At 37.8% G+C, this 72,089-nt stretch overlaps 4 protein-coding genes across 5 annotated transcripts; 2 read left to right on the forward strand and 2 right to left on the reverse strand.

Moving 5' to 3' along the window:
- Nucleotides 1–266: 266 nt before the first annotated feature.
- Nucleotides 267–35,409, reverse strand: LOC114535007 (laminin subunit alpha-like; the record flags this gene model as incomplete). Its single annotated transcript, XM_028556385.1, has 45 exons — nt 34,975–35,409; nt 32,032–32,334; nt 31,536–31,640; nt 31,123–31,327; nt 30,381–30,590; nt 30,170–30,304; nt 29,776–29,913; nt 29,003–29,140; nt 28,536–28,673; nt 28,046–28,392; nt 26,968–27,226; nt 26,276–26,375; nt 25,890–26,046; nt 24,905–25,195; nt 23,640–23,957; nt 22,655–22,930; nt 21,973–22,182; nt 21,377–21,643; nt 20,627–20,951; nt 19,361–19,692; nt 18,720–18,862; nt 17,644–17,728; nt 17,078–17,155; nt 16,547–16,624; nt 16,022–16,219; nt 15,714–15,834; nt 14,892–15,195; nt 14,433–14,622; nt 13,821–14,001; nt 13,256–13,511; nt 12,661–12,734; nt 12,106–12,133; nt 11,004–11,206; nt 10,654–10,779; nt 9,516–9,868; nt 8,577–8,687; nt 8,114–8,410; nt 7,647–7,857; nt 6,776–6,861; nt 5,588–6,144; nt 4,392–4,608; nt 3,214–3,476; nt 2,301–2,522; nt 1,364–1,598; nt 267–516 (listed from the first exon to the last, which is right to left on the reverse strand). Coding segments are annotated over exons 1-45 (9,526 nt in total), but the record flags the coding sequence as incomplete, so codon positions are not given.
- A 1,589-nt stretch (nt 35,410–36,998) lies between these two features.
- Nucleotides 36,999–50,482, reverse strand: LOC114535008 (33 kDa inner dynein arm light chain, axonemal-like). Of its 2 annotated transcripts, XM_028556388.1 has the most exons (10): nt 50,301–50,482; nt 49,015–49,163; nt 48,681–48,762; nt 47,936–48,023; nt 46,505–46,562; nt 45,439–45,495; nt 40,500–40,563; nt 37,586–37,750; nt 37,130–37,200; nt 36,999–37,016 (listed from the first exon to the last, which is right to left on the reverse strand). In XM_028556388.1, the coding sequence occupies exons 1-9, from the start codon at nt 50,379–50,381 to the stop codon at nt 37,162–37,164; spliced, it is 783 nt and encodes a 260-aa protein (XP_028412189.1). In that variant the 5' UTR covers nt 50,382–50,482; the 3' UTR covers nt 36,999–37,016; nt 37,130–37,161. The 2 variants fall into 2 exon arrangements, with proteins under 2 accessions (XP_028412189.1, XP_028412188.1); XM_028556387.1 differs by lacking the exon at nt 36,999–37,016 and having other exon boundaries at nt 37,040–37,200.
- Nucleotides 50,483–54,393: 3,911 nt separating this feature from the next.
- LOC114535014 lies at nt 54,394–67,372 on the forward strand. The gene is made up of 4 exons (XM_028556390.1): nt 54,394–54,948; nt 59,618–60,319; nt 60,969–61,745; nt 64,162–67,372. Exon 4 carries the CDS (start codon nt 64,511–64,513, stop codon nt 67,370–67,372), a length of 2,862 nt encoding a protein of 953 aa, XP_028412191.1. The 5' UTR covers nt 54,394–54,948; nt 59,618–60,319; nt 60,969–61,745; nt 64,162–64,510.
- Nucleotides 67,373–70,231: 2,859 nt separating this feature from the next.
- Nucleotides 70,232–71,101, forward strand: LOC114535015. Its single transcript, XM_028556392.1, has one exon. The coding sequence runs from the start codon at nt 70,232–70,234 to the stop codon at nt 71,099–71,101; it is 870 nt and encodes a 289-aa protein (XP_028412193.1).
- The last annotated feature ends 988 nt before the right edge of the window (nt 71,102–72,089 follow it).

Genomic DNA, 72,089 nt, shown 5'->3' on the forward strand with positions numbered 1-72,089 from the left:
CAACTTACGCTCTACAAAAAGTTGTTACTGTGTAAATAGCACGTGTAAGTGGGTACACGTAGGAACCAAAAAGGGCACCTTCGATTTTAAAATAGTATTTACAGCTACATCAGCTTCTCCAAAAAAGATTTTTCATCACGAAAAGGGCACTTTTTCCCCACGCCCTGGGTAGTGTGCGTCATTCAAAATGGCTCAAATTCTTATGTTGCTGAATTATGAACATAAACTCCATTAAGTGTTGTGAAACATATTTTTTTAAAAAATACCTTTACTCAACGAAGCTAGTGCTTTGGCGGTCAGATTTTTCGAGAATACAACTTTGTTGTCGACCAAAACGTCAAGACGTCTTTCTTTTATTCTCAGCGAAACTGTATGCCATTTGTTATCGTTCAGTTTGCTGCCATCCACGCTGCGACGTCGTCGTGTTTCGTCCAAGTTACCAAACAACAGACCACCAAGATTACCATCGATCTTGATATTGCCATTCTCGGTAGTGATAGAAACGAAGTCCCCGTCCTATTTAGGTAATGAAAGTAAAATATTACAATTTTCCCCAATTATTTGCAAGAGACATAAGCGAGGTTCGGATTTAAATTCCACTACCAAAACAAAAACAACAACAACAATCACTACCACAACCATTACTACAACCACAGCCACCAACGTTACAACTACCACAAACACTAAATCTACCACTAACTCTACAACTCCCACAATCTCTGCCACCACCACTGTCAATACCTCCACCACTAACACGTCACTACTACCACCTCTCCCACTACCTCTGCGAATACCACACCACTACCACTACCCCCATCACTAACACTACCACCACCTCTCCCACTACCTCTACCACTATACCACTACCACTACAACTAAAACTACCACTTCTCCCACTAACTCTACAAATACCACACCACTACCACTACTTCTACCACTACAACTACCTCCATCGCTAACACTACCACCACCTCTCCGACTACCTCTACCTCTATCACTACCACTATACCAGTACAACTACAACTACCACCACTCCCACTACCCCTACAAATACCACGCCACTACCACTACCTCTACCTCTACCACCACCACTACCACTATCTCAATCACTAACACTACCACCACCTATCCTACAACCTCTACCTCTATCACTACAACTACCACCACCTCTCATACTACCTCTACCTCTACCTGCACCACTATCACTACCACCACCCCTCCCACTATCACTACCACCACCACCAGTACAACCACAATCACTACCACAACCTTTACAAGTACCAGTACCTTTGCCATCACCACAAACAGCCTCTTCAAAGAGATAATTGTAAGAAAAAGTGGGATAGAAAAGACGTTACGCTACCTTGCCTTCCATGTTCATAATAACACCATCTTCGGCTGTCTTAATCATTGAACTGATTTGGGAATCAGGGCTCAGCTCCACAGACTGCGCTAGTTCAAGTGACGAATCACCACCTGAGAATTCGGCAGTTGATACCAATTTTCCACGACAACCACGCTCCACAACCAACGAGTCAAGCGCTTCGCGGAATCCGTTTGGTTCCATTATACACCCGATGAAGAATGGCGTTTTTATTCTATACATGAAATATAGTTGAGTTAATTTGGACACGTTGAAGACCTGACTCAATCGACTAACGGTGCTCAACAAATGTTTACTGTTTAAACCGAAGATGATACGGAAGAGAGACTAATCGAAAATGGACAGAACCACCACGAATTCTTGCGATCAACTATTCTTCCGTACTAAACCGTGCAAGACTCCAGTAACCAATTACGCACGTCAGGGGCGTAAAAAGATGTTAAGGATTGGGGGTCGTAGGAAATGTTTTAAAATTTGATTTCTCCAAATCTACTGAAATGGTCGTTTCTGAGCATAAGCGCGTGTGCTCCTGCAACCTATATATACCGATTTCTTTAAATATCATCACCCAAGCCTCCATATTCCGAGGAGAAAGGCTCACCCAACCCATTTCTCCCGGTTCCAACCCCTGGTGTAAAAAATGAGCAGTCCCTGGCATGAGAAAAGCCTCAATTGAAATATGATAAAAAGTAGGTAAAAATGTTTACTGGCGTTTGTGTTGTTATAAACACTCTTTTCCGACTTTGTGTTCAATTATGCTTATGAAATATACTAGTTCGTCGAAAGGCACCATGTAAAGCGATAGAATTTCAATTTTTTTTACAACGAACAATATAATTTGCAAATTCCATTGCAAGCTATCGTTTCAGTTCACACAGAGTTCAATGGGTAAAATATAAGACATTGAAAGACTTACATATTGTAATAGCGAGCTTCTCGACTAATGCCACCAAGGAATGCTGTATAGAAGCGGGCATAACCTTCGTAACTAATACCATCGGCGCTAAGTTCATTTCCCTCATCAACTTTAAGTGTAATCGTCCCTGTCTCGATTTTAAGGGTGACTTTATGTTTTGCGTTGTCGTCAAATCGTCCAGATGTGTACCTTGATACGACGTCATCGTCACGTATTTTGAACCTGCCACGAATATATATAGCATGAGGGTAAATTAACGAATTCATTTTTAATTCATGAAACTAGGATAATTCTAGGAACTCGGGGCGGTTTTCCACTTGGCGAAATTCTCGATGAAATGACATTTTCCCCTTCTCTCCTTTTTCTTCTCATTCATTCCAGTGAATCTACTATGATTGATTTCTCCGTTTGAAAAGGAAACTAACCAAAATAAATTTTTATTCGTTTGAATCCCCCAAAATTCACACAGGCAATGTCACTCAAGCTTTCGGCAAAAAAATGTTGCATTACATCGAAACCTTTTGTTAAAAAGTTGTGGACCAATAAGAAGGAATCTCGTTTTCAACTAATTTCCGCAAATTTGTTTATGTTTTTCAGGCTAAGCCAATCAGACTGCCTAAATTTTTAATACTTCATGTAAAATAGCAAATAATGCCCTTTTTAATGGAATAGTCATATTTGTACGTTCTGATCGGTTTACTAAAACGTAAACAAACTTGCTGATTGGTTTTGTGGGCCCTAATTAGAAGATTTTGAGTTACAGTTGCAAGTGAGTAATTTGACGTAGCTCCATGTGAGTAATTCGACTTAAAACTCGGCAACCTCCACAAACCAGATTGTATTCGACCCTCCGAGCTTTATTAGAGATTACTGATCACATATTAAACCGTTTACATAGATAACAAGACCTCACCTGAACCCAATTGTACCATTTATCATTTCGAGGATCAGATACGATTTGCGCCGCTCATCGAGAGAGTAAAGCTCATTGAAATATATAACGCCGTCTGTTGCTGCTGTCCGTATATCCAATGTTACATCACTACCACTGATTGCCGGGGATATAGTCCAACCTTGATAATCATTTCCCCTGAATTGGAACCATTTATCGTCATCTGTAACTGCGCTAGGAGGTTTGGGTCGTAATCCCGTGGGAGCAATTGTAGTGTTGTAATTCTACAGGTTTAAATATTAAATAATAAAAAATGTGGAATTATTGCAAAGAAAGATAATGCCTGAGGCGCTCCTCCCTTTGTAGGAGCAATTGTATTGTTATAATTCTAGAGGTTTAAACAAGGAATGATAAATAAGGAATGATTATTCAAACTTAAATCCATATTATCTCCGGGATTTAACAAAGGTTGAGATTCATATTTTTGCAATGTTTTGTTGATCAGCATATGTAATGCAAAGCCAGAAGAAGGACAGTAAAATTGCCCGAAATGTTGCAAACTTTTGTAAAATGGCAGAGATTATATGGATTAAGATTTGAATACAATGAAAAAAGGTGAAAGTTTTGAACTTGGAAAATTCACAAGTACGACCAGGACAGCACAGCTGAAAAGAGCGTCGCCTAGACTTGTAAAACGTGAAACAATAGAAAATTTGCCCTTTAGGCTGTTTTTAATTCGGCGGGAAAATGGTTTTACTGGTAAGAGTCCGCTGGAAATAGTAAATTGCCAAGTTTGGCTGAGGAATGTTGTAGAGTACGGAAAATAAAAGAAAATATGTTAATTTCAGGTACTATGTTATGTTCAAAGGCAGATGAAACAGAGAGAGGAAAAACTATCATTCTAGTAGATGCTTCAATAAAATCATAAACAGTCTTCAAAGTACAACAACTTGTAAACTCAAAATTTGAGCTTTGAAACAAGAAAACAAGTTCGTTGTACTAATTTTAGTCATTCTGAAAGCAGAGTAAACTGTTTCTCTGGCTTGAATGTATATCGTTCATTCTCGTTTCACAATCTCTTTTAAAAAGAACAGGAATATAATTTGTAATTCTTGTTTTGGAATCTAAGTTTTTAAAGAAATTGTTCTTCAGAGTGTGTTTCTTGTTAGCCGCAGAATGCTGTCATACAGAATACTTACTAAGGCGTCGTACAAGCCAACTTGGCGTCCATCAATGAAGAGTTTGTCGAAACCGCCGACTAAGGTCGTGGATTTAAGTTCATCAGGAATTTGAAAACCTTCAGGCGGGGATCCAACGAAAAGATAAGAATCGTCAGCGTCGACGTTGAACTGAGAAGGTAAGCTTCCAGTTTCATTACCCGAGTCTCCCACAGACACCATCACATTAGGACCAGTCCTAGAAGCAAGAAATATTCCGTTAGTTGTGATAGAGTTAACGATGATTGGATGAATAAGGATGGTGAAAGGTTACAGCGGCTTCTGCGCATCAGTTCTGCTCATAACATTGGAGGACTCTGTGAGTTAGAAATTGTTCAAATTTCGTATGTTTTGAATTTCCCATGAACATAAACTCAATCTCTTATTCATTTAGGAATACAGTTAACTGAAATGGTAATAAATATTCCGATAGGACAGGATATTTTACAGCGTAGACAAAGCCTTTGTTTACAATACCGACTGTAACCCATCGCTAAGTGGAGGGTGGGGGGGGGCTAATATTCATATAATCACGTTGAGCATTATTAGCTGAAATAAAATGGGCAAACAAAAAATCGATTAGGCCTTTCCCGATTGTGCCAGTGAATAAATAATAAGTTTAATAGTCAAAATTTTATTTAATAACTAGTGCTCAATTAGCAGTAAGGGTCATGTATAAGCCTAAAAGTTGCTTCCTGTTACCCAAAAAAGCAAAAGTTGCTCCAGGTAGCTGGAAAACAGAACAGTCATTCAAATTTCAAAAAGTTGCTTAAAAGTTGCCAAGCACAATCGGGAAAGGCCTAAAATTGATCGAGAACTTAGACAGCAAGGTTAACCTACAGTCCTACACCGAACGCGATATTTTCGGAATGTTCAAAACCAATATTCCTCTGCGTGTGTCGAGAGGTAGCGAATCCAGTCAAAATTCACTATATATAGTCCAGTCGGCCATCGTTCGTAAGTGAACATGTCAAGGTGGCTGATGTGACTGTATATTTCTATGTGAGTGCAGCCAACAATGACCGACAGCAATGACCGATATTAAATACAGAAATAAAGACAAATTTACAAATGACTTTTTCACGACAATTATAATCTATAATCGATAATCTATTAATCTACAAGTTGATTTCAGGGCCAAAAGAACTGGTGATGAGAAAATTAAGCTTTGTTCTTACCGTTCAAACTGAACAGTTCTCCAGCCAATTGGATCTCTTGATGTATCGCCAGGCGTTACTGCTTCTACGGGTCTTTTCTTGACGTCCAAGTTTGTATCGACGGTTTGAACGCCTTTGGAATTACGGGATACAATCTTCAGATTTCCATCGTCAACTTCGAAAGCTAAGTATTCCTTCGCGTTCCCAAGGAACAACAACAGTGCATTGTCTTGATCCGTAGCGAGATTAAACGAGACGCTAGTCTGGCTGGAAGGACCATATGCTGCCCGGGGTATTCTCAGCTCTACCGAGGTGTTATTACTGTATTCGCCACGAGAACTTGGGTATGTACGAATCCTGTCGCGCCCGCGTTCGATATTGAAGCGGATACGTCTGATACGCTCGACGACTTCGGTCTCAATTTCATCCTCGGTCAGGCTCTGGTTAATTTTCACCCGATTAATTGTCTCGGATAGCTCTTCTATGAAACCGTCGTTTTGTTCTGTTAAATTTCTAATACGATCGATCAACTCCAAAGCGTTCTCGTAACCTTCTTCTAAAGGTTCTATACCTGGGACCTGGAGATGAAAACATATATATTGATATATGTGATAGCGTGGATTGAAGGAGAATTGTGATTAAATTTTTAATCCGAGGCAAGGGGATTAAGTGGTCTTGAATCACTCTAATCACCCTGGTGGAGTCAGGCTATAAGCTTGAAATCTCACAGCTGATAAAGCCGGCCGCACACAAGAGCTATCAGTTGAGCTGACGACCTGTTAGCTCAGCCCGAAAACCATCCGCACACGAGAGAAACTTGCTGAGCTAACAGCCTCGCGAGGCCTTTTCTAGCTCAGCCAATACCAAATTTACGAATTAATTTGTGAAGTGAAAACATCTTGTGAGCATAGTTTCAGTTGTTATTTTGTACAGTAGGGTGACTTTATAGTGGTTACGAATAGCATATATGATCTGCGCCAGTTTGGGCGAACAGGATTCGTTAGAGAATGCTCAGTATTGATTTTTTAGGGTGTGGAATTTCATCCAATTTGAAACAAAGCTTATATATGGCATTCGAAAATGGACATCATTGATTTGAGTAAGGTTCAAGTAGGCAACTGTATAATACTTCGTCAAAAGCTTCACTTTCTTGTGAGCACAAATTCTGCACATATAATTCTTGCAACGACGCTTAAAAATACTTCGTACCGTTATGGAGTCAACGACAGATTTCGCATCGTCAGAATCAGTTTTTGAAGTCTTCGCGTCTGTCTCCACTTTCTTAGTTCTGCCTCCTTGATGAAGAAAAACATAGATCGTCAGAACCTCGGCGCCGCAAGGCGGAGGGAAGGAGAGGGGGGGGCAGCTAACTCCCTGGAGGGAAATGACGGTCAAGGCTGTGTTTAGAGCAACGATGGAATGGGAGGCTTTATATTTGCTACGGCAACTAAATTCGTTTTTATACTCATTTAAATAACAAAATGCAAAAGAAAAATTTTTTATCACTATTTCTTACCATAGAATAAATTTTCCAGTTAAGCTGACTTAATAGCAAAACGCAAAAGAAAGTAATGCAGTTGACACACGATGCTTATGCTTGTTTATAATGTGTCTGGTGTAACAGAAAGAATAAGGATCGACCGTTTGATTATATAAAGTGTTTGGTTTCAAACACATCCCTAACTTATTAACTTAAGTCGTTATATTTAGGGAAAAAAGCTGCTACTTCTTTGAGCGTGTTGTTTGCATTACAAAAACATACCTAACTTTGATGTTAAGTTGTCAAATTCAGGGAAAGGAGCTACTTCTTTGAGCGTGTTTGCATTACAAAAACATACCTAACTTTGATGTTAAGTCGTCGAATTCAGGGAAAGGAGCTACTACTTCTTTAAGCGTGTTGTTTACATTACAAAACATACCTAACTTTGATGTTAAGTCGTCGAATTCAGGGAAAGGAGCTACTTCTTTGAGCGTGTTGTTTGCATTACAAAAACATACCTAACTTTGATGTTAAGTCGTTGAATTCAGGGAAAGGAGCTATTACTTCTTTGAGCGTGTTGTTTGCATTACAAAAACATACCTAACTTTGATGTTAAGTCGTCGAATTCAGGGAAAGGAGCTACTACTTCTTTCAACGTGTTGTTTGCATTCCTGAAGTTATCGCGAATCTTCTTAATAAGATCTTCAAGTCTCTTCAACCAATTAGTCAACCCTGGAATTCTCTTCTTTTGATCCTCTGCGTCACCATCCAATATCACGCTGGTGTTTCTAGACTCTGTGGTGGCCTTGCTCTAAAAGTAAAATAATTCAAAATCATTCAAAATTATGACTAAGAAACTAGGCTGTTAGCATTAATGTATTATCGCTATACAGAGTAACCTAAGAGTCAGAGTCTCTTCACGATTCTTTGCCTGGGGAGGGAGGGGGAGAGGGACTTTTGCTTAAGATATCTCATAAGTGAAAGTGGTCGTTTAATAAGAATCATGGCAAAATTCCTTAAAGGGTTTTGACCAAATGGAATGGTCCTTTTAAGAACAAAAAACTTACCTTTCGCAAAGCATCTTGACTATTCTTGTTCGCTTCTTTTGCTATCTTTAAAATTTCCTCAATAGCCTGGACGATATTATCATAGGCATTACTAGCCTCTAGTGCTTTTTGCGCATACTTATTCGGATCCTTCAAAAGGCTTTGCAAGAAATCTGACGTTTCTTTGAGGTAGTTAGCGTGAGCTGTCGCGTTGTTCACCAAAACCTCCAAAAAGGCATTATCTTTTTTCGTGTCGGAAATGCGTTTGTCGAATTCTTTCAAATACTTAACGAGGCTAGATGTGTTACCGGTGGTATTCTATTAACAAAAAAAGAAAAAAATCGCCTTCAAATTTGTCACGTTTGTGGGAATTGTCTCTACAAGAAAATTTCTAAAAAAATACAACAGATTGGTTCTCCTATACTATAGAAGTATTCATCTTCGTCAATACACTTAAACAATTCTTTAAATTCCATTCACTTACCGGATACTTGATATTTTTCAAAATATCTTTTGCTTCTTCCAAAACATTCAAGGCGTCTTTCAGTTTCAGATCAGCAACTCGCTTCTGCGACTTTGCCTTGAGAATTACCGCCTACAAAAAAGCCAGAGGTTTGAAGAAATGGTATAAATATTGCCATTTAATAGGTGGTAACGTACATTGCCGAAGATGAAGGTTGTTTACATTTTGGGCGAACTGTAAGGATAAGATATGATATATAATGATATACAGTGTGCAGCAAAAAAATTACACTCCTTTCAATCGCACTTCTTTTAGAATTTCAATGCTTTATTACTATGCACGGGTGCATAAAATTTCGGACATTGAATTTCAGGAAAAAGTTTGGTTTCTAAACAAGTACTTTAAGTGACACCCTGAAATTTTGATACAGTGTGTATAAAAAGTTATACGGTTGTAGAATAATAACATCTGCTCTAGCTGGCTTTCCCTATTCTGGTAATTAATAAGTCCCCACGACGAGGAAGCATTTTTACTGCTATTGGGCCGCTTGTAACTGACGTCATAATTCTTAGTCTAGCTTCCGCCATTTTGGGTGGAAATGTAGTTATAACTATTTAAGGAAAACAAACAGATTCACAGAATAGAAGAATCGGTCATGTATTTTTTTCGACATTTACTCGTGTGCCGTGATCAGTGATGGGTAAAATTATTGTCTAATGTTTACAGTTCTTGAATGTAACTAAGATTTTATAATTGTGGCTAAGTTAGATTTTAGCATTGTGACTTGTTAGACTTGGGTCCCTTAACCCGGGTCCCCATCAAGTTCACAAATGAAGGTCCGGGTTAACGGATCGAATGTTCTGCACAAAACATTGTGTGGTATTTCTGCAAACCGTTATTCAACTATCAATTCACCATGCAAAATTTCAAGAATAGTAATAAATGAATATCACTACTTACATCAGGTTGATATTTCAACGCCTTCTTGTTGATTTCCTGAGCTATCCGACTATCAAGGACAGATGCGGCGGCTTTCTTCAGTTGATTTCGGAATATTGGTTCTAAACTGTTAAACTGGCCCTTGTTACTCAATACCTCTCCATGAAGCATCACACTTTCAAGGAGATAGAAATTGGACCGCCTCTGTGCACTGAAGGATTCTCTAAGTTCCTCCTCCACCAACGCTCTCAGCTCGGAATAATTTCGGCCCTCAACAATCAATCTAATTTCATGGATCTTCTTCAAGATATTCACAGAATTTAAATTTCCATTTCGCATTTCTTGTAAGACCCGCTCGGCGTCAATCGTAGGTTCTGCAATGTAACAGCGTTGACAGTTGTTACATTGAAGCCATCAGCACAGCACCCGTACCATTCAATCTTACCCAAGCGCTGCCTTAATGTTCTGTGGCAATAAATTGAGTTTTGAAATAAACTCGTAATGGGCTATTTTCAACAAGTTTTCGTCCGAAACTCCTAATCGCTATTTGCTCACATAGCGCTATTCAGCGAAGAAAAACCTATATTCTACAGGGTGTCCCAAAAATTTGAATGCCGTGTTCACGAATTTCAGCCCGTGGGGATTAAATGCAACTTATAAAATGCTAAATGCTTTGTGTTGCTAGAGAAAGGGGACATGTCGAAGGTCATGATCCTTGAGATGCAGATTTAAATAATGTTATCCATATTGGTAAATTGTAAATATTGTTAATAAATATCATTTTTGCGAACAAGCAAATTTTACTGGATCATATGCATGCATAAAAATGAATGAGTATGGTAAACATTTATACACCTGTGGGTCCCAACAGAGTGCTTAGGCATTCAAACTCTATCAATGGCATTGTTATGGGTGATTTCAATAGTTTTCGTTTTTTTGGGACACCCTGTATAATATAAAAAGTCTTCTGTATTGTTTTTTGAGTGTGATTCGTCACGCAAGGATTGACTTTCGATTGTCATAAGTCAGTCACTTGAGGCGTGACCAATTAATGACGAATCACACTCACGCAGAAAAGAGAAAATAACAGAGTTGACTTTCTGATAGGTTTCTATTTCTATATGATAGGTTTCTAAATTGTTTACTATCATCTACTCACCCATACAAATTTTGGTTGGACGGCATTCAGACAGCTGACAGCAAATTGATCCAATGCTGCATTGTGAATCCTCAGTACAAGATTCTTCTGGTTGGCTTGGACAGAAACTAGTTGCAGCCGGACACCCTGAAATGGAAAGATTTAACTTTACATCTGCCCACCGTCAGCTTAGACCCGATGAGTCAGCTAGCCTTTGCCTTTGCGGCAAAGTTGAACCGTCCTCCCGCGGTTAAAAAGCCGTTTCACGTTTAGTTAATCTCGGCTAAGTGGTATCATGTAAACAGCCTTTATCATGCAAACTTGCAAGGCGCTCAGCCTGTCTAGAAGCTTTACCCAAGTTCGAACCGTACCTTGAATCTCCTTTAGTAACTGCCTAAGCTTTTCTTCAATATCATAGGCATCTTCTTTCGTCTTCGTTGCGTTCTTCTTGACAACATCGCTTAGTTTATTCACATCGTTTGCTTTGTCAACAATATTCATACTCTCGTCAATCACATCTTTGGCATCGTTCTCCAGCGGTTTTCCCGCAGGCTTTGGAGCCGCTGTAGGATCTCTACGGTTATAAAAATATCGCTAAAAAGTTACTAGCAGTTATTTGCCAATGCCGATGGCAGAAACACCGATAAATAGAAATTTATTGTTTTCACAGTCGATGAACAACCAAATATTAGCATAGTGGGACAGTGGGACTAACGCCTATACTCAAAAAACTCACACTCACACTCATTGAATGTGACATCAAAATTTTGTTATTTTTGATCAATGTTAAGGTTCTCTCTTAATATTTAATATCAATTGTAATTAAACCGTCCGAGGATAGCAGTCAAGAGTGCATATTTTTTGGTTTTCCACCACTGAGACATCGACAAATGTCTGACGTTTGCATGTTTTGGGGCAGGACAGTAATGGTTGTGTGTATGTGTTGTTGATTGTGTAATTATAGGCGAAGCTAAATAAATAAATAAATAAATAAACATGGAAAGATTTAACGTAACCAGCTGATCTGGGTATAAAGATCAACCAATCAGAAGCCAGATCTTCGACAAAATGAATTATCATTTCCTTCATTGCATATGACTTCGACTCTCAAAAATATCAAGTAATTTTATTATATTTAAGCGAAAACACGTTTATTTTTTCCCAACTGTAAATTACAATTGAATTTTTCGCCCATTATACTATTAGTTAAAAGAAAATTGACAAATAACACCTGGCGTATGATACGCCTCATGACGTCATGATCTCAGATCAGCTGGAAAGCACTGGAAATCAAGCACTTATTTGACTGAAAATACCTCCACGGAAATGTTATGAGAAAATTAAGATTTCCCAGTCAATGAATTTGGGTGAGTGAGTTTTTGGAATACAAACGTACGTTGTCAGGATGACAACCTCACTGACTTGGAGTCTTTGTTGTATGAACAAATCAGGATAGAAAAGGATAACACTTACCCACTGCCAATTATCACCTCGCCCGAATCTATACAGAAAAACAAAACGAATAAAAATAGCTGGTAAGGTAGGTCGTTTTACTACAGACAATAGCCTATTCTCAAAAAGTGGTAATAGTGTATAATAGTGTATAATATAAAATTAATTCAATGTTTTATCGGAAATAAATAATTATGCAGTATGAGTGTAGCTATTTTAAAAAAGAAAACAAAAAAAATAAAAAAAGTTGGTGACCACCATTCCTGTCGTGTTATAGCGAAAATAATTAAAGAAACAATATGGTAGAAATTTAAGCCAGGATTTTAAGTAATTATCATTGCTTCTGATCTGATGTCAGTTAATAGGAATAGAACACAAGCGTTGGATACTTGTAAAATAAAATATTTAAGGTGGAAAAAAGGCTCAGGAGACGTGAAACCGTAAATGAATTCCAGGTTGCAAACCAGTGAAGGTAAACAATGCAATGCGGGGAAATATTGGATTTTGCAAACATAAAGAACGTTTTCGACTGCGACATAAAGCGCGAATGAAATTTAATGATATCATTTAACAAACCTTTGTCCTTGCCATCAGCCAGGTCAATAAGATTGCTAATACTTTTGTTGTAGTTGTCCACACGAACTGTAAGACTAAAAATGCAATTTCAACTACATTACACGAGATTTAACGAACCTTTTCAAAAGGTAAACTAAAAGACAAGGGAAACCTACGTCTAATAAGAATGCTTTTAGAAACATATAAAATTATATTTGTTTTTGTCTATTACAGGCAGTTTCTACACCACATTTATTTGTAATGATAATAACTTCAACCTTCCAACTGTTTCACGCTAGCCTTTATATTTGTAAACCCTTAAAAATACTCAAGTTTCACTGGCCAAAGGCCTTAAATTGAAACACTGAGATATTTCAGCAAAACTATTTTAGGCAGATGAAGAACCTATTATTAAGACTTCACTAGTCTTCCCTCACAGAAGAACCTAATGACTGTGTTGCAGACACATGTGAAAACTATTTTTATGATAACATGTGTTTTATATGTGATCTCGTGTGAAACGCATGTTAAATCCTGTGAGATTTCGTGTGAAATGCATGTTAAATCCTATGTGATCTCATGTGAAATGCATTTTAAATCCTGTTCCTTAACATACTTTTTGATGTCGATTTCAATTTTGTTCAGCCGCTTCCTCGATTCGTCAGTTGCAACGCCATCTCCGCCGCTTGTCGAGTAATTTCCGAGCATTCTGTCCACCCTTTTGAACAATCTCTCCTCACAAGGGCCGCAATATTCACACCCATCAGCTGTTCGTATATGATAAGGTGGGCAGATTTGACACGTTGGATCGTTGGCTTCGCAACATCTACCATCGTTTATATCACACACTTGGCCTGTGGGGCAGTTACACGCTGTAAGAAAAGAACATTTGTCTTTATTTTATGAATTCCAACAACCGCTGGTGGTTACCAGTGAACTCTTATTATTTATACACCTGGAGAGCGTGGTTTTCGATAAAATACTGCTAAAGGAAAAACAGAAGGGTTTGGAAAGTTTCCCTTGTGTATTTTAAATAGATGTTGAACCACATTTAAAGACAAGTTGCTTTTAGTCGACGAAAATCAGTCGGTGGAAGCATCTGTTCTCATTCTCACTTCTCTTCAGTCGGAAGTTGTTGTCAAACGGTATGGACAAGTTACTTGAATTATATGATGGTTTACCTTTGCATCCTTCCTCAGAATAACCGAAATACCCTTCCTTACATCTGTCACATTTTAATCCAGACACTCCAGGTTTACAGACGCACTGTCCTGTCGTGAGATCACAATCATCGTTCAGGGACGCTGCTGAACATCCACAATCCTGGCAGCCATTACACGAATTAAAGTCCCACTTGGAAGCCTTGAAACGAATAATGTTAAGCAATTATTGGATTGGGTTTTTGGTATACGAAAAATATTTTAAACAAAAACGGTGGCAAGGGAGACTATATAAACAAAGAAAATAAAAGAAAACGTGCACAAATGATGCCTTTACGAAAATTCCCACTCTTGATTCTTTTTTTAAACTCAAGTAAATCATATTTTAATGCAGTTTGCTGTTGCTTTTCCAGTTGATTTTAATCGAAACATTTTATGCAGTTTGAAATGAATTATTCCAATGAATATCAGGAATAGTCAAAATAAATTCCTGCAGCACAATTTCAGATTCAAAGTACAGAAAATATCCTGATTTAAAACAAACTGCAACTAAACAAAGATTTTAAATACATGAAATCTTTAATTTTCAAGGGCTCAAAATGCACGATTGAATCAGACCGTTGAAATACAAACCTGACAAGCGGTACAACGTTGTCCAACTACACCAGTTTTACAAGAACACTCTCCTGTGACGTCATTGCATATACTGCTTGCTGACCCACATTCATCGCAGTCGCATCTCCGGCAGTTGTGTAGAATTCCGTTACCATAGTAACCAGGTTGGCACTTCTCACAACGTTCACCGCCAGTGTTATTGACGCAACTAGAAATGTTGAATTTAATAAGAATTTCATTCGAAAATATTTGCCAACTAGTCGGCGCCTTCACTTGTGTCACAACATTTTCCAAACTGGCACTAGTCGTCCAGTTCGGCTAAAAATTGGCTTCCAAGATAGGGGCAAAAGTTATCGTTTGACTCCACACAGAGTTCGTTGGCATCCATCCAAAAAAATGAAATTAATTAAAATGAATTAAATCCATGGATTAAAATGAATTGATTAATCCATGAATTAATTAGAATTGATTACCTACCGCAAACACTCCCCAGTACGACGATCACAATTCCCAGTTGCGGCCAAGTCAATGTTGTTATTACATTCGCAAGGTTTACAGCCAGTTGTTAATGGATCCCCATAATACCCATCGGCACACTCGTCGCAGAGCTTGCCCGTGTAACCCTCTCGACATGTGCAGTTAAACGAACCATCCAATTCCTGGAAACATGACGTGGCATAATTCTTCGAACTATTTGGACAAGGACATCTTTGGCATGCATCTGCTTCGCCAGTGGTTGGGTCGCCATAGAAACCTTCAACGCATTTATCACACTTGGGGCCTGGAAATAGTGAAACAAATACAGAAAGTTAACCGCAGGGGGGACAACAAATCAAGCACGTGAACACAAAATGGGTATTTTTCCTTACGTCGCTTGTCGCATGCATATGAAACGCTGATTTAAACTTGTGAGTCGTGCCAGTTCATGCAGGCGTTCCCATGTTTTAAATAAAGACTAGTTCATAATTTGGCGAGTGTGTACGATTTTTATTTACGATATCGCAAAACACACTGCTTAGCTAGCGATCCTTTTCAACGAGTAAATTTGTTTATTTTATGTGCTTAGCGTTCAATTTGACAATGCCATCTTTGCGTTTATCTTTAAAACACTTTCGAACTACAAAGCTAGAATATTTTGTAAATTGGTTGATATAATAAGAGACTGGTATAATAAGGGAGTTGATACAATAAGACCAAGGGTCTTTTTATTTACGTTTGTTAAAATGTTTCAAACATAAACATTCCTTCAAGTTAGATGAGAGGAATGGATTTGGTTTCTTCAGATAATTCATTAAATACCTGCTGTGTTATCCTGACATTCGTAACATTCCCCAGTTTTGGGATTGCATTTTGAAGAATGACCATTGCATTCACACGGTACGCAAGCCTCGCCTGATCTGTAGTAACCAGCGTTACAATTCTGTCAATCAATAAAAATTATTGAAATACGAGAGAGAACAAGAGAAATAAATATTCCTAGAGAAAAATACACATGTTCACAACAAAATGCCCATTTGAATATAGGGTATTTCGGGACACTCTTTGCAAATTTCCATTAGAGTATATTCAAGCGAATACCTTCCGTATTTGTGATGAAAATAAAGTACCTGGCAAGATAGTCCGGTGGTATTTTGAGGGCAGACGCATTTTTCCACTTGAGAGACAACTAAGGGTTTCATAACAGGTAACTGAAGGCTAAGAAGTTGATTTTCATCCGCCAAAACATGTAGAAGATCAACTTGAACTAGCATTCTCATGAATTCATCTCGAGATAAAGACGACCCATCGCTCTTTATCCAGTCAGTCTTAAAAAAAAATGCATTATACCCATCAACCCATTTTGTATAGTGAAATGAAATCATTATAAGACGTATATAGTGCAGCCTTTGGCTTTAAATATTTTGGCTTTCTTCAATGACAGTCAGGGCCGTCGCTAGAAGCTTAATTGGGGAGGTGTATATTCATGTATTCATGTGCAAGAAGGCATAAAAACAATGGCGTACAAAAGAAATAAGTCGGAATATGAATACCCCCAATTAAGCTTCTAACGACGACCCTGAACACTGAGAAGCGGATAAATGAGTTCGCGACAAGGATTAAATAGAATCTACATATGAAGTTAATATACGTACTGCAGTCAGGGAAATCTCCGATGGTCGTGAACCAAGTGTAGAAACAGAGTCTTTGTGGAATATACGTTCTCCGTTTGACTATATAGGTACAGCAAAAAAATATTAAGTTATTTCTTTTAAATAAAAACTGCCGAATAGCAAAGTTTTTTTACACTGTAATAAATAAATGTCTCAAAATGGTTTTAGATGAAAATCATGCAATTTTTTGTTCTTTTTATCAAATGCGTGCGATATTAATAGTTGTATCCCACGTTTGACGTCACACCGATGACGAAGACATAAACGTCCCAAAAGAGCGGGAATGTGAAATTGACATGAATTCGAGGGAACAAAGTCGTAATCTTAATTCTTTTAAATAGATAATAAAACAATTATTCAATTCGGTTTTCAAATGATATGAAGAATTATCAAGCCTCGGTTTGTCGTCATGAACCCCAGGGTCCTCAGCTCTCGGCTTCGACAAACTTCGGCTTGATAATTCTTCATATCATGTTCAACCTCTTTCAATAATTGTTAGGTATTACATCCTACCTCGATGATCGCCAAAGGAGCAGTGCGTGAAACATTTTTACCAAGCTGCAAAAGTAGGTTTCTACCGTGGGCGCTCGTCTGCAAATAGAATTATGAAACTAAGAAATCGTATGAAACTCATGCATGCGATCATCACAAACAAAATGATCGATACCATTCGTGGACACAATTTCAAATGAGAAGAAATACTGTTGTTTGCGTCTCTATTTCACTCTACAATTTTCAAAAATGTCCCAATGGGAACAGTGGCGTAACAAGAACGATAATTCACACATTCATTTTTGCCCGACGGATCTCTTTTGTATTTAAATGTAATAGAAATCCGTAGTTACGTCCCTGAATGAGAAAAGCTAACTAGTAAAAATTATCCCATTCTAATACATGACTGACCATGCAAAATTCTACCGTTCGCAATCGCTAAAGCATACAGGCATAGATTCGGTATCTGGATCGGAGACACATTTCACAGTGTCTCAAGCTTGGTCCTTAGAATTCTAAAATCTTTATATCCTTTGTTTTGAATAAAAATTCTACCAACATTTTGCATGTTTATCAGAAAGACTTACCAAATCTCCAAATTCCAAAACCCAGTAGAATGCAGAATCAATACTCTTCTGTAGTACCCAGTCTGCGAGAATTACACCCGTGGAACTAGAACAAAAATAAAATTACTAACAAATGCCGAAAAAGCACATGCTTGCTTAGAAACAGCTAATTAACTTTTAAAAAACAAAGGTAGCAATTCCTTGTTCGTATGAACGTAGAAATTGACTAATGAAATTCTACATCCATTGAAGTTAAGTATTAGAATTATCAACTATCAAGATTGCTGCGTAACGTTTTTATTACTTTCCTGGACAATATAGATCAGTGAGACGATTACAGGGTTTCTATAACTTATTTGCATATGGCTGTCCTCATAGGGGGATGGCAATGACAGAAGAGAAAAACAAATTACTTGTGAAAAGAATGCATAAAATATTCGATTAAACCAGATCCCTCCCTCCCTTGTGGTTGTCAATTGCAGGTCGGCGTTAGATCATATCGAACTAACGTACATGACGTCATAAATTTTGCAATAACGGAAATATAATAAGTTAATAACAGAAGTCTTACATGAAGTCTTGCTAGAGCTGGTTCATAAAAATGATAAAATAAAAATGGCGATGAATGATGATACATTTATACATTTATAAATGTACACGAAAGTGTAAATGTCTGTTACCCTCATACCCAGTATAGGAGTGATCATATACTTATGTAATAGTATCTCTGGCTTTACCTTAATTACGGTTAGGGTTAGGGTTATTGAAAATTTTATGACGTCATGTACGTTAGTTCGATATGATCTAACGCCGACCTCAATTGCAAGGAAATTTCCTTCAATTGTGGATACCCTGGACGTTTAACCAATCAGAGCGCAGAAAATAGAGCACCAAGATGGCTGCGATTGTTATCTTTAAGTTTTGAAAAACTAAAACGTGTCGCAAGCCTGGCACTATGCACAAATTTGCATTACAAAACAAAGTGGTTATTTTTAGAAGTTTTCTTGTGTCATGCAAATTAGTGCACTAGCGCTGGATCCACCCCTGGTACCTGGTATGTTTTACACCCGGTGTATTTCTTATAGAAATTAACTTACTATACTGCATTTGAGGAATCCACAGCATAACACTGGTTAGTTTGACCAGAGCACCAACACTCAAGACAGCCTTTGGGATTGTCGCCACTCAAATAAAAATATCCTAACTTACACAAGTCACATCTCCTTCCTGCAACATGTTCCTTTAAAACAAAATGCAAAATAGTCGATTAGCGATTGAGATAAAAAACTCCCAGAACCCGTTTTCCCATACACCTTTCAAGCACGCAATGCATGATGCTGGATGATTAAGCCTGATTCTTATAGACAGTCGGCGATGGCTATTGCTGGTGATCACTGACGAATAAAATGATTGGCTTTTTTAAGAGATTATCTCCAATCTCACTGGCCACCGATGATCAATTTCCTACCGGCGGAGATTAATGGGAAACAGGGGAAAAACTTGGTCTATCTCTAAGTTGTCGCGACGAACAAGGAGAAATTACAAGAAACTTTCACTGGTATACTCAATTCGGCTTTCGGTTATTGGTTCCAATGTTTATAGAGTTTACTAGTTTCAACCCTTTACACGATAAAAATTTGCTAAAGGCAAGCAATAGCTACCCCTGTGGTTTCAAAGAGTCCCTCTTACCTAACATAGTCGGTGAATGGTAAACACAAGGTTTTGATAAACAACTTACTTTACAAATACATCTTCCAGTTTCTGAATCACAGCCAGTGATACCATCCTCGTGACAATCGCACTTTCTACAGTCCGGATAACCATAGTATCCCGGTTTGCACTGGTCGCATCTTCGACCCGCTCTGTTAGGCTTACATGAACACTGACCTGACGTCATATCGCACGAATCGCCGGCATCAACAACGCCGGTAGCATCGCAGTCGCATTGCAAACAACCTTGAACCGGATCATATCCAAACGTGCCTTTGATACACGTACAATCATCACCTGCTGTGTTTGGAGGACACTCGCAAAGACCAGTTAAATGATCACAATTCTCACAATCACATTCTAAAAAGTTAAAACAAGTTTTGCAACCTTACGCGTGTATTCTAAAGTTCACTCACGCCCAAACTCTCGAGTGGGAGATCTCAATTTTCTCATAACGTTTCCACGGTAGCTATTAATAGGGAGCTTTAGCAGCGACTACGAGTACGACTACGAGTACGAAATTCGTCATTCTCGCGCGTTGTTTGCTTACGCCATCAGCCAAGACTCGTAGTCGCCGAGTTTTTGAGTACGAGTTTTTTGATAAATTTCGTACTCAAAAGCACAACGACTACGAGTTTTGGCTGATGGCGTAAGCAAACAACGCGCGAGAATGACGAATCTCGTACTCGTAGTCGTACTCGTAGTCACTGCTAAAGCTCCCTAATATTTCCACCCGACCAAGGGCTTGGTTTTCAGTGCTTTACCTTAAACCTTTTTTTCAAGGAAGAAAGATTTTTTTCATTGATATGGAGAACCAAAATTTATTTCACACTCATTTAGTGTGAGTTATAGTGATGAAACCGCTTTTCGAATGAAAGCGTTAACCTCTCTTGGCTTGGTTTTAAAACCGTAATCCTGGATTAAGTTTTAACCAAGAAATGGTAGTTTAAGCAGGTTAACATCCTGGATTAATCCAAGCATCCAAGTCAAACTACCCTTAAAATGTTATTCCAGAGCAGAAGTCTTATAAGAAAAAAGTGAAATTTTTAGTGTAAAAAAAAGAAATAGCCGTGCAGGAATATTTTTAGAAATTCTAGTAATTTTAACGTTAGAAAGTAAAGCCTTTTTTAACAGAGAAAATTTCTAAAACATTTGTTCCGGCGTTGTAACAAGCCCTTCGTAATTTGAATTTGTAGATTTGTGGTGGTAACTCTGACTCAAGAATTCATACGCTGTTTGATGGTCGGCCTTGATTTTACAAGACGGAATCGCCAAATACGAGCTGAATACTTACTTCTACAATTTGGAAATCCGTAGTACCCAGTTTTACATCGTGAGCAAGTTCGACCAATGATGTTCTCGAAGCAGGGACATTGTCCACCAAACACGTCACACGTGTCACTTCGCGACCCACGCGTGTCGCACTCGCAGGGAAAGCTGCCGTTGTTGTGGTAAGTTGTGAGCGAGAAAACGGATTGTGTGCAGAAGGATTTCTCATCTTTGGTTACGTGCAAATCGTTTTTAGAGCAGTGTTCAACGAAGTCGTTTGTGCGATCCACAGGCTCACCACTCACCAATACAGGCGAGTACGAATCTTTTGGTACAAACAAGATATAGTCCTACAGGAAAAACAATACAACTTAGTGGGCTCAATACATGTTTGGAGCGAGGATGTACGTACGTACATATAAGGAGTTGACAAAAACTGAAGCAAACAATGTCAACACCCAAGCCTCTTTAGAAATATTCCAAAAGAGGGAAATTAGTATAAGTAACATTATATAAGGAGTGACATGACCCAGTTTGATACCTAAGTTTGAAAAGAAATCACAGCGGATCAAAATAGAAGAATGCATATGTGTTATAACGGGGGAACTTTCCGCGTATTTCGATTAGGTATCATGCTTCTCCAGAAGATGCCTATAGGTGAATCGAAATGCTGAAATTAAATCTTAAAAATGTTCACCTTTTCAAAGTTTCTATTATTTTATATTTTATCAGTTGACCTAGTTCCATTTTTCGCCGTAAGAAATTTAATACTTACAATCCAGAGCTGGTTATCCTTTGGTAACTTAAAGTTTACGGCGACTCTATTTCCAAGCCTAAACGTATCTCCACCATCCAGTCGTTTCACGACAGCCCTACAGCCAGACGTGTTTGGACAATATTTGAAACTCGTTTTGCCGCGTCCAGTCGCCACGCTGCTCACGGTCGTGTCAGATTCGACTGTTGTGTGATAGGGTTGGTAATAATGAACAATTACTGCGTAATCTCCAGTCCTAGGAACAAAACCTTCTTTGTCGAAGGAACCCTAAAAACGTATTTGAGAGAGTTCATAACATTTAAGTTCTACAAAAAAGATAAGACCATCGTTAGATGAAGATTTAAAGGTCAGTTCACACGATCCAAATTTTGTCCGATCCAATTCACTTCTGGTAGATGTTTTTTAGTCTGTCGACTTAAAATGTATATGGGCAGCAAATTAACTAAAGGGAATGCTGTACTGCTTTATCAATAACAAACTATATTCCATACGTCAGGAGTGAATTGGATACGACAAAGATGGACCGTTGTGAACGGGCGAAATTAAAGTTGACGTTGAAGATCTCTAAAAGCTTTTTTGCTATTTAATTAATATACCTTTCCTTCTAAATAAACAAGAGAAGCCGAAGGGTCAAATATGTTGGGTGGTTTAATGGTGCTTTGCTCGTCTCCAGCCTCCACCATCACCGCATCTCCGGGCATGCCGTAACTCGTGCGGGTGCAAACCTTCATGCGGGTCACGCACAGCTTGCTGGGAATAATGTAATCCGTTACCCAATCTTTATACGGAATGAGGATAAATGAATCCTAGACAAGACAGGTAGAGTGATTACAACTAAGACTCAAATGAGTTCAATTGACCATTCCCACGAAAATTCATCATTACAGCTGGAGAGACCATCCAAAAATGGGTAATTTCAATGGTTCGGTTGCCAAACATTGGAAAGTTGGAAAAATATCGTCGTGCAAATTTTGTATAGTAAGGCTCGTGCGGATGTAACCTTTGTGTGGGTAACGCACAGCTTCCTGGGAACAATATAATCGTTCGTATAGTAATAACTTACAAAAAAATCGCAAACTTTGCACAGCTATCTTTCCACATTTTTTAACTTTAACATTGCACAACCAAAGTTGTGCTTTTTTCAATCAAAGAAGTTAATACGGGATGAAACAATCATCGTATGTAGCAACGTTGACAAGTTTGTTTTCATTCGAGAACTTGACGACATTGTTTCAGTGATTTCAAATAACTTGTGACAGAGAAACTTTAAGTACATACCACAGCGACATTCCCGCTAGGGCTGGTCAACGCTGTTAGGACATAATCAACGTTTGCTTTCATATCAATAGGTTGTACAGCGCCATGGACAGTCAGACCGACAGTACGACAGCCAAACGTGTATTTGCATGATGGTAGGCGGAATCTGGCGAACGATTGTTCACGTGCTCTCACGTACAAGTCCAAGAACTGCGTGCGGGGATGAGTCGTAAAATATTGAACCAGCACAACATATTTCCCTGATTCAGGCACTCTCGTCTTAACACTCATGCGACTCTACAAAGAGAATGTATGAACATGTCTTCAACAAATATAATTCACTTAATCAAAGTAAAATATGGTAAAAAGGGCGCTATCCTTTATACGATATATTTTAGAGTGTTTCAAGAACTCTGCATTGCATTCAAGTATATCGTTATTTACATATTATTATAGTATATCGTTATTTACTTCCTAGCACAGGAAATGCAGTTTCAACGCTGTATTCTGTGTCCTGTTGTATTTCGGTACAGACAGATACTGGTATTTTAGAGTGTTTCAAGAACTCTGCATTCAAGTATATCGTTATTTACATATATTATTATAGTATATCGTTTTTTACTAGCACAGGAAATGCAGTTTCAACGCTGTATTTGTAACGAAATACTCTATTTCGATTCAAAATATGACCGTTCTGACCATTTTGGCCGCCTGAAGGAAAGCGCTCTAAGAACGGATGGGGTGGCTAATATTTGGTACTTTGGGGAGCCTGTTTTCTTTGGAATCACGTTTTACTCCTAACATCACGTTTCTTCAGGCTATCTATACTGCATGTTATAGTTGTGATGTTGTTAGGGGATGTTGTTGTTGTTGTCTATTTGATAAATATTTAATAAATAGACTACAACAACGACATCCTCTTTTCACGTTCGACTGTTCGTCGTTGGCTTAGATATTGGAGGCGTGAGACCATGAATAACATGGATATCATTTAAATATACTGAACCTGATTTTTGTCCAACAAGGCTAATGCAGAAAAATCGAGTTCCTTGAGTATCTCTTGATCTGAAAATACTTGTGTTGACTTTTCCTTCATGGCGACTCTGTCGTACGTATAGCCCTCTTCAGCTTGGATCCTAACAAACCCAGGTTTGTTTAGTCCGACAAATGAATACTGGACACAGAGATCATCGAGTTCATTTTCGCCGTTCACTTCACAAGCGCGAGTCACGGGCTCCGCGAGAACTGTCTCGCTACGTTTCTCTGAAACACCTTCAGTCTGATCGGGTCCGGGGTAGAAGACTGGCACTATTGAGACATAATCCTGAACGACAAAGATTTCAATCAATGCATGAATGCTGGGGAGGGACAATTTCAAGCAGATTAGAACCGAAACCAACACATGAAGTATTTTACCATGTGTAATACAAAATTTGCGAGTGTTTGAGTATATGTTCCTTAATTTATATCATCTCCCAGCAATATTTTGATGTTAAAATTCTCTTCATCTCAGGTCGAAACGTCGGGTCCTCAGGTCGAAATGTCGAGAAGTGTTTTGTCTATTTAAGCAGGGGCGTAGGAACCGGGGGGGCCAAGGGGGCCAAGGCCCCCCCAACTTTCAAATATAATAGAAAAAGTGCCCTTTTGCTGAGGTAAAGTGCCCTTTTTCTTTGTGGAAACGTCTATGCCAACGCAACAAATTATAATATAATTCAACTTTTTTCAACAATAATACGTGGCAATGTTAAATGCCCTTTTCATCAGGCAAGTGCCCTAGACGTTAATGGCCCCCCCAACTTAAATATGGTTCCTACGCCCCTGTATTTAAGCAGTTGTTATACCACATTTGATGCTAAGTTGTTTGAAGACGCTGCCACGCTGCTCCCTGGTTATATAAACCAATCAGGTTACAATGTGATATTTCGACAGTTTTGACAGGTTCCGCCCAATTGTCGAAATATTACAGTCTGACCTTATTAGTTTATAGTTTAACATTCAACGTTTCCGGTCAAACCCAAACGTTTGAAATGTACATAAACAAACGTGATAAAAACGTCACGGTTAACGGTGGCTTTCAAAATGAATTTTTAACATATATTTACAAACTTTGCACAACTTGCTGCAGTAATTATACACAATAACGTGTCTCTGTATATAGGCATAGTAACAAGTTGTGCAGTGTTTTTTTCGGTTCTGTCAACAAGATTGAACAATAGACCATAAGAGTCTCACTTCGAATTTCAACCTGTGCATCTTTAATATGATACATACCAGCAACAATTTATGAGAGTCTGTTGTGAATTGGATGTCGTATTTACCATCCAACATGGCGAATTGTGTGGATGATCCGTTTTCGGCGACAACAACGAAGCCGCTGGTGACGTGTGAACCGTTCACAGTTGGTTTAAATGTGACTCGACTTCTTTGTGTGACGCCTTTGTTTCCACTTACATGACGTACAACCACTTCACCCGTTGCGTCTGATGTGTCGTTGAGGACGTAATGAAACACAATGTGATAGTTTTCCGGCCATTTTGCATTCACTTGCGCGATAACCGATCGCTAAAGGGAAGAAATTTGTTAATTACTCAGTAACTTCTTCCCGTTTTGAACATCTGAAAAGAACTGCTTCAAAGTATTAGAATTATCCAGTTTAAGTTTCCTCCTATAGTGAAAGGCATCAAAGAGATTATCTTTACTCTAGGAAGAACGGTTCAGAACTGATAGAGCTATCCAGTATTGTATGTTAGTTAGTATTTATATGTTAGTTTAGTTTAGGTATCCTCCTGTAGTAACACTGGATCAATACGAGATGATCCTTACTGGACTTCTTGGAAGAACAGTATAGAACTGATAGAGCTATCCAGTATAATTAAATAAAGTTAGGTTATACTTTAGGTTTCCTCCTGTAGTAACACTGGATCAATAAAAGATTATCCTCACTGGACCTCCAGAAAGAACAGTTTGGAACTGATAGAGCTATCCGGTATAAATAAATATAGCTTAGTTTAGGTTTCTTCCGATAGTAACACTGGATTAATAAGAGATGATCCTTACTGGACATCGGGAAAGAACTGTCTAGAACAGATAGAGCTATCCAGTATAAATAAAGTTAGCTTACTTTAGCTTTACTGAATTTTTAGGAAGTCCAGTTTACAACTTTGTATGTACCTACTCTATGTACCTAGCATAAATAAGTAGTACCGTAGTAATGATTGATTAACAGAGAGAATCTCCATGCGAAGATGTCCCATACCTGGATTTTTGAAAAAACGCCATACCCTCTCCAAGAATAACCTGGAAACTCTTGCTCGCTGTATCTGAAACGTACTGACGTATTCTCCGGTGTTCGGCCATCTTCAATCTCAGACAGCAGTTGATACAAATTGGGGTGGTAATATTTTGGAAAAGGCCTGTGGAATAATTGAAAAAATAAGTCACTGTTGAAATATTTTCAAATCTAATGTAGTATAATAGAAAATCGATTTTACTTTGAAATGGGGCATGACCAAACTAAATTGATCATTTCAACTTCAACAGAAAATTGGGACGGTCTCGGGCTCGAGATGGGTCTTGCGACACTTGATATGTACATTCAAAATGTTTCTATACGATATCTGATGCACTAACAAGCCATTTTACCTGTCACAGGTTAGTCCTCCAACATTTGGACGGCATTTGCATTGCCCAGTAAACTTGCCACATATCTGACTGTATGATCCACCAACATCACAATTACAACCTACATAAATATTAACAATTATAATAACATGCGCATCTCTTTAAATCCCCCACGCCAGAGACTTGCATTATTCTCTAAAGCTACATATGTGCACACGGTAACATTTCCAAGCGTTGTCGTTTATGTTTTTACACCAAAAAGGTTGTATTTACGCACTTTACCTCTTTTTGGATCATGTAAACTGGGCGTCAAAACGATTAACGAGACAAAAACTATTTCAAAAACGCTCGAAAACGACGCTCGTGTGCACATAGCCTATAGCGACCATTCGGACGTCAAACTTTTCACGTGTCGAATCGAATACAAAAGACTTTAGGTCATTAACATTAGGTTTAATGCACAGAAATTTTAATATCAGAAACGGGCTATCATTAGGTTTAATGCACAGAAATTTTAATATCAGAAACGGGCTATAAAGCCCGTTCTCCACTAGGCAAATTTGTTCGCGAGAACAGATAAAAAGTGAGAAGCGATCATACTTTATCGCGGTAAATTTTATCGCAAGCCAATCACATGACTGGATTTCAAATATTGCTTCGCGCGAATAAATTCGCCTAGTTTTATGTACGTCATTATGGAAAACATTTGTTACCTGAGCAACCAAATGCATTCGACTGTCTGAGTGCATAAAAACCATCTTTACATATTTCACATCTCTTGCTAGCGACACGTTCTTTACATAAACAGCGTCCAGTTTGTTCATCACACACTTCAATACCACCAATCACTCCAGCGACATTGCAGCGACATTCCTCGCAACCGTAAGGGTTGCTGGCTTGAAGGTTGAACGTCTTTGGCCTACATTCACTGCAGTCCTGACCTTGAACAAACCGCTTGCAGTCACATTGGCCCTGTGCACGAGAATTAGCCAACATTATTTTGTGATCAAGTTTACGAAGGCTCCTTCAGTACAACTCTACTTTCCTATCGACAGATAATGCGGTGGTAGGTTAACGATCTATACTCGTACTTACGAAACCCTTTTAGTAACGATGTTGCTGTTAGTGTACTTAATTCTTTATAACAAGAAACATAACATCTTTCTCAGAATGGCAATGCAAAGTCTCCGTCAAGAACAGTCTAACATGGTCACCTCTCTAATATGGTCTTGTCCCTAACTGAATAGCAACCACACTAATATACAGTCTCTTATCTGACTATCTCTTTGATATGGTACATTCACTTATATGGTTGCCTCTCCAATATTGTTATTGCTCTGATATTGTACACTCCCGTAGATTTTTACCTATTTTACCTATTACCTAGATTTTTAACGCCCGCCTCGTTTCCAAGGTATTGTTTTGTGCGCACTTTAGCAAATTCAGGAAGTGCATGTCTATCAGTACGACTACCTCGAAGGTTTCCTTTGCACAGTCTAGTCATGCTTTTTTTTTCTTTTGCACCGCTGTTCTCCACATTCAATCACTCACAATATTAATCGTACCGTGCTCGCAGGCATTGATCACGAATCCGAGCAATATGAACGATGGGATTTTCATGTAAATAAAGAAATCTTTCATTCGTGCAATGGTAGGAATACTTTCATTCGTGAAAGATGGAATGTTTCATTCAACCGTCATAAAAATATTCTTACCATTTCACTCATAAACATAAAACATTTGTTATTGGTATTATAATAAGCTTCAGATAATGTTCATCATAGAACGTACCGTATTTGATGAGCTACAGTCTCCCAGTGGTCGTCCAGGCAATGGTCGCACGCCAGCCGGATCACAGCCGCACTCCTGACAATCAGGGAAACCGTAAAAGCCAGGCTTGCAACGGTTACAAAATGTCCCAGAGAAGTTTTCTCGGCATTGACACTGGCCATCATTCGGATCACAATTATCCCCGAACGAGCCTTGTCTATTGCAAGCACACGGAAGGCATCTTGGGTAATCATAATATCCCACTGCACAACGCTGACATTTGAAACCAGCGTACTGCGGCTTACAACTACAACGACCACTTCCATCACATTCAGGACCCGTTGAACCGGTGCCAAAGCACTGACAAGCTGGAGTGATGAATAAGACAGTGTAGATATTAGGGGCTGTTTACATCAGGGACTGATTGTAGAACGAATGCATGATTTGCTGCATGAAGAACGAGTTTCATTTTATCATTCTACTGTACATTAATCAGAGTAATGAATATTACCTTGGCAATTTGGATAACCGTAATATCCTATGGCACAAACATCACATCGAGTTCCATTATACCCAGGTTTACAAATGCAAGCACTAGAATCTTTGTGGCACACTTCATCAGTCACACCATTAACATCACATGAACAAGCTAATAAAAATCACAGTACACAATTATTTTTACCCTATTCTTAGGTTCAGAGCTTGAGCAGGTTCTTGTCAGGGTCGCTAGAAGCTATTCGTCACATGCCAGACTGATTCTTTTTACGCTGCTGTTCCTATATTAAAGGACTGGCGGAGCCAGTCAAGGTCTTAAGAGGACGCCCCTGGTCTAAGACAACGCCCTGTCCTGAATATATTGTGAAAAACGTTTGAAAAGAATGCATAATATGTCCTATCAACAGAGATTCCTTCTTCCCTCGTGGTTATCATTTAGCAAGAAATTTCCTTCAATTTGGAAGCCCAGGAGATGCGTCTTACCTCGACATCTGGGGTATTCATAGTAGCCATCAGCGCACTGATCGCATCTTCGGCCTTTGAAGTTTGGTAAACAGGGACACTGGCCATTACCAACCGCACATACGTCGGTATAAGATCCACGTTCATCACAGTCGCATTCTGAAATGTAGAGTTTAACGCGGTTTTCCACTAGGCAAAATTTTTCGATCGAAGGAAATTTTTGGCTCGATTTTCTTTTCAATTGTGACCAGTGAATGAATCCGCTAGGTCGGATAAAAGAATATCAGACTAAAAATTTCGTTCGATCGAAAAATTCCGCCTAGTGGAAAACCGGCTTTAAAACATCCGCATTTAGTCACTCCTACATCAAACTGCTTCTCTAAAATCTATGTTTTTTTAACATCTCTGCTACTTCTGTTGAGCGGGCATCCATGGAGAGGGGGCTTTTCCCATGGGCACAGTTTGAACTAATTTTCGTTTATTTGAACAAAAGCGACGACGACCAGCCGACAATTTAGAGAAGAAAGGTAAAAAACAAATTCCGAATAGACCAGACATCTTGAGAAACAATATATGATTCAAACAAGACATCTATTTATTTTAAAGTCATGTTCTTACTAAATTCATCTATTGTAAAACATCAACCTTCCTTCAAAATCCTGGGGCTCCTGCAAATTACCCCCCTTGTCCGTCTACCCAACTCTTGGCTCGATATAGCTTCGGTTGGCCTGTTTAAGCAGTTGTTTTATGGGACATCTACTTGCAGTCTTATGAGCTGCTCACAAACAACTTACCAACACATTGTGGGAAGTTGTAGAATCCTCGTGCACACCGATCACATTTTGGCCCGGAGTAGTTGTCTTTGCAAGGACACTGGTCACCATTTGCCTCGCATTGTCCATCTTTTGTGCCAGCAGCATTACATTGGCAAGCTGCGGAAATAAAGAAATGAACGTGATTTTTGATACACCATAGTCAAAGTTACATTAGGAATAAACAGCGGTGAAAGTGAAACATATTCCACTCTTTTTTAGGTTGTAAAAACCTTCGTCGTTTTGTCGCATTGATCTTTTTATCTATTTGCACGTGAAAGGGAGAGTTTCTTAACTCTAAAATAGATCGATAATGAAACTACATCGTATTTATAATAATAGAAAAGGGTGCAATGTTTTAAGCCCGGTAACTTACGTTTGCAATCCGGAAAGTCATAATAACCAGCACTACATCGATCGCATTTCTTCCCAGTATAGTTTGGTTTACATTTACACTGTCCATCGCCATTTTGGCATTCGCCGGTTGAGAACTTTTCATCGCAGTTACAGGCTGAAAACAAACGAGAAAGAAGTTAATAAACTTGTTTCCAGTCTCCAGTATTATTGAAGTACTCGCAACTACTTACGGACACAAGCATTCTTGCTTGTCATAGGCACGCCGGTTGGATTATAAAACTTGTGTTTACAAAATTGGCAGTTATTTCCAAAGGTGTTGTCCTGGCAATCAATACAAACTCCACCGCCACGATATTCGCCATCAAGGTTTATGCTTCTGTTGGCGGCTTCTACCAATTCGTTGTATTCACATTTGCTCGAATGTCCGAAGCAGTTACAAGCTTAAAAAATACGTTGAAATGTTAAACGAGTAAAGTTGTCCTGCAGTATTCGCATATTATAGAAGAATGAGGTCAAATGAAGCCAAGGCTTTTGTTAAAAAATGTACTTTGCGAAGTGTTAACTCGATACTTTTTTACCGTAGCCTTGGCCTCATTTTATCAACTTCTTCTACACATTGAAATATAATTAATAATTGTAAGAAAAGTCGGGCTCCTCGCCACTGCTAGAACTCAGTTCAGTTCAGAACTTCGACAACCGACGAAATCGACAAATTGCGAACAGTTCAACATCTTTAGTTTGACATAAAGCCCGTGTCAAATTTGGGTCAAGGGTACATCATCTCAAAACGCAAAGAAACTACATTGGCTTCAAGCAAATATAGACATGTTAATCACCAGATATTGTTCCAGTCATATTAGAGACCATTCTGTGCACCTTCCAATCTGCAGTATGCGGTGCCCTGGGGACAATACGCATGCGCTGACAGGACAACAAAATATCGCTCAAGACATTTGCATCATACACACTTACCTTCGCACCCTTCTCCACCGTCAAAACCTGATTTCCATTTATACTGATTGAACCCGGGGCAGCATTCTGAGCAAGAGGGACCACAGGTATTCTTCTGACATACACAAGAGGTGCGTTCCTCGCTGGGACCATGGACACATCTATCTGAGTAACCATTACAGACGCACATACCACCAATTGTAATATCTTTGATTGAATAGAAATACTAGAATAATATAAAACATAAAATGATTATCACCACAAGAATTAGATGCATTGATTAATGGGTCATTACCCTATTTCCCCTATTAAACTAAATTAAAAGCTAGGAATTTTCACCTGTACAGCTGGAAAGAACATAATAAGTAGATTGGTTTTAATAAATAATTACTTTCATTTCAATTTTTTTGGCGAAATATTGTAAAGTTACTTACCCTTCGTGTCACGGTTGGGTCACCTTTGGCTAGAGGCAAATATTCTCCATAGAGTGTCTTGGCTCGAAGAAGACGCAATCTTACGTTTGTAGCTTGCATCCAATCCTAATGAAATGAAACTGATGCATCAAACTAAATTTCCATTGTCTACAATCAAGTAAATGTCACAAAATAGCTCCCACCAACTACGAAAGAACCAGGGCCGTAGTTAAAAGCTTTATTGGGGGGAGGGTATATCCATACATTATGCCCAGCTGATTACTTTTGTACGCTATTAATTTGTTCCTATGATATGTAAACATGAATATATGAATATCCGGGGGGGGGATTTAACGGTTTCAAGCTACGGCCCTGGCAAGTACCTGTAACTAATATAGTGGAATCAATTGTGGTAGAGGATACAGAGGTGTCTTCAGAAGAATATTTTCTTTCAGTGATGCTAAACCAAAAACTATTTATACATACTACCCACACCTTAGTGTAATGTCAAGTTTACCTGCAATTTTTGGGTGACTTGATTTCTCAATGCACTTGGTCTTCCATTCACGAGTGAAATGTACATCTCGCCATTTTCAAAAGGTGGTATTTGGGAATATTTCGTTGTGCACATGACTTGATCATCTTCCACAAGTGGCAAACGAGTGTTGATTTTGAACAAGTCGAGACACTCGAAACGTGATGGTGCAAAATAATACCAAGCTTTGTACGTCTGGCCGAAATCTGTTGATCTTTCCAAAACCCATGTTCCTGGTCTGGGAGAGTTGGCTGTTTTGATAACAATATAAACAACATGGAAGACCTAGGGACAAAATTATCGTTAATTATAATAGTTAAAAATATATAACCAGGGAGCAGCATGGCTGCTTGATGCTAAGTTTAAAATATAATTATAGGATTTTATTTGATTTCGTCATATCTTCTCAAAGGGATGAATGGACGATTTGCGCATTAGACTTATTTTTGATCGAAGTAACAAGAAGAAAATAAATGATCATAGTGAGAAAGATCTTACTTAAATTAGTGCAAATGCAATGTTTGGCAGCGGAATTTTCTAAGATACGGAAAATACAGCAATGCGAAGTTATCAAATTTTGTATACTTTTGTATTACGTGCAGAAATGTCTATCTAAATTAGTTACACACTTCCGGCCGTAATACAAAATTTGATCACTTCGCATTGCTATATTTTCCGAAATTTACAACAATTCGTAGACAAACTTGGCAGTTTTAATAAGTTCTTTCAGAAAATGTCCTTTTATCGCCGGGGTAAGAAATTAATCTAAAGCGCAAGTCGTCCATGGCATGGACATGGGGTTCAAAAGGATTTGATTTGACAGGAATCAAAACTAGATGACCATAAAATCATCGAAAGTTATCAAGAAACTATAAATCATGGCCGAAGTTAAAGTGGATTTACAGCAGCTAAAATTGACGACCTTAGACAGGTTTCAATTTTTTTATCATAAACTCATATTCACTTTTCACTGACTCATTCGATAGTCCAAACACAAAAAAGAATAAAATCTACATAACTACTTTTAATTCAGATTAGAGATTTTACGACAGTTAAGTTCTATTTTCCATTCGAAACTGTAAAGAATGAACGAAAGAATAACGCTTTAAATTTCGGCCTTCCATTTCCCTCCCCGGTTATATTGGTTGGCAGATTGAACGAAAAATATCTTCAAGTAAAATTGAGCCTTCGAGGTCAGGCACAATTTTTAGCCATAGCGGCATTGTATATGCACTCGTATACACCATCACGTTTTTGTGAACACATCACACATGCAGATGCAGTTGTTGAAAATTGCATTGATTATATAATTATTCCCCACACTTCAAGAAATATACTCAAAATGCTTAAGGGGACTAATACAGTGTTTTAACAATGCGTCATTTCAGCTTGATTTTTGTTACAAATAATTCAAACGAAAAAATTTCAACCGTGATCACTGATAGCAAAAACTTTGACATTTTAATTCGGCCTTAAGGCTATTGTCTCCAATGGTAACTGTCGTTATAGTTGATAGGTAAAAACCTCAATTCTAAATATTGGCAATGCTATTACAACGTACTAAGCTTGGCAGGGTTTTTTAACTATATTTGTAGAGCGCAGAACAACCTCCATAAACGAGAATGACGCGCTTTCCTATAAAAGGTTTAGCAATTTATGGGTTTGCCCCATTTGGCGCACCCAGCCAGGTTGGGATGTTTTCTTTAGGAAGCAAGTATCATACATATATTTAGCACCGACATTCCATTGTGACCCCACCAGAATAAGGCAAAACCGCCTCTACAAAGCCACCTACAATACTCGCATTGTTTGATCAAATCTCCAAGTGCTATAACCAAAACACTAGCTGTGACAATTGTAAAATTTCAATGCTAATGATGCATTGTGAAAAAAACACACATTTGTGAAACGATGAAATACAAGACACCATATATGACAGAATGTTGCCCCTCTTTGGCAACGTTCCTAAAATATTTCATACAGTTCAGATTTCAGCCGACAAAAAAGGGCAGATTTAAGAGTTGACGCGCTCTCAAGAATTTGTGCTTTCACACACCAGGTTCATACGTCGCGTATTGAATATATAAAAACTCTAACGCGGTTTAAAAAAACATATTTTCGAAGTCTTTCTTGTACCCAGCATATTTACAGTATTTCAACTGTAGGCGCTGTGTGTGCATTTGAGCAGTGAATAATATACAATTTTCCTTGTCTTTTATGCGTGGACACGCAAACCATCGCGCTAAGAGTTCAGCGAATTGTTAACATTAACATTGAAAACCGCAGATGAAACATGATTGACGTGATGGATTACATAACCCACCGCGAGTACAGTGTGACCGCCAACGCAGGTTTTTGTATCAGCATCCATGTATCAACGCGCGCAACAAAATATATTCGCGTAAAAGTAATTTGCGTTTAGGACGCAAGGGTGAAATAACACAGGATGTTGTTGTTTATGCCTATTTCGACGCTTAAGACGTTCTATTAAGACGCTCTCTCCTTAGAAAAATGATGCCGTATCCCGCGCTCAAAAAATTTAACCTAGATTCTTTTAGCGCAAATGGTAATAGCCTTGCGCGCATTACCCAAGCATCAGTTACACAGGTATTCGAAAAGAATTTGTATAAAACACTGAAAATGTAAAAAATGTAGTATGGTGTCATACATTTTGAGAATGCCCGAAATAAAACCTCATGCGCAGTAAACACAAATCTGTAGAAATGCCGGATCAACTTGACTTTAAATTATTGAACGCAGTTATTTGTGAGTGTATAAACCTAACCGATTTTCAACTTATCCAACATTTAAACACAACCGCGTTCAGCGCTTAGGTGAACAGCCCGTTTTATAACGAGCTTCGCACAGCGGCGCTATCAGAATAAACGGAATCACAATCGAGTATAATAAACAGCAACAACATACCTGACCCAAGTCAATCGTGATGTTAATTTCATTGTACTGCAAACCTCTGGACAATGGAGGACTCTGCCACCATTTCTCTGAGCCATCAATAGCGTACTGAATACGATGATCCCTTGCTCTCACGTTGGGATTACACGTACTGCATTCTAAACCGTCTATACCAAATTTCCCAGGAACCGTCGCCAGTTTACAGTATAATTCTTCTGTTGTGCCCGGTGGTAGATCATATCCACAAGTTGCGCTCGCTCTGATCGTCTTGTGCTGCGCAATGTTTATCGTATCTTGCCTTAGTTGCGCCACACTTGCTTGAAAGCACGCCAGAAGCGCGCAAAATGAAAGCGCAAATCTCATGTGCGCGAAACGCATTTTTGTCGAAAGCATGAACTTTGTAAACGCAAAGCTCATACACCCTTCTCTTTACAAGCGCTTGCTGATTTTGACAGCCCGGGTTGAATTTCGTTGTTGTCAAGTTAAAATGGGCGAGACTGACAATTCCGCTACGCATGACGTCCAGGTTTCTGATTGGTTCTTCGTCCCTAGCTACAAGATATCAGGTTTCGAGGCATCAACGAAGTCGCGAATTTGGTCCGGATATGGGTATTTGAATTTGAATTTGAATTCATTAATAATCTGGGGCCGGTTGTATGAAAGCCGGATAGCGGGTGGATAGTGCTTTTTTCAATCGCTTCAAAATCACCCGTTATTTGCTACAACTTTGATTAAATCTTAGTATTCCTAAATCGAAGATCCTCTTTAATAATTGTCGCTTCCAAGCTGAAATTTTATCGCTTTTCGAGCATTTTTAGAAAGGTTGAAAAAATCACTATCCGGTGGATAGCGCTATCCGGCTTTGATACAACCGACCCCTAGATAGCAGCTTACAAGAGCTGAAGTATACAGAATTATTTACAATAAGAATAAAGTATACAGGGAATACCAAGAAAGTTTACAAGTTTTTGGGCGACGCACACCCATCGTTAGTGAATTATTTTGAGTGTGTAAATAGTTTGAGTCCAGCAAACGCAAAAAATGTGTAGAGTAAGTTACGTGAGTAAGAAAGTCAGGAACCGCGGTTTTTTCAAAGTCGTTTTGAAATAGGGTCGGGCACGGAAAAAGCGAATGAAGTGTGAATTGAAAGGGTTATGTTTCCTAATAGGCTATTCCTATTAACATGACACGTTGAGCCGACCACGGAAATGCAGATCCGAACACCGAAATTGTCACGTTTTAAAATTCGCATGATCTTAGTCGGCCTGCATGTAAAGACAGATGCATAATTCTTACGTTGCGTGGCAACAGCGAAAAATTTATTTGGAATAAAAAAAGACGCAATAATTTTTTAAGGTTACTCCTATGGATTCACGAAGGCTATAGGATAATTTCAAAATTGCAAAAAAAAAACATTTTCGAAGCCGAAAGCCCATTGCGAGATAAAGTTTTTGCCTGATCATGAACATTGGCCGGAATAGATGCTTTAAATATACCGAAATATTCTCACAGTACACTAACACACGGTATTAGTACACATGGAGTCGGTATCTACGCGAGATTGACGATAGCAATAGTCCTGTAATTTTCATGGTGATAAGTAAATTAGCTTGTAACTAGACCACGTAAGTATACTCACGTCAGTTACGTGGTGTAACTACAAGCTGATTTACTTGTAGAAATTGAGTTTTAAAAGAATGAATCGACCATTATAGGTAGATATTTACTGTACACATGAACATTACAGTGAAACAAGATCAGTTATCCAAGAACAACGTAAATTACCAGCCTCGTACCCAGGCGCTTTAAGGAAAAAACATATAACGTTGCAAACCACCCAAACACCCCCGCGCGCTCACTTTTTTCCAGCTGACCTCTATACAATAGCTGAATGCAACGCTACATATTTCACTACTAAAGCGCCTGCGTACGAGGCTGGTCAATTACATATCAACAACAAAGGCAATGGATCACGCTTCGACAATATGTTGATATGAACCAGTAAGGATAGTGCCGGGTTGAAAATTTGAACCAATCCATCAGGTGAGGTAAAACTAAATTATAATTCATTACCATAACGATTATGTTAATATAATACATGAACAACGAATGATATCCGAAAGTAAACAAATTTTAGGTTTGAACCATTATATCATACATTTCTTACAATGTTCAAGTCTTTTTTTCCAAAATGATGTTCTATTTCTTGGTTGGCGCAATGATTCCTTCAAGTTGGGTCTAAAACAGTAGAGTTAGTAAACGTAAAACACAACTCCTCACATTGGCATAGACATTTGATGCGGAAAATTTGGCCCAGGTTATACGTCGCATTTTGGTCGCGTCAAATGCAATTCAAACCATATATAATAAGCTTCATTATCGTCTCATTATAATGTTTGAATTGCATTGGACGCAATCAAAGTGTGACGTATATCCTACGCCATAACCCTGTTTTCCACTAGGCGGCATTTGTTCCTGCATTATAGTTCTGAATGAAAGCCTGCATATTTCCCCCAACTGGAAAACAGGCTACTATCAAATATAGCTTTCGAACGGCTGAACATGTCTATTTGTGGACAAAATGTATTTGTTGTGTACTCGTTGACTAGATCATAATTCATACCTTCAACTGCTGATTAGTCCGTTTCAGGAACTGAATTTCCTCAGCGTGTTTCTTTTCTTCAATGGTACGACGTTCAGCTTCGCGCTTTTCAATCGCATCGCACTTCGCTTTCAGCTCGTTCACTTGCCTTTCCAACTCTTTCTTGTCGTTGTCCAGCTCTTCAATCTAAGCATCACATAGAATTTTTTTGGTATAAAGCACCATCATTTCATAACCGGGCCAGGCGTATATACATGCATGCATAGGTGACTGTATGCAGCAAAAGGCCACTGAAAAAGATCTCATATATATGATTTCCCGCTTTGAAGTGAGTAATATTGAAACACGTTCATGTTTTAATAATTCCCATAAAACTTTATGAAAACCAGCTCTCATTTTCGTAGATCTAGAAACTCCCATCTAAACAAATTTTACGCAAAGTTGGGCGTTTTTAGAATCTTTTCTGTTCCATTTTTGTTGGCTATAGAAGTAATATTTGATCATTTGATAGCAATGCTTCTTTTGGTATAAATTTCGTAGAAAATTGAACTGATTTTCTAGAAAATCGAACTAAATCCTATGTTTTATTCGACTACTTTATACTGGTGATCTCAAATGGGCGAAATGAACTCGCACATATGAAGTAAAAATCTATCTCGGTTGAAACAACTTAGAGCGGAAGTCAGAGTTACACGGTTCTCCGCATCGGTTACGCTCATAACCGAATGTGAAAACCCCTGGGGCCAGTTGTTAAAAGCTAGGTTAGCGCTAACCTGGGTTAAAATTAAGCTAACCGGCTTTTCAACAACCGGCTCCTGATGTAAAAATGCCGCATGTTGGAATTTTTCAGAGCATAAACTTTAATTAATTTATATTTTGTATAGACCAATTGCGAAACTTAGTAACCGCGCCTTCGCATAACATGGAAGCGAGGCTTATTATGCAAAACACAATATTTGTATTTTTTGCCGTACAAAGCTATCCGCCGAGTTATATCCCGGTTTTCGCCTTTGGTTTACATATTTTTCGATACCTTTAAAGTTCGGTTTCATCGTTGTTATCATAGTTTTCCGGTGAGGGAGTTTTGCCTTTCATTTGAGGCGTTTTTGTGATGTTTTCATTCCGACACAAACTCAGGTAAAAATTCAGTTTTTTCCAAGCTATTTCGTTTCAAGTCTTGAAAATTTATTTCATTTTTCTTCCTCTTATTTGTGCAAAATTTGGCGATATATATTTGGTGCAAAATCTATGTTTTTGTGACAAGGATTATTGAAAAGTCACGGTCGAACAACCACCATGTTTACATTTCTCATTTAAAATTATTTTACACCAATTTTATCGATCGATAAGCTGTAATTTCACAGCAATTTTACAGCTCAGGAAAAAATTAGCAGAACTCTGTTGACAGAAACAATCGGAGATAAAATATACAACGGAGTTTTTTGGTTTATGTGTATATAGACTACAGTACATGTGATGTCATGCCGACTCAAAAGCAAAACAACCCTTCAACTTGGCACACATGCATGACATGGATAGTAAAATACTTATTACCAAGACATAATATCATTCCCTATTTTGAATTACCATTTAATATTTCTTTTCCCACAATATCATACTATAAAGGTAGCCACAATGCGAGCAGCAGAGTTAAGATATGCCTTTACATGATGGCAAAGCCGAAGGCGAAAAAAATATACAACCCCGAAGTTCGGAAGTGTTTTCCGTTTTATAATGCGATGGTGAACGGAATCCTTTCCTTTTAAAGTATTCCTGGTTAACCCTTATTTAAAACATCTATTGCATGGTAGTAGATAGAAAGAATAGTGTTTTGTAGTGACACAAAATATACAGAACGTCAGATGCGTTCGAATTCGACTTTTAAATAAAATTCGGCCTTCATGTCGGTATGCAAGCCATGCATCGTCTCTACTTTTTTAAAACGAAATAAACAAAAACATTTCAGATAGTTACTTTTTGCCATTTTCACAGTATTACTCTGGTATAAAGATAAAAAATATAGTGATATTTGTGAATAAATTTGAACCATTTCAGTCATTAGGTGTGAAATTATAAAATCTGACTGTCACTTTTCATTTAGTTTTCAACAATTTTTGTCACAAAAACATAGATTTTGCACCAAATATATATCGCCAAATTTTGCACAAATAAGAGGAAGAAAAATGAAATAAATCTTCAAGACTTGAGACGAAATAGTTTGGAAAAACTGAATTTTTACCTGAGTTTGTGTCGGTCTTTTCCATATTTCCCCGACGAAAGCAGCCAAAAAATTAATGAAAACATCACAAAAACGCCTCAAATGAAAGGCAAAACTCCCTCACCTTAAAACTATGATAACAACGATGAAACCGAGCTTTAAAGGTATCGAAAAATATGTAAACCAAAGGCGAAAACCGGGATATAACTCGGCGGATAGCTTTGTACGGCAAAAAATACAAATATTGTGTTTTGCATAATAAGCCTCGCTTCCATGTTATGCGAAGGCGCGGTTACTAAGTTTCGCAATTGGTCTATGCGGCCTGAATAGTGTTACTGTGTTAGATATTCAAACGGCCATCGTATTTCAAAAATACAAAAGTACAGAAGGTTAAAATGTAGACAAACAGTTTGTTTACATATGAAATTGACTTCCACTTTAATAGTCAGCTTAAACAAGTGACGTTTTTGACAACACGTATGCATGTTGACCGGAAGTAAAGTTTTTGTTTTTCACCAATCAAATCCTCGATTAAACTCACTAATTTCAGTTTAAATAATATATACTTTATTTCGGTTTCAAATTTATGTCAGAGGTATATAGTTCTTCTAACTCAACAAATTCACAAAATTTAAACCTGTTTGAGATTTGAATTCTTAACAAAACTGTATAATTGTAGTTTTTTGCTGTCGATTCACTCGTCACTTCGCCACTTACCTTCTGTTCCATATCAGCCTTCCCTTGTTCTGCCTGTAAAGCCTTTCGCATGCCAAAAGCAACACTGCAACACAATGAATTAACTATGTATAATACAATATAACCAAGGAGCAGCGTGGCAGCGTCTTCAAACAACTTAGCATCAAATTTGGTATAACAACTGCCTAAATAGACAAAACACTTCTCGACGTTTCGACCTGAGGGCTTTCGTCAGGCGTAATACATATTAATATACATTATAGTAGTAAAAGCAATTTGATTGCCTAATAGTTGACAGATAAATCGCGCAATCACGCAAAATTCAGTTATAGCAGATAACTGAGTTATCTGTAAGTGTAAGTCAGCCTGCGGTGGTTAACAAGCGGTATTCATTTAAATGTATTTATGTATTAATAATTGAAGTATTTTTGGATGTTGCTATTAAATAAGGTTTTTCATTCGTTAATACTATGTTTACTATTCTTTAAATGTAAAATAAAATAATTATTGAATTCGGTTTTCGTGATATGCAGAGTTATCAAGGTCTCGGTAAGCGTTATCAGCCCTGCCTTGATAACTCTGCATATCACAAAAACCTCATCCAATAATTGTTTAATGTATTTAATAGTGTTTTAACATATATGATATAGAACACACACGCGAACTGAAAGTGTATAAATGTGTTATATTGATCACTGCATGCAATGGCAAAATAATTTAAAGAAATAAGTTGCATTGTAAGAAACCATGCAGTGCAAGCTCAGAAATACAACATGCCTGAAATTTGAGTTTTTATTACATATAAAAATACTCATTAAAATGTTTTTCTTGTAAATTTTCTTCATGATTTATTAATAAACAAAATACTTAATGGTTTCCGTGTTTGGATGGCCTCATCCGGCCCGGCATCCGTGTTTCGCTTTTACAAATAGCAAAATCAAGGTAGTCTCTCAAGTTTCATTTCAAAAAGCGAATTAAATTTCCGTGTTTGGATGGCCTGATCTAAACACGGGCTTCGATTAATCAGAACACATGTTATATACATGTTATTTTACAATAGTGTTTGAATGGAGTAAAAATCACTGTGCAAGTTTGTTCAGGCAATGGGCCATTTAAATCTTTTTAACTTAATTTAAAACTATATATAGGAAAATATATATCGGGTTTTACAGCCGAAAAGGGCACCTCAAAATTAGCTATAATCTCGCTACGCTCGATCGCTCAAGCTCGCTCGGTCGCTCAAGCTCCCGTATGGGTTTAAAGAGTCGACTTGTAGCAAGTCTAGGGTCGACCCCCAGCGTCGCTAGCTGCAGGCCATATCACCCTAATCGGGAACCTGCGCACAGGTAAGTTGCTAGTTATATCACGTGTTGTATTCACTTTGGGCATATTTCGTTTCACCTTCGAACTTCGAAGCAGTAAAGTAGAATCAATAAAGCGATCAAAATGCTAGCAAGTGCTATCTTTATCTTTACACTCATTACACATACAACTAACTGCACACGCCGAGCAGAGTAAGCCTGCACTAAAGGATTTCAAGCAGTTTCGAAATGGGCTATTGTGTGTTTCTCCTGCTTTCAACATGCGACTATAGTTCGGTATATTGTTCATTTTTATTATTAAAAACATTTACGACACAAAATTTGCATAGCTGGGCTGGCTACGCCGCTGTGAACGACGCGATCATATAACGCCTAGTAGGCGTCTTGTTAATTTGAAAACAAACAGTATGTAACTGCAAGATTAAGACCTACCGAATCACGACTCACGAAGGGAGCGATTATATTCAGCAGCGAGAAGGGGCGTGGAGTTTAATTAAAAAGGTTCCAAACAAACAATGACCAAGACAGCGTTCACACGGTACCGGATGCGCTCGTCTCGACATCCTCGTTTGTCGTTATTAAGCAATCGTGATTAGTAAATGCTTATCAACTTGATAGATTTGGTCATACTTATTCAGCCATGTGTTGGACATTAAAAATTTCACTGTCTTTTATTAACTTCAAAATTCAAGCTGTTCCCATCGCAATCCGGTACCCAAATTAAATAAACGTACAGCTATTCAGTTCTGTTCAGCCAGATTAGCTATTCAGTTCAGCCACAATCCATGCATGCATCTGACACGTGGGCGACACAAGCTAGCTTGCCACTTGAGCTCTTGACGAAGTGCTGTCACTTTATGGACTTATGGCACTCTTTAAAAAGATTTAGTCCTATTTTTACCTTCAGCAACGGCCAACAAAACTGCAATCATGAATTTCGACGTTTTTAAACGAAAGTTACAAAATAGTCCCCCCCCCCTGTTGCCACGTCGTACCAAACAACCACTCTATTAATAAATACGGTCAAGAATCGTGCTGAGGTTTAACAATCGCGACACGAGTTTTTTATGAGCGTTTTCATGTTTAATAAGTGCTATGCAAATTCAGCAACATTTGAATGGCAGTGATCTCACGACATCTCATAACATTTATCCTCCAAAGCAATGTCCACAGTGTTTCGTGTTTGTTCTTTATAATCTTCCTATTTCTTTGTTTCTATTGCCATATACATTCTGGCAAAACTATAAACAGGTCAATGTGCAGATCCTTGGACATTAGTCAACAAAAGGATATCGTTTGACCTTTCGTCAGGGGTGACAAAACATCGGCGATTGTACATGGTCATTGCTCAAAATATCCAGTTATTCCGGCTTTTTTTTTGCAATCGTGTCACTACAGAGATCTGTCAACATGTTGGAAGAAATTATAGCCATGTTTCTGTCAATGTTCTCGCTGATTTTACACGAAACCCCGCGTGTCTCCTTCCGAGAAGAGGTTGATCAGGAAGCTAGCTCTAACGAGAGCAGGCCCTCGGAGGAACATCAATGGCCGCCATATATCAACAAAGAGTACGAAAACCCAGATAACAACAACGAATGGAATTCGACGCCCTTTGAAATCGTTAACCAAAGTTCAGCACCCTATCGCAGGCTTAGTGACCTCACATCAGGTCGTTTCGGTTATTTGGAGTCCATTTCCAAAAGCCTAACGACAAGTCTAAGTATGACAATTGCTATCGTGGCGCCAACCGCCCTCACGATGGCATATTTATATCTGGATTTGAAGACCACCGATAACTGCAGAGAATGGCAACATCACAACCACACTGTGCCGTCGGCTGTTAAAAGACTTCGGGTAATTGGGGACAGCCTTGAAGCAATGGTAACGAACCTATGGTTCCCATCAACAACTGCGGTGCTATTCGGTTGGAAGGCTTTCAAAACGAAATACTTCTCAACTTTTTATGTGTCTGTGATCTTTGGACTAATGGTAATAATCTATTACCTATTATTACTAGTATTTGGGGTATACGACACGCACATCTATTACAGATATCCTACAAATGTTCTTTTCCTGACGGGGATAATCGTTTCTGGCATGGTTTTATGGCACAATATTCGATACCGCGGGCAGACTGTGTCCTATTCTAATTTTCATATATTTGTGCTAGTATCGATGGAATTTCTTGTCTGTTCTTTGCTGTCGTTCGTTTACAGATACGCCATAGTTCCCTTTTTCAATAGAACTAAGAAAGCCGAATACAAGTTCATGATCGCGGCTATGGCACCTGCGTTGACCATCATTCCTGCTGCAATCTGCAGACACATTGCGCTGAGACGAAGTTCCGAGGTTGTACATCCCAGCCGGAGTTTTGTACTAGCGTACTTTGTCCGGGGCGGCGTGATTTACCTATACCGAACGATGCAAGCGGACTTTACTGACATTTGGCTGTTCGTCGGTCTTTCGTTGTTCGCGAGCGTTTTGAACTTTTTGAAGAAAGCGAGCCATCGTATAAGATTCAAAATGTGGAGATGCATTATCGCGCGGTTGCAGCGAACGATTTGTTGCAAAAGACTTAACGAAATGCCGTGCAATACACCGCACAATAGGCGATTAAGGGCGGATTTAGAAATTCAAGATATGCTTTTCGAGTACAGCACGTTGGTTCTGAGCCAAGGATACTTCGTACTGTATTTTGTTGAAAGTTTTGAGTTGTCCGTTTCGCTCATTTTTTACGAGGCTTTGAGAAACACTGCTATTGGCATCGCTATTGACTTCTTTTTCAACGTGCTGTCCATTTTTGTGCAAATCCATTATTACAATATTCCAATTGGCCGAGTGTGGACGAAGTACTGGAAACGACATTTGCTGGCTAACCTCATCCTCGTCATGGTGATTGTGTCCTACTTTAGCCCAGTCCTCTTGTCCGTCTTTCACGCGCGCGTTGTGGCAACTGGTGCGAGACAGGGAACTTACGTAGTAAAAAACTGTACTCTATTTTGAACTGGAACACTGGCCATAAAGACGAAGGTTTAAACCAGTGCAGTAAATTAATCAGTACCGTTAGAAAGAGCATTTCGAAGTTTTAGGTTTGGTTGCAAGATTTGGTTGCAAATACCCAGCAAAATACAAAAAATACAATCCGCAGAAATAGATCTTACGTATTACAATATTCTAGATCTTATATCTCTCATATAGCTAAATAGATCTCACATATTACGTTTTTACAAGCCGGATAGACGCAGCTTTTTAAAGTGTTGTGATTGATTGTGTAACAGGGCAATTTTCAGCAACTTAATTTGATTGGTTGTTGGGGGAAAGCGGGCCAAACACGTTGCAGCCATCATGGAAGCAAATTTTGAGTGATGTGATTTCCCAGAAAATTCCAGTTTTGTTAGAAAAAATCCACTTCAGGTAATAAATATAGGCAAATATTCATATGTTCACGATCAGCATTATTAGTTTTTGAGATTGATTGTTTTTACGGTCTGCTAACACGAATATATGAATATTTTTCCCCTCCCCCGCTTAAATGATCTTCCGCAGCGCATATGTCGGTAAAACACAAAGTTGAATAACGGTTTGGCGTTTGTCGTAAAAGTCAATATTAAGGTCTCTAATCTTCAACACCGCCTTACCTGCTTTCATAAAGGGTTTGATAAGCTGCAATTGTCATTCGTATTTCATCTCGTACTCTGTAACGTAAAAAGATAGAATGAAGAGGGATGGATTCAGTGTGGTTTTGTAGCGGAAGGAGAGAGGTACAGGCCTACCGCAGTCCGTATAAAGCCCGTTTTCCACTAGGCGAATTTATATATTCGTGCGACGCGAAGCGATATCTAAATTCCGGCGATGTAATTGGTTTGCGAAAAAATTCGCCGCGAAAAAGTAGAATCGGTTCCTACTTTTTATCTGTTCGCGCGAATAAATTGGCCTAGTGAAAAACAGGCTTAAGGTGGCTCGATACAGTTTCTCGAATTTTTTTTGGGCTCATTTTAAACAGAGATATTAAGCACCTAAATATTTCACTATAAGGCTGAAAGTTAACATACTTTGCAGGAAACATATATAGAGCGGAAAAATTCTCAGAACCTTTGCCGGGCACCCGTTACCATGGAAACAGAGACGTTTCAAAATGGCCGCCAAACAAGGTTTTATCTTGGTTATATCACAAACGAGTTCGGTGACCCCCAATTTTTTTTTCATTAAACGTTTATGCTATAGATTATTTATCTATGAAAAAGTTTTAAAAAAATTTTAACATGGGGGAATTTTTTAATAAGCTAAAATAACGTTTTTGTAAATAGAAAAAATTCCCCATGTTAGAATTTTTTAAAAACTTTTTTATAGATAAAGCATTTATGGCGTAAACGTTTAATGAAAAAAAAATTGGGGGTCACCGAACTCGTTTGTGATATAAACACGATTAAACCCTGTTTGGCGGCCATTTTGAAACGTCTCTGTTGCCATGGTAACGGGTGCCAGGCAAAAGTTCTGAGAATATTTTCGCTCTAGATATGTCTCCTGCAATGTGTATTAACTTTTAGCCTTATAGTGAAATATTTAGGTGCTTAATATCCCTGTTTAAAAAGTGCATCTAAAAATTTTGAAAAATTGTATCGAGCCACCTTAAAATAGGGTGGAAACACCAGCAGCTATAGCCCTTGGACCTTAGTCTAAGGGGTGTGTGCAAAATTTAATTACCTTAGGAGAAGTAATCCTCGCTCAGCGCAGTTAATTGTGACCTGACGAATTAGTTCATCTAAACAAACAAAAAACTATCAAATAAATATATATATATATATATATATATATATATATTAATATATATATAATATATATATATATATATATATATATATATTTATATATAGTGGATCTAGGAAAGGTTGTCCGAAAATATATACATATATACAAATAGTTGTGACATGTGACCACATATTTCCATCACGTGTCATATCTAATTACGCATGCAAACGCTGCAAAATTGCTTCAAGGTTATTGCTTAGTTGGGATATTTTTGTTGTAAAATGCCTAAGCCGTATTCAGACGATATAAGATGGGGGATTGTGTGGCAGAAATTATTTTATAACAGGTCTTCAACCAGAGTTGCTGTCGATTTGTTTGTTTCGCAAAGGACAGTAGATCGCGTTTTCAACCTGTTTATTAATACTGGTAACGTTACGTCGCCCCATAAGTTTGGCAGGCCTCTTTGTAGCACAACACTACCAGCATGAAGAACTGGCAATATGTGAAATAATTCTCAGACATCCAGAGCTATACCTTAGGGAAATCGCCGATCAATTAGAAAACGCTGACATTCGGTGATAAACGGGCTCTGAGATAAAATAAATGAACGTATATTTTACTAATAGCCTGTTGTCACATTGTTTAGGCGTTGCCAGCTATGGATTTAACGAAGTCACATGTCACAACTATTTGTATATATGTATATATTTTCGGACAACCTTTCCTAGATCCACTATATATATATATATATATATATATATATATATATATATATATATTTTATAATATATTATTTAGTGTCAGACTGTCCAGAATTTTTCAGCCGGATGGGGCAGTGATGTTCCTTGGCAGGGAACACTGTAGCGCCGACAACGCGAACCGCTTTGCCCTTGGGAATAATTTTTATAAACATGACATTGCATACAACTTCTAAAAATTGTAAGTTGAACTTTTTCTATGGGGTCAGCTGACCCCCCCCCCCTTCCCCCACTGCTGTGTTCGGCCTTGTTTGTTGTTTCAACTTTTCTTCCTTTAACCATGGAAACCATGTATACATTCCCGGTATTCATATCCCACTAGTTTAAAATCCACTGTGTCATTTTTTAAGATAGATGTTTATTATGACCCAAAAAGAAACCCAAAGGAATTTTCTACAAACATATCCTCACTGACTATGACCTGATTGATGTTACTGTCAGAAACTCATATGGGGCTTCCAAATGGTACAAGGTTTACATTAAATAATTTTAACTTGAATGGAAATTAATTATGGCACAGCGTCACATGCACTTGAACTAGTTGCTCGGACTCCTGGCACAATCAAGACACTAATGTACATTACAGTACATGTTCTAATATATAGTGCAGTGCTTGATTAAAGCTCACCAAAGCATTGAGAGTACAGTTCTCTTCTCACAGGACAAATACCAGTCTCCCTTGCTTGTCTTTGCTGAAGGCGCATGTCCAATTGTTCCTGAAGTTTAAAATATCAAATATTTTAAGCACAGCCAACTTGACGCAGGGCCAGTGTAGATGCTGTGCCTTTTATGAGGCAAAGCTAATGCCAATGATCTTTAAGTTATTTGTTCAAAGTCATTTACATTGAGTACAGCTCATGAGATTAAGCATGATGCATGCCCATGCAGCTGCATTCATGCACTTTTGTACCAATCTACAAGACTATTTCGCATATGCTATACAGAGATAAACAAAAGGTGTGCATAACCCCCACTGAAAATTCAACCACTCAGTCCTGGTAGGCAATTAAAAGTCCCAAATCTTGAATGCTACGACATTGAATACCATCCAGTTTAAAAAAATAATATCTCCATACTCCAGAGTGACCCCAATTACTTTGTACCCTTCTCTAGTTCAACCAACCATATTCTATGTCTTTGTGGTAGTCCATTGATTTTATTCATAAATCAATAACCATGCACAATTTATTGAGTTTCTAACTAACAGCGTAACTAGAATGATAATCAGGGTGTGTTCACTCCTATGTTCAGTTCTGCCCAAAGGATTTCTATTGTAAACTATAATGCACTTCAAAGAAATTTGATGGGCAGAACTGCATAAATACAAACACCCCCCCCCAATGCAATTATCATGCTAGGTTCCTGTTTCTAACCTGTAAATTCACAACATCAAGTCTTGTTGCAGGTGTGCTTGATACTTGTTGAACCCACAGCTGGCCATTTTCTGTCCATTCTCTAATGAAAATTGTGTTATCAAACTATTTAAAATTTGCTGTTATACTAAAAGACAACTTGGTACTATGTTAAGGCTATAATGTTAATGGCAGAAAAATATAGAAATATTGATTTTCATTTTTATATATCAGGTTTTTTTCTATACAATAATATCTTAATTACTGCAGTTTACTGGTACTATAAGAATAGATGGGCCATTAAATACTGCAGAGCTGCAATTATGATGTTGGTACCATAAAATAGACCATATACCTTGGTGGTAAAATGGAATTGAGGATCTCCTCTGTTTGCTGATTCTTGCTTTGAACATCATTAGCTGTTATTTTTGTTGTCTTGGGAGGAGGTGGTATAGGACTGCTTCCATTCACATCTTGTTTCTGGCTAACTTTCAATGGCCGGGACTAAATAATGATAACAACTATTGCCTGATGGAAGTCTATGGAGGTCAGGGGCCGGTTGTATAAAACTCCTTAATTACATTTTGCATTGCTGAATCCCAGTTAATTCAGAAATACATGACTCTGATTGGCCAATTCTGTCCTTAGATGTAGACAGTTAACTAGTATTTTATACAACTAGCCTCAGGTATATATGTATAGTTGTAAACAAATGGTTTGTTTACATTTTGAACTTCTATATAATTTTTACTGTGTGAAATATGATATGCTGTCTAGATATCTATTCAGGTTTTCTGTGCTTCAAAAATAAACATGAACTAGACTTTACGCTAAATTTAGGTAAATTTAATATCAAAGAGCCCTTGCATTAATTGTTACATTAGCATGACTAATGACCTGACTTTCACTTTAAATTTTATCAGCTAATTAAAGGTTGGTGTCCCACAAAGTAAATCATTCCTTTTCCCATTTCTTTCCACATGGCCTTTTTCACATGGCCTTTCCATGAACTTTATCAAAGGGCAAAATTATTGACATTGGCAACAGGCTGCTTAAAAATACTGAAAGATGGAGGTATATTTCAGTCATTCATCCTAACTTGATCATGACCTATTCTGCCTAGTGAAGATTTTGATACTTCCAAAGAACACAAACATGTCATAGATCAAATTGATTTACTAAATGTGAGGATGTAACCACAAAATAGACTACACATAATGCTGATGATATTGAAGTCACAATCGTAGGTCTCAGACTCGCAGTGGAAATAGCAGAAGGTAAACTCAACATTAAAAAATCGTGAATAACTAACTCCATGCAGCCATCATGCCTTATGACATCTATACTTTGAAAACAACACAGAATTTACGGTATAAGTTCTGTAAAATTATCCTTAGGCAAAGTTTCTTTAAAGGCAATTCAATCGCCGTTTTAAACTATTTCAAATCGTTAATACAATTTCTCTCCCATTTATAGGGCCTACACATCGTAGAAATCGTTGTAAAACATGCTAAATAAAACACGCTTGACATATATTTAGTCATTTGCACCATGAACGGACGAGAAATTAAGCACCTTACTGCTACTTTTCTGCCAAAATTTTATGTTTCGACGATCAGAATATGAAAGTTTGAAACTTACCCGCGGTGATTTTTTATCAGTATTTCTGCTCACTAACGCCGGGTTATCGTATTTGACAAGCGATGCGTTTGGAGGAATCATTTTGGCGAGAATAAAACTTTTTAAAACGCTCTAAACGCACAACTCTCAAAATCTGTTTCTCTTTGGCAACAACTAGCCACCTGTTGCCATAGCGACATGCCGACAACGTTTGGCGCAAAATAACATACGTCAGAAGAAGAACCGTGGAGTTTCGGGGAGTTTGATACCTTTCATTTGCAGATTTTCGGAAAATATTTTAATTTAAAGGGTTTGGGAGGCCTTCCAAATTGAATATTTTCTATGAGTATGTTAACTGTGTTGGCAAAATTGGCAAAACCGTGGTGATGGCTTCCACAAATAGCTATTTTCTTTTAGACATCAAAGTTTTTGTCTGGGGTTTCCTTCCGTTCAACTAGAAACCTTTTTAGTTTTGGTCGAGTCGAATTTCTTTCAAAATACAAGTTTCTAAGAGGCTCTTACTCGAGCTGTCAATCACATCAGCTATAAACAGTTAACGGATATACGGGGCATTGCATATGAGAAACTAAGGGAGGAGTTTGAAGATTGAGTCTACGGAGAGCACAAAATTAATTTCAAACTGATAGCTGATTATAGATACATGCAGACACTAGGCCAAGTTTAGGCATGCACCGTACCAGTAAACAGTATAATTGTGTGAAAACGGGAGCAATAGAGAGGTTAATTAAGATACCCAGGTTTCGGTATGCAGGTACGGGTAGCCATAATTTGTTCATTGGAAACTCTTGTTGTTTGCACGTTTTATGATAAAAATCATGCTTACCTCAAGAGGCTAAAGTCTACTGAAAAAGAATTGTGGAGTTGATCTTCAAAAAAATTGAGAAACACTGATGGATATTCATTGAACAAAATAAGGCTATCCGTACCCGTGCACCGGAATCCGGGTATCTTAACCTCTGACCTCTCTATTAACTGACGGGTCACTACTTTTCTCCACTGCAAGCGGATGGTGGGTTCGGAGAAAGCCCGCACGGCCCAAAAAGCCAGTTAATTCTGCCGGTAAGTTCATCAAACTGGCTATCTACCATTCTCAACTGAGCGGTTCATCAGCAACGGTTATATGCAAGAGAGGACAACGCGCCAGGGTTACCGAAGATCCTGCAGCATCGGAGATTGGTATTTGGGTGGCAAAAGGCTACGAAAGACGAGATACCAAAGTTTTGGTGTTTAGAAATCACAAACAAAAATTAGCTGTTTTTGGATTTCGTGAGACAACCACCAGAAACGATTGGCTAAAAAATTTAAACGTATTCCTAGTCGAAGTGAAAATCAAGCCCCGTTTACACTACACTCGATTTATTGGCACGGCACGGCTAAAATGGGTACCCGTGCCCATTTCATTCAAGCCCGGCCTTTGTTTTGGTAGCCTGAACACTAGTGAAATTGGGCACGGGTACCCATTTTAGCCGTGCCGTGCCGATAAATTGACTGTAGTGTAAACGGGGCTTCAATGGAGACCGGTTCAGAATTCATCAAGGATTTAGAAATCGTTACTCTGACATAAAGAAATGGTTTGAAGCGGGATATCGTTCAATTCCACGAAGTTACAAAATCATTGTAACCGGTCATAGTCTTGGTGGAGCGATGGCAACCGTGGCCTCTACATTTGTAAGTGGTCATTATCATCGGCGACCTGATGCCGTCATATCATTTGGCTCTCTAAGAGTTGGGAACGACGAATTTCAGAAATATTACAGCCGTACCGTTGAATGTAAAAATACATTGAGAACCGCGGCAAAATACGATATATTTCCTGATCTTCCAGAAAAGGCTTTTGGATACAGGGATGCATGCAAGCCTCAAAAAGTTGATAGCGGCGTCTTCCCGTTCAACCCTTTCATGAATCATGCCTTGGACATTGGATATGAAGGAGGATTGAAAAAAAAAATACGAAAATGATATGAAATCTATTAATTCTGGTTGCGATCGCATTCATCGCGGACGCTGAAATGATTGTACGAACTAACTCTGGTTTCATTGCCTTTTATAGGTAACTACAATTTAAGCTTCTAGTTGTACTACGTATTTGAAAGCGAAAAAACATTTTGTGTTAAACGCTCTGCCTTAATAGGGACCTTAAACAGTCGATATCAAAAAGGTTGTCATATACATATATGCCTAAAAATCTAAATATCGATCACATGATTTGTTATATGCATGACTAGCGTGGGTCTTTTCGCGATAGTTGCGCGTTCAATATATGAAGCCGCGTACACTGGTTATTGTCAATCAAAAATGCCTGAATGATGATTTACGATGGAGAATGATTTACCAACAATTGTTTTATGACCGAAGTTATGATGAAATAGCATCACAGCTCTTTGTTAGCTCAGGAACTGTTATGCAAACGTTTCAGATGTTTTTAAACACGGCTGATGTGAAGCCTTACCGTTTCGGTCGTCCAACGGGCAGCGTAATATTATCCCCACACGAGGAATATTTTGTCATAGAGCGGATTGCTCGCGTCCGAACCGAGCTATATATATATATACGTTGTTTTATATATGTTGCGCTAATAACCTTATTCAATGATTGTTAATTCATATGCATGTTTGGTGTAATTTTTACGTGTGTATTCCTCATCATGTTTCCCTATAACCTTATTGACTGTTTTATTTTCTCGATCGTATATCTAATGTTTCTCCTGTATGCATGCATGACCATGCTAATCAATATGATTTATATCAGTTTTGCGTATCTATATTTTCCCAATAGCCTTGTTGTATACGTAGCTAATGTGTTTTTTTTAGACTTATATATAAAAGTTATATATATATATATACACACATCATGTTTCCCCTATAACCTTATTGACTGTTTTATTTTCGTGTATCTCATCTAATGTTCCCTATATGCATGAGCATGCTATTTGATATAATTTATATTTTTGCATGTTTAATGTTTCCCCTATATATGTAAAAACACTCAATAAGGTTATAGGGGAAACATGATGAATAAGACAGACATGTACACAAAACAGATCAATTAATAATCAATTATTCGAGAAAGTCGAGCAAAATATCATGATTTGTCGGTGGGGATTATAGATATAATATTAATATGCGAGCCACCGACAAATCACGATATTTTACGAGAACCGATTCTCGTTGTGCCAAACTCCGAAGCGTTATTCTATAACTGTATAGAAACACAGCAAATGTTTTTTATTTCTTAAGTGATGAATGCGTTAACTGTTAAGGTAGCTATATATGTTTTTATTACATCGTGTTTCCCTCAATTTTTTGTCGATTGTTTATTGTGTTGTATACTTAACGCTTCTACGCCTATATGACCTTGTTAATTGATATGTTTTACATAATAATCAGTGTTAATTGATATATTTATTGATATGTTTTGCATATCTAATGTTTCCCCTGTAGCCTTGTGATGTTCTTTAGTGAATTTCCAAATTCTATTATTCTAACTCAATAATTTACGTTTATAGGATAAAACGTTTTCAGTCTGAATAGCTGCATGTATGTTCCATGTTTTAAGCTATACATTATTATTATATGTGTATATAGAGATTCATTCGCAGCAGAATGACGAAATAAAAATCGTATTTCACCGTGTAAATTAATTTCATGCAATTTGACTGGACGTACGATGTATTTCATGTGTAAAAAAATGCCATACACGGCTTTTGATTGGACGTACGATATTCTTCACACGTGAAAAATTGTCGTATGTCATTTTGGCGGCAATCTGTTTACATTTTCTTTCAAGACGGCGTCGAAATATAGAAGTGAGATTCAAAACATAATTCTCATATATTCAAGATATTTTTAATTTCAGCATATTCTCAAATCTTTCGGAAAGAATATCTAACTTCTATTAAACAAAATTACAAAGAAACTGGAGGGTAATAAATATGTTTTGATGCATTCGATTTTTTTTGCTCGCTGTGTTTTTGTATATTAAAAGCGTGTCGTTGTCAAATTGATCTCTATAGTATACACATTTAATAATCAATTATTTCAAGGAAGAATCGTTGTCATTATTAATTGCGTGACAAATGTTCCTTGTTTGAAATGGCTGTTACTACTCAATTGCATTGAGTGTCGGAGATTTCTTGCAGACTGTTTACTGTGTTGCGTGTGATTAATGTTTCCCCGCCTACATGACCTTGTTAATTGATATGATTTACATTTTTGCATATCTAATGTTTCCCCTATATCCTTGTGATGTTATACATTTTATGTATATAAAATATGCATATACATACAGATATACCAAATTCTAACTCATTCACTATATATCTAGAGATTAGACGAAACTTTAATATTCTATATAATGAAAACGTTTTTCTAAAAGCTGTGTTCCATGTTTTAAGTTAACATTAATATTCAATTATCATCATAGGGGAAACATTGACTATAGCATTTGCAAAGCACATCAGTAAATTCGTGACAAGTGCTCCTTGTTTGAAATTTTCATTTCCATTCATTTGCATGCTGTAATTGACATGCTCGGCAGATAAAAGTGTCAGGCCAAAGAGTGTTAACTTCATATCGGGGCCACGGTCTCTCAGGTCAGGAACATTTGCTGAACTCAGTCCGCAAGATCCCAAGATATTCTGCATATAGAGGTGAGTTAACATTTTTTTGCATCGCGAATTGTTTATAAAGATGCACGATCGACGCATCAGTTTATTTTAAATCACTTTATCTAATTCGCACTTTTTTGTTCGGAAAATGCATAGCTATTCGTATGCACAGCATGAAATCATTTTTGTTTTTTTAAACACACTGCATGAAAAGCCGAGTATTCACAGTACGAGCGAATACAAGTTCGAATACGGTTAGTATTCACTGTAAAAATTTGCCGGTCATTTGTTAATACTGCCAAATACACATATAGCTACTGTGTGCAGCCTTGCTGCGATTCCGCAATCGCCTGTTAGTGTTCGCTATTGACGATATAGATTACGTTATCGAGAATCGAGGCTTTATATACTGTCTTCGCTCGGCATTGAACACATGACCAGGACCTATAATTTCAATGACAAATTTTGATCTGATTTTTCCTCTTTGCAATGGACTTGCCCACATTGTTAATCCGCCCGATTATACCCTTTCCAGCTGATCTGAATACAAAAATCAACCAATCAGAAGTCAGATCCTCTACAAAACTGAATTATCATTCCCTTCAATTTGATTTTTTCGCCCTTTATACCAATAGTTGAAAGAAAGGGGACAAATGACTCCAAGCGCATGATAACTCAATTTTGCCGAGGCGCCTCGTGACGTCATGATCTCAGTGATCTGAGAGGTTGTATTGGATGCATAAATCTTAAGGCCCGTTTACATTACACTCGATTTATTGGCACGGCACGGCTAAAATGGGTACCCGTGCCCATTTCATCCGTGCCCGGCCTTTGTTTTGGTAGTCTGAGCACTAATAAAATTAGGCACGGGTACCCATTTTAGCCGTGCCGTGCCAATAAATCGAGTGTAATGTAAACGGGGCTTTAACTCCTGTACGCTTAAATGTTATAAGATTTAAATTCAAGCCCATGCATATGTGTATAAAAACAGAGCATAAAGCCCAGTATGAACTTTGTGCCTCGCGTGGCTGGTAAAGCCCAGTATGAACTTTATGCCTCGCGTGGCTGATAAAGCCCAGTATGAACTTTATCCTCCCCCCCTAGTGGCTTATCCCTCGCCGTTCTCCAGCACATGCTTCAAAGGTAACTTCCATAAAAGAAATTTCCTTACTGTCATTTTGATGACATTTTTGGCGCTAAGAAATAGCGGCGCGAACATCTGAAATAATTTAGTTTGTAGGTGAGTTATTACTTATTTCATTATTTATTTCAAATAAATAATGAAATAAGTAATAACTCACCTACAAACTTGAGTTGGGATTGTCTTGACTATGTTCATGCAGTTTGTTGCACAAAATAATATCAGACATAAAGAAATATATTGGCGGTACAAATCTAGTGAGACTATACATTGGTTCGCAACCGTGGAATCATGCCACGGTTCAGCTTTCGTCCATATTTTTGGCTATTAAAACTTTAAAAGGTCCCGGCATGCATTGAGCTCAATATATGATGTCAAACATAGCTAATTTTAAGAATTTTTTATCACTGCACATATCTTCACAAGAAGAGGGGGACATGATGAAAATGATCCTAACTGGAAATTGGTAATTTAAAGACAGGGTCGTTGTAGGGGTTCTGCGAAATTTTTCTGTATTTTTGAGTCGCTGTGACTTAATTTCAAGTATTTTGGGGGACAATAACTTATGAATCCATCCCAGCAGAGTGAGGTCTGTTGAGAAAACACAGTTTACTGCATATTTCTCATTTTATCACTGCACGTTCTACTTTTATCACTGCTCAAATCGGTTATCACTGCGCACTAAAATTAGGTATGATGTCAAAATATATATATATATATATATATATACTTTATTTTAGTTGTGAAGTCTAAATATTACACTTGACAACAAGGGAGATTGCGACAGAGCACAACCCTAACCAAGGCATTCTCCCAATAGCTACAAGGTTAACATATATAACTATTTACAAATTTCGACAAGATATACACACAATACAAACGTGGATTCAGACGATTAACAACATAGCCTGAGGTTATCTGAAGAAAGATTACGTATAGAGTTACATTTAAGACAAATAGAACGCCACGTACAAAAGACATCCACATCAAATACATGACGCACACCCAAGAAATACTTTTGCTTCAAAAGATTTTTAAAAATACGTGGTGATTTTACTTCCTTTACTGAAGTTGGTAAACTGTTCCATAACCTACACGTTCTGATGAAATAGCTGTGTTCGAACTGCTTGGTTTTTGTTTTTGGTAGCGCGAAATTCATTGCCCCGGAATTCCTCAACTGACGGTCTTGCAATTGTGGTGTGAATTTGACGTACTGTTCAACATCTACGTACTGTTCAAATGAGACATAAAAGAAACATACTCGGACAAAAGTGCGAGACCAACGCTTTTATGGTTGTTATCAGCACAACTTTTTTGTAATTTATTTATATAAATTACCTAATTAGGCTAGTAGGGAAATCATTAAAATCACTGCCAAATAAATTACAAGTAATGACTTATATGATTCATTGAGTTTCATTCTATTCTTATATCCTGTTGGCTGAGCTGTTTCCTCGCACCAACTGCTGTGCACACTATGAGGAAATGTTCACTAGTGCACAAAAGTATTCAACATGTTGAATATCCGACGTCGATAGCACGCGTGCCAGAAAACGCAGAATACAACATAGCACACTTGAGGAAACAGTTTAGTCAACGAGTGACGCTCAGCTCAGCTGTTTCCTCCAGTGTACGCGGGGCTTTAACAGCTTAGAAGTCCAAGCCAGACTGTGTTTTTTTTAAGTACATAAATATAATTACATGCATATACCAGGAGCAGTGATGTTTCATATATACTACAGCAACATTGCTGCGATAATTAAAAAGTTAAGTATTTATCACAGTGTAGCTATCAACTGTTTGCCGAAAGACTGAAGACTTAGAAATTAACAAAGATTAAATTTCATAACGGCTTAGAAGTCCATGACAGACTGTGTTTTTTGTTACATTCTGCAACCAATTTGTGATGATTTAGATAATTTGCAATTAATTACAGCAATAATATTGAATAAATGATTAAATGTCGTAAAAAATCACATGTACCTGATCTTTTAAGAACTGTACAAAATCTCAATTTATCAACTGAAATCATATCACGACATTTAATCTAACTTGATAAACCTACTATTATTAAAATTTATATGCAAAATTTGCAATTTACACATGACTGCTGCGAATTAATATGCATCGCAGCCTCAAGATCATGTTTGATATTTTTGTTCATGGACAAGCTTGAAGGACATACATGCCTAACGCATAACCCATTAACTTATCACAAGGAAATTCGTTAAAAAAATGTAGAAAACACAATATTCAATAAACACAATACTCACCGAAGGCGAAGAGGTCTCTTGCCGTGGAAATCTCACCTGCATGCAATCTCTGTATGTTCTGTATGTTATGCAAATACTCTGTATATGTTCTTTAATTAACCGCCGATAAGAGTTTCCTTAGGGTTTCCACGGAGTAATAAACCCTTGGCGTTCTTCACTATTTTTCTTGACTGACCTTTTTATATGCGGTAAAAAAGCTTTCTTACAAGCACGATCATCGATCAATTTTTGTTAACTTGCAAGCGCGCTTTTGCGCCAAATTATTTATATAACTCCACTTCCACTTCTGGGCATTCAAAATATAATTTAAAAATGTCAGCTGCGGAAGCTCTCTCGAATTAATTTTTCGTCAACCCCGTGCCGAAAGAAACTCGCACACGCGTCATCCGTAAACTGTGAGAAATTTTAATATTCTTCCAAGCGTATTAACACTGACCTACAAGACTTTTATCAAAACTTAATACTCAGTTAGAATTCCGCTGCTTAATATCTATACTCAAAATAACTCAAATGTGACGCTTGGCTCAGTAATGATCAAAAGCATATACGAGAGGGTATATGGATTTCAAATTTCTATTCATTGGCAGTTGCCTGGAAGGACAGAAACCTAAGTCCAGATTGAGAAATTTTAAGAAAAAAATTTTCAAATTCACTGATCGAAATTTTGATTTTTTCGGCTCATTTTGGGGTTCATCACAATGCCCAGGAAAGGCATACTAGTTTCCGCTTAACGTATTAGATGCCTCGTGGATTTGTCAGAGTTAGCGTGGGTCATATTTCAAAACACACAACTTCGTACTCTTATAGTAAACACACAACTTCGTAGTCCTATGAAAATCACCAGTGATTTTGATCACATTTCGTAATTATATATGCGATAAATGCATTGTACAACTATTGGCGAGGTTTTTCATCGAGATATCCAAATGCGATCTCGTGATCAAATGTGTCTTTGTTAGTGGTTTTCCTGCTCATTAATTATTCATTCACATTCAAGGACCAAAAGTTGCCCTTGAAAGGTCTTGCTTGTGGTTCATGCATTCTCAATGTAAACAATTGTATTGCAATTCGTTGCAAGTCTGCTCGAGACAACGATAGAAATGCATACAACCAACGAACCTCGAGAAAAGCAGAAGATGTGTCTTTACAGAGAGGACCGAGAATTCTGCATCAGTGGTCCCTGTTCTCCCATCGTCCGGCGCACTTGAAATTTGCCGGGCCAAATCTTAGAATCAAAACACTCCTTTTGTGTCCACGTTTCTACTTCAAGGAATTTAAGGAATTTTTTTAATTTTAGGGTGAATTTGAAACAGAGCAAGTTGAGATGTCGAGAAATACTTACACAGGAAGCATTCTCTTTGTTGGTATTGCCATTGCCACTTTTACAACAACGGCAGCTCAGTTGGTATGTGTGGATCCAATAGTAATCGGCGAATTCCGCGTAATGAAGTCGAGGCGATGTGTTGACATAGATAACCTTTCCGGCGGAGGAAATGTTCACACCTACCTATGTGATGGATTTGACGACCAACAAATCATCTGGTGCAGCGAGCAGAAATTTTTTTTGGGATCACTTTCGTTGGGAGCTTTGTAACCGCGCCTTATCCAAAATACATGTTTGGATATAAAGGGTCAATTTGGGTTATTTAAGTACTGCATATTAATGTTCCTGAAAAGTCATTAATACGGTTAATTAGCATTTAGCGGGAAATATTGAAATTTTCCCGCACCAAATAATAATAGAGCGTGGTATACTTATAATATAAACTATATCTTCAACCGGAGAAATTGTACGTATTCATTCAAATTCAGCTATTTACCAATCAAATTTAATCAAACTTCATCATGATGTCAGGTTACGCATTAAAAGGCTTCGTAAACTCAGGAAATACATGCTTCGTAAACTGCGTATTGCAGTCTATTCTCTCAACAAAGAGTTGCAATGAAGGCCTTGGTCAACTTCTGCACAACAGGAAAAGATGCACGGCGAACAAAGAAGGTAAACGTTTTTTAATCGTGGTTATGCCTTATGGAAATTGGTTTCCCTTGTTGAATATGTGAAATTGGTTTCCCTTGTTGAATATGTGTGTAATTTCCCATGTGTGTAATTTTCCATGTAATTTCGCATAAAGCGACATAATATATTTCCCTGTGGGAGGGTCGTTTGGACTTCATATTGTGGAAAGTATAAATTTTGGTGCCTTCCATTATTTACCGTATTGCATTGAAATATTTATATATGACAATTCTATAACTCCATGTAGTAGATTTTCAAAGTGGTATGCATAGGACAGACATATGGGTGGAGGGGTGGGTGTGACACCCCACACTTAGGGCAGGTGCATAGCAAGCACTACAGCAATAATTTGGGAGGGGGTTAAATGAGACTGATGATTTGTGGTAAAATCCCCACTTTCCAACAGTTTGATATAAAAAAATTGAAAGAATTACGAATTCTTTTCTGGTGATGAAAGTGGCAAAAGCTCCACTATATTTAACACAACCAGAGAAGATTGAACCAATAATTACAATGAAAGTGATGATGAACTAAAGTACTGGTACAAATATCTACATTAGGTTTGTGGTGATAAAAATACATAGTAATAGTAATATTTTTTAATGATATCTGGTATTCATTTTATATTCAGGAACAAAATGCATATTATGCAGTACACTGAGTGTGTTCAAATTGTATAATGGAGCATCACAGGTGGTTCGACCAGCAGCACTGCTTTCTTGTTTGCCACAAATTATGAGCGGTTATGTCAAAGGTTCCCAGCAATGTTCAGCTGAATTTTTCCAATCATTTTGGACAATTTTGGAGGAAAAAGCTCATCATCTGCAATCAACAGAACTTATTCCACAATATTGTAGCCTTGAATTTCTGAATTCATTTTGCTTCTCACTTAATAGTGAGATTCTATGCAGCGAGTGTGGCAATACTACAAGTAACATTGCCACTGAGACAGTGCTTCCATTATCTATAACAAAGGTAATACCCAAAGAGATAGAAAGTCATTGTCACAAGATGGTGGTGTTAAGAAGTAACAAAAATAGTTTAGTACATTTTCCCTTAATGTTAAATTAAAAATCATTCTAATGGGTATACCTTGATAAATTCTACAGTCTACTTTTTTTTATTAAAAAGAGAACAATTTATTTAAATTTTCCTTGCTTATACTCTAAATGCTTACCACCTTGTCATATTTTTGGTTAGGTATTAAAATACAGGGAAAATGGAAAATATGATTTTATGCACATGTTTACTGGCAGTTGCAAACCAAACAAATCTTGTTTGAACAAAATTCAAAAACTGGAAACTCATTTGTTCTTTTAACCATAATATACCAGGGATTACCTTTACAAGATTTGTTGGATCAATATTCTGCAGCAATTCAATTGGAACAGCTCTACAACTGTGAAAGGTACAGTTAGTGATTATTGTGATGCCACCAGTATTACCCTTACGAAAATGTTCTATAGAATCCTATAGAATATGCTATAGCATATTCTAAATCCTATAGAATATTCTATAGGACTTCTTATCCTATAGAATATTCCATTGCCATATTCTATAGAATTTACAGATCCTATAGAATATTCTATAGGACTTCTTATCCTATAGCATATTCCATTGCCATATTCTATAGAATTTACAGATCCTATAGAATATTCGATTGTACATAAATTCACATTAAATATCGATTGATATATTCTATAGAACATGCTGTACACAATAATCTATAAAATGTTATACAGAATGTGACTTTATGTAATAATTAAGGCAATTTAAAATATAGCAATTTTAGTACACGATTGATATTGGTCGAGAAATGTGTTTTCATCTGTCTAGAAACACAAAAGTTGAATAGCATCATATTCGTATTTTGTGTGAGGTCCTCTCGACATACTTTTTAAATCTTAATGTTAAAATTTTCCGCAAAAATCATTCGTTTTGTAAGGACAAATTACAAGTATTTTAGACATATCTGTTTCATAATATGCCTGTTCGCAGGTTAGATGGCGGGCGTTTTGCCCAAACAAGGCCGCAAAGTTATGTGGGACTTGTGTAACTGACACGCATAAGTCTATTAAGTCATAACGCATTATTTTCAAATTGTGAGCGCGTCTTTGTCATTCGTTCAACGTTTTATAACTGATACTGGTAGAATTTAGCGAGTTTTTCTTTCGTATTTGAACATAAAATACGCAGTACTTGAATTTGTCGATGAGGAGTATAGAAGGTTGGTCAAACTCGCTGGATTATGTGAGAAGAATCAGAAGATTCGGATAATTTTGTGAATGGTACATGACTATAGACTAGGATCGTGAGAAAGAAATTGTGTCAAGGCCATCAGAAAATTTCTGAAAGGTTCCATTGACCCATCTACAATTTCAACAATAACATGTGAAGCTAAAGTATTGGAATTAAGTGGTGAGTGTGTTTGTAGTTATATGCTATAGCCTATATGCTTGTGCAGGCAATTAACAAATATTCTCTATACCCTTTATATTTAATAGAATACTTAATTTTTAATATATCATTCTAAGAGTGAATATAATGTCTCAAGTGTTTAATTTTGCATTTACTATTAAATTTGCAAATTTGCTTATGTCCAAACATCATACTATAAACCAAAGGTCAAAATGGTATAATATTTGTAGGTGCCCTTATGTCCCAGTGTCTCAATAACAAAGACTCAACAGAAGGTTTTAAAAGGAAAAGGCAATTAATTTAAAGGATTTTGTGTACTCAATATTATGGGTATATTGTGGAGCCGGGAGGTTCTGTCCACACACTCCATGACAGGAAAGATCTCCAATGCAATAAAGGAGAAGGATGCCAAGCCACAACTTGACAAGGAAAAAGTCAATGGCATATGTGGTAAGCTGATAACTTATTTCAGTTAGCTAAATATATATTGTATACTATTTCATCACTCACAGCATGGTAAGACAAGTCCTGCATTTTTAAATAATTTTTCAATCATATTCCTTAATGTAGAGTATACTTCAAAAAGATATGGTTGTCCTGCATCTGAAGTGTGACAAGTAATGCTAAGATAATGCTAAAAAGAAGTCCTGCGAAAAATAATGAACTGAGCTACTGGTCAGACAAACACTTTAAAAATATCCAACATATAGAATAATAGACAATAATTAATATTACTAAAATACATTACAAACAAAAGTATTCAATATTGCACAACTTTTGATGTACTGATACATATATACCAATATTTCTAATATATATCTTTTTATTCTTGAAGTGATTTTCATCATTGATGTTTTTTCATGGCTAGACATAATATATTGATAATATTGCACAGAAGAGTGAATATCACTTCTTAATTGTGTAATATTGCAATTGCATGTTCTGTAGAATATGCTACTGTATGTAGCATATCCTATAGCATTCTATAGCATCTTCTATAGCATCTTCTATAGCATCTTCTATAGAATCTTCTATAGGATCTTCTATAGAATCTTCTATAGCATCTGCTATAGCATCTTCTATAGAATCTTCTATAGGATCTTCTATTGAATGTGCCATAGAATATCCTATAGAATATTCTATAGAATTAGTGCCAAAATCTTTTAGAATATTCTATAGGATATTCTATAGAATATTTCAATAGAATATTCTATAGAATATTTTCGTAAGGGTAAGCAGGTACAATTACAGTTATTATGCACTCCATTGAGACATCTCAAATGTTACTGTCACTCTCACCTCATTTTTTAGTGTTAAAACATTATTTTATGTAATTTTTTGAGTGTACAGTGTTAAAATACTAGCACATAAATTTGTACCCCATGCACTTTTTGGCTATTTTTAAGGTGTGGTAAAGGAACTGATGCCTGGAAAAGAACCTTAGTGCAGAATCTGCCACAGGTATTATGCATTCAGTTATTGCGCTTTGACGCAAACGGTCAAAAAATAAGCTTGGAAATAGATTACCCACCTGAACTAACCATACCCGAGTATCAACGCGATTTAAATGATGGCAGAAGTGAAACATCGAGAGCAGAATACACCCTTTCTTCAATAATAGCACATGAAGGAAACCAAATATCGTCCGGGCATTATGTTTGCTTCGTTAACAGGAGCGGGAGATGGTTTTATACAAGTGATACCGTTGTTAAAGAAACATCACAGTTAGCAGCATATCACCAGAAGAATGCATACATGCTCTTTTACGAGAAAAAGGAGCGACAAGCCCACACTAGGGCAAAGGTGTTTACAAAAGAAGCACCAGTGCCTACAACGAATAAAGAACCTGTTTTGAATATTAACACTTATGCGAAAGCAGTTGCAAGGGGTTCTTCCAACAACTCTCGTGCTAAAATGCACTGTTTGTCATTATCCAAGAAACGCAAGGCCACTCTTTCAAAGGTACCTTGTAGAGATACAAATCTCTCTATGTCAACATCTGTTGGTCCCGTGACAGACGCTGCAAAAACTAAAGAGTTCACAAAAGAAGATTCACCTCACCCTTTATCACCCACAATCACTTCTAATTCTAACAGTTCTATGTCATCGTTAACACCTGAACAAGAGTCAACAGCTGAAAAAAACGCAGTCTCAAGCTCTGAAACGAACTCCATGGGCCCAGCTCCCGAAAATAAGATATCGACAACTCCTAATCCTTCATCACCTCCAATAAAGATGCATGGATGTGACGAGAATTCGACCAACGACATAATAATTACTAAAATCACAAAATTGCCGACCAGTTCAGCACCTGACAAAGAGCAACAAGATATCACAATAAAAGTAACGGTACCACCCGATTACTACGTACCGATAGGTTTTCAAAGCGCCAAACCAGGTTTATTCAAAACCAGGATAGAGGGGAATGTCGTGCATTCGAACATGTATTTATCCCTAACTGGAGAGGAGAGAAAACGCGCACAAGAGACAGCAATTGCAGGCGTACACATTAGCGTTAGTGACAGAGTAAAAGAATGGGATCCGACAGACATCATTCGCCTACTTCCTGCATCACACAAGATTTCTGATTCCCTGTTATCTAACTTTTTGGTAAACAAGATTTTTCTGATGATCGAAGAAGAAGCAGTTAAGCAGGGAAAACAAGTCCACACCTGCAACATGGAAGTTCTCCAACGTATGACAGAACCTTCACTTGACATATTTTTAAAATGCAAGTATGATCAACTATACCCTCATATTTTAGATAGTGAAGTAATACTCTGTCCTTCATTACACGCAGATCACTGGTGTTTAGTTGCCGTATACCCAGCAATAAAAAGAATGGTTTATTTGGATTCACTTTTTCAAGGAATTGGGGCAAAAAGGGCATTCCAACGCGTAGGCAATTTCATTGAATGTGCCATGAAATTACAAGGACAAAAGTATAGTGTTGACGAGTGGGATTTTTTTGCAATCCCAGCGAACGACGTTGAACAACAGTTGAACTCAGTCGATTGTGGCGTGTTTGTGGTAAAATGGGCACAGCATATAGCTGAAGGTAGGATGATCGATTTTAAGCAACGACACATAAATGATTTCCGTTACTCGTTAATATTGGACATAGCAGGAAACAAACTTTCGTGTTTGTCGATTCCACTTGCCAGCAGCAAAGGTAGCAATAGTTGCGAACAAACAGCGAACAGTGATGCAGATCCTTTCAAATCATCACCAACTGAAAACAGTCATACAATCCTTCAAGATCATTGCTACTCGCTTGCTACGCCGGATAATATACCAGATGATATACCTGAAAGAACGAATGCTTATGTATTACCCCAGCATGTACAAAGCATACTCCCACCAACAGCTGTTTATAAATGCTTAGAATATGAAGAACTTTCGAACGACGATACTATGGAATCTAAGAAATATAGGGTAAAATTTAACATTAAAGATGTGTCAACACCAAAGGAAATCGAAAAATGGGTTTCTCAATTTGCAGCATCGTCAAACATCAAATACAATTCTCAAGGGGGTTATAAGAGGAAAGGTGTCAGAGTTTCGTTTGCCCAGTGGTATATTTGCGAGTGCAAAAGAAAGACATTGAGCAGGAACCAAAAAGAAGCGAAAGCCGAAGCTATGAAACGTAGACAGGAGCGTCATTGCACTCATGCTGCTAATGCTGAAACCACTGACAAGATCCATTTACTATCTAACATACGCGATAAAAAAACAGATTGTGAAAGCAAAATGGTAATAAAAGTGCGTACGAAAGCAGTTGAAGAAATTGTCTGTGATGTGGAATTATGGTGGAATCATAACCATAGCGTCAACTGTCACCACCTTACCACTTTTAGCCAAATCTTACCTGCGACAAGGCACAAATTTCTTACTTATTTTGAGCAGGGCATGTCTGCGTCTGAGTCGTTCCATCACCACGAAACAACGTTGATGAGAGATCCTGTTACTGTTCTTCTCTTGGCAGATAGAAAATACTGCCCGTCGTTGAGAGACGTTAATAATCTCTACGAGAAGTGGAGGAAAACAACAAAAGGACCATGTAATGGAACCGAATTGTTCGACTATCTGCAAGAGTATATTACGACATACAATAAGGATAAAGTGAGTGATGGTGGCAAAATCTTTCTACAAAGATATAACAATGACGAAAAGCGTGAGCAACCGTTGATAATTTCCATATGTACTCCAATGATGTCACGTGTACACAAGTTACGCCAGGCTGGTGAAATGGCTTTTATGGATGCATCCGGGAGCCTTGATCGACACAATAATCCAGTTTATTTTATGTGTACTCATCATCCGTCAGGTGCCCTTCCCTTAGCAGTGTGGATAACTTCCAGCCAATCAGAATCCACTTTGAATAGTTGTTTACACAGCGTTGTATCAGTGCTACCGCGACACGCATTTGGTGGAAAGGGCGTAGCGTCTGGTCCTTCAATTTTCCTCACCGATGATGACAGTGCCCAGAGAAATGCTTTGCGTGCATATTGGCATTCATCTGTTCTTCTCCTCTGTATATTTCACTTTCTTCAAGCTGTTTGGAGATGGCTTTTAGACAGTACTAATTCCATTAATAAAATGATCGGCAGCACTTAATGTCCATTTGCCAAGGACTGGTATTCGCGGACACGGTAGAAAATTTTAATGCCAATGAAACCAAGATGCAGTCAGACAAAACGGTGTTAAAGTATCCAAATTTCAATAACTACATTAAAAATGCTATAGAAAGAAAAGAGCAATGGGCACTTTGTTTTCGCAGAGGACTCCTGACAAGAGGAAATAACACTGACAACTTTACAGAATCTATGATTTTCGTTTTTAAATGTGTCATCTTAAAGCGTATCAGAGCGTATAACTTATTAGAGTTAGTGAAATTTATAACTGAGGATTTGGAGATGTATTTTCAAAGGAAACTGTTAGCTCTTGCGTTTGGTAAGCCACAAAATCTTCATGTTACTGCGCGATGCTTTGGAAGAAATGCGAGTACAGTGCCGCTTGACAGTATCATCAGAGACACTGAAAAACCTTTTCATTTTAATGTTAAAAGCAGAAAGAACAAGGACCTTACCTACCAAGTTAATACCAGTTTAGGGATTTGTACCTGCCCACGTGGAGAAAATGGCTCAGGATGTGCACATCAAGCTGCGGTTGCTTTAAAATACGGAGGTGGTAACAGCAACTTTATCCCACGATCCGCTCAGGATCGATACGATCTTGCTGTTTTAGCAATAGGAGATAATCCCCAACTCGACGTAAGACAGTTTGTTCAGCTGCATGAAAAATCTGAAAGCGTTATGAACCTGGAGAATGATGTAAATAGAATTGAAACAGTGCCCCTAGAAAACAAGGAAAAAGATAAGGAGGACGATCAACATAGGCATGACACCGTCCTAGGCCATACAGAGGACGAACCTGTAGCCCTCGAGAAAATTCTTAAACTGCATCGGGAAGTTGCAGCAGACATCGAGTTGAAAATACGAAACGAGGATATTAACTTTAAGAAATGTTACTACAATTTTCTAAGGACTTATCGAAAAATAGTAACAAAATGCCGCGGTCATTCGCCTGTAGCATCACTTGCAAATGCTTTTGTACATTTCGGAAAGCAACAAAGCAGCAATCTTATTCCAGTCTTGCACAACGGGTCACGGATACGTGTTCAGCCAACGTCAATCTCTCGAAGAAAATCTGGTGTGAAGTCATCTTCTGCACAACCTTCAGGTCCTAAACCTAGGCTGCAAACGGTGTTGAAAAGAAAGTGGCAAGCAGATGATAAGGAAAAGCTGAAAATAAGGAAACTGGCCAAAAAGAAACGTCAACATAACTTAAGTCTGAATGTAAAGAAAAACCTTGCAAATGCTGGACCAAAACGATAATGAGCAGTAACAATCAAGTTATTAACTAAAGAGTATTAACTAATGTCAAGAATATTAATTAATATGAACTACACTAACTGAACAGAATAGCCTATGTTAAACAATATGCTTGTTTTTGCTGCTGTTGGAAGAGACTAACTACTTCTGAACAATTCCTTTGCCGCATCTCATGAAATTCCCAAACTGCCTGAACTAGAAAATGTTTCTCTCTGGTGGACCTAAGAACCTTTGTCAGGAGAGTTGATAACAACGTTTCCTCAATAAAGATTACTATAATTGTTGTAGTATCATGGACTAAGGCTTTAGCCCCCCCCCCCCCTCCCACTTTTTTGGCATCCAAATTAATGTTAAAGAGTTAATAATAGAAAATTAAAATCTCACTGAGGCATTTTAATTTAGGACTTATAAAGGGGAAGGGGAATAAGTAGAACAGTCAAATTGTCAAAAGAGGGATATAACAACAAAAAATAAAGAATTAATGGGAGAAATCCTTGTCTGCACTCAATATATGTGATCATAAACTGCAAAATTATTTAAATCATGAATTTTGTCCTTAACTACAGGTAAAAATTAACTAGTCTTTTATACAGCTGGCCCTATTTTGACATGATTCATCAGTTAGGCATTCTGCAATAATTGTTCAATGACCAACAGATTCATTGCATTGTTATATGTTCCATATGTTAAAGTATATGGGTTAAGTAAAAAGTTAAACACTTTCTACAGCCCAGATTTTTCTAAAGTATGCTTGTGTAAATGTTGTAAACTTGTCAAAGTGATGGAGTGGGTGTATAATAATACTTGTGTACATTAAATGCTCAACATTGGTACAAAAATTACAATATTGGTCAACATTTCGATTCATTTGCTACAAAATTTATTTATCTAGTGCTTATTATTACTTCGATTTTGTAGTTCATGCATTTTTTATTCTTAATTATGACACTTGGTATAATTATAATTATAAATTTAGATGTCAACATGATCAAAACGTCCACATAATGGCACATATGCCATGTGAATAAATATAGAAAATAATAGGAAAAATATATTATATAAACGACATTTTTGATTCTCAAACATCTTACCTAACAAAGTTCCTCTGTGTTCGCTCTTTGAAATGTTGTGTACAGGGCCGTAGCTAGGGGGGGGGTGAATGAATGCGCAATGACGGTTGTTCGGGTTAAGTTCATCTTAATATTGTTATTGCATAACAACAGGCGCGGTTACAAAGCTCCCAACGAAAGTGATCCCAAAAAAAATTTCTGCGTGCAGCGATGGTACGTTGCGTAACACGAAAGCCCCATATAACTGTTTTACAGCCGGGGTAAATGGTGATGGAAATGTTCATTCGAGCACGTGCCAAGTGTTCCCGAGAATTCCTAACTACCAGAAGTGAAGATATGGCAGAACAAGAACCTTCACCGACAATGCCGGAATTCAACAGAAAGCAAGAGAAATGATTAACATGAAATCCGGAAGGTGTTTGGACGTCGAAAATTACGACGGGCACGGTAACATTGGAACATACCATTGCGAGAACACAGAAGACCAATACTTTTATTTCCGCTCGCGAGGAATGGTGCTGAATCATGGCCGGCTGCAAGTTGAGAAATCTCGTAAATGCCTCGATGTGGATAGCGGCTCAAAGCCAAGTTTAACGGACAATGTTCGAATATACCACTGCGAGAACTCTGCTGATCAGTACTTTAGCCAATACGAAAATGGCGAAGTGGTTAATGATAAGTCCAGAATGTGTCTAGACGTCAGCGACTACAGTGGATCTGGCAATGTTAATATGTATGCGTGTGAGGATCTCAGGGATCAAATGTGGCATAGTCCTAGACAATTCTGCCATGGAGAGTACTGCTCCTTTCTGAACAGAAAGTCGGAAGAATGCTTGGACGTTGCCGATACTTCAGCCGCAGTGAATGCAAATGTTGGCACGTATAGATGTACTTTAGAACAAGATCAACGCTTCCGATGGGTCACCGGAAATTGGGTTATCCCAACTGCATCATGGTCTCTGGTAGGCTGTAACGAGAACGGGCAAGTCACTCAAACAATAAGCAACACCATAAGCTATTCGTCGACGATCAGTGAAGAAACGTCAGTCGAGGTGAGTGCCACCATCGAGGCCGGTTTTAAGTTTGGTGGGGCGTCTGTCACGACGACCGTGTCGCATTCCATGGCAAGGGAGTGGACCGAGAGCCAAGAACAGACCCAGGAGATCTCATTCACTTGTGAAAATTATGGCAACAATCAGGAGTTCACCGGAGGGTGCATGTGGCAGCTTCAAATGAAAACGAGGAAAAGCGTTGACCAACATTGGATGGTGTGGAAACCTCAGATCGTAAAGTGTTCCAGAGGTAGTGCTCCACCACAGTGCCCACCGTTCACAAGATGTTTGGATGAAGCTTGCACAAGGTGTGGCGAACCAGGTGTATGAGATATCGTAGCACAATTTATAACCGAACAAGTAATTTTTCAACAGTTCATAACGAACAAGTAATTTTTTTGCACGATATATTTTTGTTCATTTAGCGTAGTAGAAATGAAATTAGTAGTAATTAGAAAATGAGGGAAATGAGTAGTAATTAGAAAGTAGAAATTAGAAAATGTGGGAAATCTTGTTATCTAAAGGATCATGTAATAGACACGTTGCTCAGGAATTTAGGAACATAACGAACAAGTAATTTTTTTGCACAATATTTTTGTTCATTTAGCGTAGAACATGAATTAGACTGTCGAAAGTAGAAATTAGAAAATGAGGGAAATCTTGTTATCTAAAGGATCATGTAATAGACACGTTGCTCAGGAATTTTGGAACATAACGAACAAGTAATTTTTTTGCACAATATTTTTGTTCATTTAGCGTAGAACATGAATTAGACTGTCGAAAGTAGAAATTAGTTAAAAGAAAATGAGGGAAATCTTGTTATCCGTAAAGGATCATGTAATAGAAACGTTGCACAGAAATTTAGGAATAGTGTGGAATGCATGATTATAGGGTTAAAAATAAAGCTACATTGTAACGCTGATATGTGCTGATTTAATTGCTTTACCGCGTTCGCTGGGCTTCAAATAACGGCTGAGATACCTCGCTCCGCATGGTCAAAGTGACCGCGCAACTTCATTTTACCTCGGTCAAAAATGATCGGGTTTTGACCGGTCACTAAACATAGTTTGTAGATGCTTTTCAGGTTTGCAAAACATTTTGAATGTTGAAAATTTTAGTGCTGCTGCATGAAGATATAACTGAGGTTTTGAGCATATATTTCGCGACATAGAAAAATATCTTCTCTTAAAAAACAAATCACTTCATGGTCAGCTCGTTTGAATGATTTTTATTATGGACTAGGTATGATGAAACGACAAAGGTGAACGTTTAACTCTTCGGCCGGGACGAGTCAGACTTTCTCCAGGAACAATTTAGA

Source organism: Dendronephthya gigantea, unplaced genomic scaffold (assembly GCF_004324835.1).
Source record: "Dendronephthya gigantea isolate DGI-Jeju-01 unplaced genomic scaffold, DenGig_1.0 000109F, whole genome shotgun sequence".
Classification (NCBI taxonomy): domain Eukaryota; kingdom Metazoa; phylum Cnidaria; class Anthozoa; order Malacalcyonacea; family Nephtheidae; genus Dendronephthya; species Dendronephthya gigantea.

Bases quoted from the DNA above. Each gene is read 5' to 3' on its own strand.
- LOC114535008 (XM_028556388.1), bottom strand. From the start codon at position 50,381: ATGATTCCTCCAAACGCATCGCTTGTCAAATACGATAACCCGGCGTTA. The intron at 45,496-46,504 runs GTAATTAAATTT...TTTACGTTACAG, and splicing joins CGAGGATTACTTCTCCTAAG to AGTACGAGATGAAATACGAA. The intron at 37,751-40,499 runs GTAAGTGGCGAA...TGTGATGCTTAG, and splicing joins AGGCTGATATGGAACAGAAG to ATTGAAGAGCTGGACAACGA.
- LOC114535014 (XM_028556390.1), top strand. From the start codon at position 64,511: ATGCTCTTTTACGAGAAAAAGGAGCGACAAGCCCACACTAGGGCAAAG.
- LOC114535015 (XM_028556392.1), top strand. From the start codon at position 70,232: ATGGTGCTGAATCATGGCCGGCTGCAAGTTGAGAAATCTCGTAAATGC.